This window comes from Amphiura filiformis, chromosome 4, assembly GCF_039555335.1.
Source record: "Amphiura filiformis chromosome 4, Afil_fr2py, whole genome shotgun sequence".
NCBI classification, from domain to species: domain Eukaryota; kingdom Metazoa; phylum Echinodermata; class Ophiuroidea; order Amphilepidida; family Amphiuridae; genus Amphiura; species Amphiura filiformis.
The window spans coordinates 32,339,560-32,411,648 of record NC_092631.1 but is presented as its reverse complement, the minus strand read 5'-3'; the positions used below and the strand labels follow the sequence as shown (position 1 = coordinate 32,411,648).

At 37.3% G+C, this 72,089-nt stretch overlaps 3 protein-coding genes across 4 annotated transcripts in view; 2 read left to right on the top strand and 1 right to left on the bottom strand.

The window, feature by feature from the left end:
• Positions 1 to 29,999: 29,999 nt before the first annotated feature.
• Positions 30,000 to 35,266, top strand: LOC140150812 (uncharacterized). Of its 2 annotated transcripts, none has more exons than XM_072172950.1 (3): positions 30,000 to 30,093; positions 32,734 to 32,830; positions 34,066 to 35,266. In XM_072172950.1, exons 1-3 carry the CDS (start codon positions 30,071 to 30,073, stop codon positions 34,309 to 34,311), a joined length of 366 nt encoding a protein of 121 aa, XP_072029051.1. In that variant the 5' UTR covers positions 30,000 to 30,070; the 3' UTR covers positions 34,312 to 35,266. The 2 variants fall into 2 exon arrangements, with proteins under 2 accessions (XP_072029051.1, XP_072029052.1); XM_072172951.1 differs by lacking the exon at positions 30,000 to 30,093 and adding an exon at positions 30,287 to 30,350.
• Positions 35,267 to 35,378: 112 nt separating this feature from the next.
• Positions 35,379 to 57,577, top strand: LOC140150811 (uncharacterized). Its single transcript, XM_072172948.1, has 8 exons — positions 35,379 to 35,891; positions 36,444 to 36,682; positions 37,715 to 37,777; positions 40,236 to 40,298; positions 42,671 to 42,739; positions 53,412 to 53,465; positions 55,090 to 55,149; positions 55,767 to 57,577. The coding sequence occupies exons 1-8, from the start codon at positions 35,783 to 35,785 to the stop codon at positions 56,520 to 56,522; spliced, it is 1,413 nt and encodes a 470-aa protein (XP_072029049.1). The 5' UTR covers positions 35,379 to 35,782; the 3' UTR covers positions 56,523 to 57,577.
• Positions 57,578 to 70,804: 13,227 nt separating this feature from the next.
• Positions 70,805 to 72,089, bottom strand: part of LOC140150125 (uncharacterized) — a 15,339-nt gene continuing 14,054 nt past the window's right edge. The window contains exons 5-6 of the mRNA XM_072172129.1: positions 71,702 to 71,814; positions 70,805 to 70,810 (exon numbers count right to left, since the gene is read on the bottom strand). Coding sequence (XP_072028230.1) covers positions 70,805 to 70,810; positions 71,702 to 71,814 — 119 coding nt within the window. The remainder of the gene's footprint in view (positions 70,811 to 71,701; positions 71,815 to 72,089) is intronic.

Sequence of the window (72,089 nt, the reverse complement as noted above, 5' to 3'; positions counted from 1 at the left end):
CCGGCATCATATTAACGCTCTACACAACAGGCGGGTATCATTAAGTGACCACAATACAGTCATGTGTAAGGGCAGTCATGTGTAAAGTGGTACAATTGTTCTCACGTATCCCAAATGTGTGCATGTGTGGGTCTGAAGTCTATAAAGGAGGCTTTAGCTGTCGATGCAATCATCTTTACCACCCCATTATGCTTCTGTCACACTACACCGAATAGGTCTTCCGTACAAGCAACGGATGGTATTTTAGTAAATCCGTTGTTGTTCGTCAATGATCGTTTTATGTTCTTTTTATGTCCTGCTATCATCCGCCAAATGCGTTTCGTGTTAGGTGATGTTCGTTAAGTCCGTCGGCAAGTTTTGTGCATGCACAAAACTTGAAACGGAATGTACCGAATACACATGTTCGGTATTTATCCGATGTGTGTTCGTATGGTGCTGCATATTGCCGGAGTTTGTTCGCTCTCCTTTCGTTCATGTTCGTTCTTTGTTCGTTGCACTCGGCCCGTGTTCGTTGCAAATACGTTCCTGTGAGGCCTTCACCACCGGATAGCATATTTTTGCATTCGGTGATGTACGTTGACCCAGACCGTGTTAGTGTCACACTACACCGGATAGGTATTCCGTATAAGAAACGGATGGTATTTTAGCAAATCCGTTAGTGTTCGTCAATGTTCGTTTTATGTTCTTCATATGTCCTGCTATTATCCGCCAAATGCGTTTCGTGTTAGGTGATGTTTGTTTAGTCCGTCGACAATACGTTTCAAGTTTTGTGCATGCACAAAACTTGAAACGGAGTGTGCCGAATACACATGTTCGGAAGCTGTCCGATGTGTGTTCGTACTGTTCTGTATATACCCTGGGTTTGTTCGTTATTCTTTCGTTTATATACCGCAGGTGTTTGCAAGGTTTCGCAGGCGCTTGTGCCGGATGTAGAGCCTATATATGGCGAACATGTGCATCGATCATGGGGGGACTTTCTGAAGGGTGTGTGACGCAATATCATATTTCCCCCAGTACTTTAGTGACTGGCAAGTAGAAAAAGGGGGAAAGGAGAGAAAAAAGACAAGAAAGTGAGAAAAATTGAAGAGAAAAGAGAAGAGAAAAAGAAGGGTAGAGGACGCAATATCAAATTCCTACCAGTTTTAGTGATTGACAAGAAAAAAAGAAGAGAAAACATGGAAAAGGTAAATTGTACGTTATTGAGTAGGCCCAGGATAGTATATAGTAAGCCTAAGTATAGGCCTGTGATTATTATAGGCAGTGCTTAAATGTGGTTCCTTGGCCTCAAAGCCTGTGAAAATTACTGCCGGCCCGTCGATATGTAGGGCCCGTGACATTTTGTCACCAAAGTCAGTACGATTTAAGACGGACTTAGGTCTATTACTGACTTTAACATATCAATCCATGCATGCTTTACCTGAAATTATGAGTCTGAAGTCTTATATCTAAGTGTCAGTGGATCAGTGTAACATTTTAAATTTTGCAAATTCAGTTCGGGCCTTCTTTGGTTTTTGTTTAAAGCAATAATAGTGTAAAAATGATGCACAAAAAACAATTTTCCAAATTTTCCATTTTTAAAACTAAATTTTTACACAATAGGCCTAGGCCTAATAATGTAAATAGGCCCTACAGTCCCCATGCAAATGGCTTCAATTGGACCTTCAGTTTGAAAAATAAACATGTCTTCCTTTTTGCTTCTGCTATGGACATCCACGTGTTATTTTTAAAACAATTGTTTATATTATACAATAATGGTGAAAACTTTTCAATGGCTTCAATTAGGCTTTCGTTTCACCAATTTGCGGCTGTTTCAAACTAATATAGTACCCAATAATAGTGCTAAAATTGATCCAAAAAATGACAAGTGGCTTCAATTGGGCCTTCATTGTCCAAAGGTTTCTCATCTCTATTGCCCCCGGACGCTGGTTGCCCTGATATATAAGATTTGTAGCCCTTTTGTACTTATTAGCCAATATTTGACCATTTTCGTCAAAGTTTTCCCCTTAAAGTTGTCTTTCCCCACTTTGTTCACCCTCTGAAAAAGTGCTTGCTACGTCACTGCCTCTAAGGGGTCAAAAACCCTCTCAAACACCCTCTCCTCCGCCACTTTTCTGATAGGGTGGACGTCCCTGTTGGTGCCACATGCCACGGATTCGCCGGTCATTTGTCGGACGTTGAACGATTGAATATAAAACGCCTGCAGGATTATTAGCGGCCACAACGCATAGAGAGACGAACGGGAATCGGACCCCAAATCCGCACATTTGTCGGACGTTGACCCCCAAATCCGGTCATTTGTCGGACGTTGAACGATCGAATATAAGACGCATGCAGGATTATTAGCGGCCACAACGCATAGAGAAACGAACGGGAATCGGACCCCCAAATCCGGTCATTTGTCGGACGTTGAACGATCGGATATAAGACGCCTGCAGGATTATTAGCGGCCACAACGCATAGAGAGACGAACGGGAATCGGACCCAAAATCCCACCGAATCTTCTGCCGAACTGGTGATTTTTCCACCGAATAAAATATTTTTGTATTCGGTGATGTACGTTGATCCAGTCCGTCGTAGTGTGACAGACCTATTAGGGTTTTGGAAAGAACCTTCTGTTAAATCATGCATGACTCAATTACAAATCTCTCAATCCCTTTCTTCTTATCTATTGATATTTTGAATAGTGTTTATCTTTCCCTAATAGATTATGATACTAAATGAACAATCAGCTTGGACACTGGCCCTACATCTCATAGGACAATAAATCTAGCGCCCTGATCGATTTACATTACATTACAGAGATCGGACACTAATCCCAACCATAACAAACCATGTAAACAATGATCACCTATATTACAGGTGATATTACAGGTCTATATAATACAGGTAGATTAGTAAACTGTGATCTATTTGCAAGTATTATTTTGATTGAGCAGGAAAGATGTGATACTATTTTTTTTTTAAGTAGTCTAGTTGCCGGCGTCAGGTACACATAGAATGTTTTTTTTAATGATGATGACATGGACGTACTGATCATTATGCATGATGCAAACTCATAGGTGTTGTGCGTTTGGCAATTTGGGAGGGGTGGGGGTTCAAAATGACCCCATAGGATTATAAAATCAAAATTTCGAATTGCTCAAATACCTCTTTCAAATATATCAAATTATTTACATAAATAAACAAAAACAAATAAATAAATAAATAAACGAAAAAATTGAACAAATTTTAGCGTAGCATTAAAATCATAAATATAACCATTGCTGGCAGGAGGACTCGAACCAACGATAATGATATCAGCAGTCTGATGCTCTACCATTGAGCTATGACAGCATCTAGTGATGAGGGTCGAGTTTTTAGCTTATACAGTGTTTGTCTGTGATAATGCCGCCTCGTGAAATAAATAAATATAAAATCTCAATTTTTAATTTAAATTTATTTGATAATTTTCTAACCTATATTTTCTTTAGAGCAGGGACAAATATTTCCCTTTTATCCAATTTGACCGCTATATAAGAATCTACTTCTTTTATTACTGATTTAATTCCGCGATTTATTCCATTAAGCAATATCAAAGATTAATGTCACACATCTCCCAACAGATATTTAGTTGGCTTAGTGGTCTTGCACAGTGCTGTTTAACCGGGAGGTACCGAGATCGATTCCCACCCGCTGCCTGCAAATTTTTTTAAAGACTAGGAAATAATAACCTGACATTCGCCGCTGACATTCGTATTGCAGAAGCGGAGTTATAACTTGTTAAACTTTGCTCCTTCCGTAAAAGGGTACATTATTTTGGCACTACATTATTTCTTTTTTTTTTTAAACATTGCTGGTATTAAATATCAAATGGTCATAATTGGCGGTCACTTCAAATCATCCTCAACTGAACGAGGTTCAGGAATGTCCTCTCATTGTTAATTGTTGGTTAAGGTAATACACTATTTTAAAGTGTTGCGATTTGGTAGTTCACAACATCTTGCGAATGGTAGTGAGCTTTGGCAAAAATTGCATTGCTCATTTCCTTTCGAGCGTGTAGAAGAATTCAAATATCACAGAAATACTTTTGTAGGTCCTGTGGTTCTTGAGTTATGTTGTAAAGAGGGCTGAAACAACAACACTTTTGTAAAATGTACATAACTCATTAACAACAATAAATTAAGCAAGTTTTTAAAGTATATGATTTGTAGAATGAACTTTTGCAAAACATCAAAGTGTTATTTTTTAATAATATATTGATTTAGACAATAAAAATCGATTTTTTGGCTGCTTCGACCAACAATACCGCATCTACCCTTAACCCACCACTTGAGAATAAAGGACTATGAATAGGCGCAACAGGATTACCTACGGGATTATCTCAAGGATATAATTATGTTCTCCCTCCTTTTCTTACATCTTCTCTGATATGTGCTATAGTGTCAATGGTTATTGTTAAAAGGCAATAAGGTGTGTAATTGCAATATTTCCTCTGAATAGGAAAGACTCTCTACATCGAGTTATGTATGCTGGTGGTTCGCAATACAGTTAGGACGCGGGACTACCAATTCTTTAGAAATGCATAGTCGCGCTAAAAGTCGATAGATACATGTTAAAATCAGCACAATTCAAAGATACACCTTTTTGCTATGAAATTAATTTTCTCGGTCAAATATAAAGCAATATTTTTTTCTTCTTCAGTATTGTCAGTTAAAGACATAGTGCTTGGATATACATTTTTTTTTAATCCTGGTGTTAAAATTCAAGCATCATATTTTGTCTTTTAGTGTGATATTTTTGATTTTTATAGGCCTTTAGTTCGCCCGTGAGCTTTTTACGGAATTCATTTTTTAGCGTCTCAAACTATAATATAGTTTGCTAAAGAAAGATATTTCCCACCTCTGTAAAGTACATCGTGTGGGTCTATATATTATAGTTTTGTCAGAATTTCCGTTTTTATTTTACCCTTTTTCCCTTCATGCTCCGAAAATGTCAAACTCAGTACTTTATCTCCAGAACAACCAGCAGAAATAATCGATATTTCAATTGTTGTCAACCAGGTCCCTTTTCCATTGAAAACCAGGATTGCCTGACCAGCGATTTGGTAGCCCAAATCCCCAATTCTGGTAAATGAGGTGAATTTTGGAAATTTGCTCCCGTGATAGCCTGCAATTTCAATTTATAGGGGCTATCATGGATTCCATGATTATGAAAACCAGTTTGTCTGTTTGTTTGTTTGTTTATTTACGTAGGATGAGGTCCTTGGGAAAATCCACTGTCCAAACCTAGAAAAATTCGCGTGTTATTAGAGGGGATTTTAATTTTCTGTCCCTCCTATCTCCAGGTGAATTTTGAATCGCGGGTTGGCATTTTCATTACACCCTTCAGACTTGCGTTCGGGTTTGTGTAGGCCTATTTGTCATAATTTAGCGCTATACGACCTACTTTCTAAATGTAGGCTATAGCTATAGCCGTGCTATATAAATATTATAAGGTACCGGTATGTAATATTATGTAGGCGGTGGGGTGGGTATTCAACACATTTTAACCATGACTTACAATGCAAGGCTCATTGTTGCCATAAATGATTTTTCCTTTAGGTCATTATAATAGGTTGTTATAAACTTCCATGTTTAACCTTGTATTGTTTTGGCTGCTTCATTATGACTTTCGGTGGGTTTAAGCAATTTCAAACAAACACAAACAAAAGGCACTATACCCAGTCACCTTCATGACAATTGGAACACTAGGTAATTTCTTTGCTATATTGAAGTTCTGGCAACACTGTATCCAGGCCGGGCACCCAGAGATATCGATCCACAATGCTAGTATTAGCCTACGATTTCACGCGTGGATTTGAAAAATTTTCAGCTCAGTAGTCAAAAATTATGGAATCAAAACGGAAATTCTGACAAAACTATGATATATCGCTCACGGTGATGTGCGTTAGAAAGTTGGGAAAAATCCTTCTTTAGCGAACTATATTACTTTGAAAAGCTAAAAGATTGATCCAAAAAAGGCTCGCGGGCAGAGTTGAAGCCTATCAAAATCGAAAATCTTACACTAAATGACTGAATTTCACGACTAAGTTTAACACTAAGATTTGAAAAAAAAATACAGTATCAAGCATTACAGTTTTTCCTGACATTTACTGAAAAAATGAAAATTATTGCTTTTCATTAGGCCGAGAAAAAAAATTTTACACTGAAAAGGTGTAACTCAAAATTTTCGATCGTTTGTATTGCCTTATTAAATGACTGAGTGAGCCTTGCAGAACAATAACAATCGGTAGTCCCGCGTCCTAACTGAATACTGTTATTTAAGAGAAGGTATCTTCCAAATCCAAGTCGAAATGCCACCTGACTTTAGGCGTTTCATTTAAATAAATCGAATGCTCTTGCTGATCGATTACACATCAGAATGTATTAAGGCTCCCATGTCCACATTACTCTACAGTGTGAGCCAAAAACAACTTTACCCTATTTAAAAGGTTCATATCTTAAAATTGAAAAGTCTGCTTCAAATCGTTTTCACATGATCGTAAAGAACATCTTCTTAAGAGTATTTGTTGAAAAAACTATCCAAAAATGTATTAAATTAAAAACGTGACACTACTTTTAAATGAAAAGGTCAAAATTAACTTTGTCCACGCGAAGACCTACTAGCTGTCGCGTCGCATCATTTGCAATAGCGAGTTCGATAGAGAATGAGAACCACTCAGTATATGCACAAATTTGTTCAGCAGTTTTATATAACACAATGAAATAAATCAAACATAAACAATTTAAATGTCAAGCTACGATATTTCGTCATGATATGCAGCTTTCTTGCTGCAAAGATATAAAAACAATTCTCTTCAAATATGCGCAAAGCATTTGTAACCTCAGACCTCATTTTTGTCATTTTTTGTCAAATTTTATCTGCAAGAAAGTTATTGCACTTATTGCGTTCGTGGTATGTTCAGCAAATTGTTGCGTCGACAACTGACTCTGGGGTAGTGGGGATAGCTGCAAGTTCCTTTTGTACCGCTGCATTATTTTCAGCTGAACGGCCAGTTCATGGATGTCCGCTCCGTGCTTTGCATCTACTAAGTAGGCCCTATTCATCACACTTCCAAGGCTGTGAAAGTTGTTCGTAAGTAGAGTTATGATAGGTTTCGGCGGGACTCTTATATATACGTTCGGGAAACGAATCCGAAATTGACGCTTCACTTCCAAAAAGCATTCTGTTCTTCAGTATACTCTACCATAAAATTAAAAGTCCTCTCTTGTGTTGTGAATTGCCTTATCTTGACACCTTGCAAACCTCGCAGTCACAAAATGTACGAAGACCTATTTAAAATTTAAAATTGCGCCAGATGAAACCTTTGTAATTGTATAATTATTATGCTAATTGTTGGTCAATGACAGGAGTGAAGTTCGAGTACATGATAAGTAAATGAGCATAGGGCCTGCACTTTGGCTCGTTTTTTGCAGGTTTACATGGTCCAATAATCACAAGATGACTGACATGTGGTAACAAAGGAAGCAGTCACTGCAATTTGATTATGTCCCATATGATTGGCCATTCAAGACACCCCTGTGAATATACTATAGCGGCCTTTTCAAAATATAATACCTGTTTGCTTGACTGTATTGACAATATAACCCGGGAACAATACACACAGTATATGCATTGGACAAACTTTTTACAATAAGCATGATAAGTGATGATGTGACCTCCAGATTTATACATCGTTCGTCTCGCACACTGACAACATTTGATTGAATGGACTGTAGGCTACTGCGCCGTGAAGGACACCGGTTCAAATCCTTTGTTTGGAGCCAATCGATAAAAGCATGCAGGGCTTCTTTACCCATGTACAGTTTATCCCTACATAACCTATGTCTTGAATACGCTGGCAAAGTTATGTAATAATCGGATTAATACTATATAGCAGTAGGTAAAAACAAGTTTTGAATAATCCGCGCTATAAAGTCCCATTCAGTGATCCCAGCGAAAGTGAAAAAAATCAAATTGTTACGTTTATAATTTTTTTTGATGAAAAACAAATGGCAAAAAAACAAAACAGGAAAACGACAGTATTGACGAAGTTGAAGCCCCATTCAAATACATGTAGCTAATTTATATACTGTCAGTACCGGTATATAAATTACGGACTCACGTAAATGCATTATTTTTTGTCTTAGACACACGGTTTTCGGCTGAACCACTGCACTAGCAAGCTATGTTAGCACATCTATGACAATGACGAAAGGTACAAAATCAGCCATAGGCCTTTAGATAGCAGAAGACACAAAAGTGGTGTTTATGACCTTTGACATTCTTTTGTGGCGAGTGACATGGTCTTTCAATTCACGCCGAGTGTCCTTGACAGGTTTGACTATGCTTCAGTGGTCATGAAAGAATTCAAAAGATAACCTCTGCCCCAATAATCCCAAGCAATTGTCTGAAACTGCTCCTCGGATCATAAGAAAAATTACTGACTATCATTGAAGACTGAGTTCCGCAGTCTAGTATCCAAAATCTGAATTTTGATGATTTTTACGATCGTCGGGATGAAAAAAAATCAAAAAATCACTGAATGGGGCTTTAGTTCCCTCTCCTTACCCTGGCAATATAAATCAAAGAAAAATAAAGAAAGAAAACAAGAAAAGAAAATTAACCAAATTAAAGGATCTGGAATGAGCGTTTTGAGCGTTTCGATAGTATTTTTTGTGGGACATGAGAGCACATCAGACATATCGAATTGCATTCTGAATACGAAGAATGTCTTTCTGATATCAAATAAATTTCATTGTTTGAAATTCACGATATAATACAAATTTTATGACAAATTATTAAAATTTGATATTTTTCACATTTTGATAAATAACAGTCCTCGAAGTAAATATCATAAATCTAATGTTATATTCTTAAACAGTCCCTGGCATGATACCATACATGTATAGGCCTATGTATAGTAAATTTGTCTGCTTTATCTGTTTTGTGCTGTTTAAGCAAATAGTTAAACATAATTTCCATAAAATGTAAGCTTTTACTGTCAGCTAGATATGTCCCCTTTTAATTTTGAGCAGAACAAGTGAGGTAAAGCAAAGAAAATTGAAATTTACTACTGCTAGCGCCAATGAATGTTATAAGATTGTAAAACGGTACGATCCTCTGGGTGGGGGTGTGTGTGGGGGTGTGTGCGTATGTGTGTCCTGCACGCGTATTTTTTTTTCTGCAACTATAACGGGACGCAATACGATACCGGTATGTTATAAGAATCAAACTTACAAGAAAGATGGCTCTTGTCAAATCCTACAATTCTGTCAGAGAAAATATGCATATTTGCATTAAATTTTTAATTAATTGACATAATTGATTAATTAATAAATATTTTATTTAATGATTTACCATAATTCCAAATATGTCAAACAATATGTCAAATTAAAGCTAATGAAATGCTTTATAAATTGGTCAGAACGCATTTTGCAGAATGCATTTAGTACTTTAGTTACATGATTCCAAACATTCTATTCCAATTTTTTGCTATACACGCATAGGAGCTGTACTTTTAAAATCCGCGCCTAATCAATAATAATAGCCTTTCACTCCATTGTCAAAGTACTGTGCTCCCTGTAGCTGTAGCATTATGGAGTGACCAGGTCCTAGAGTGTGATGGTTTTGTAGCAGATGACAGTGCTCATTCAAGCCTGTCAAGGTCAGTTAGTAGCCACTTGCTGAATGGATGGCCATGATCAGCTATCAAAGAGATGCCTTGTGCAGCTGCCAATCACAGTAGAGGTTTGATAACATTTTGTTAAAAACCCAAATGTGATATACGGACAAAGCTGTGCATGTTGGTACTTAATTGTTTGGATTCTTACGTTGAAATTCCCTTGTATTAGTATTTTTATGTGTAGTGTATAGTGGTCATAAATTATATAGCTTTTAAATTTTGGGCATTTTTGCTCTGTTGCACTGTACCATTATGGAATTTGAGCAAATCAATTACCGACACAAGCAGGTATACAGTGTATTATTTTATTTTTATTTCGTATCTCAGGAGCACAGCTCACTTGGTAAGGCATCAGAATTTGGTACACTAGCGCTTCGAACTTTAAATCGGAAGGTGGTGAGTTCGAGCCTCATCACGGTCACATTAATTTTATAAACCAAATATTGTTCGAACTTTTCATATTTGTTTTTCTTTTATTGTTTCTTTTCTTTGTCTTTTTTTGTTCTTGTTTTCTTTATTTTTTTCTTTATTTTTCTTTGATCCATATTGCCAGTGTAAGGAGAGGAGGGAACTTACGGCCCATTCAGTGATTTTTTTTCATCCGGACGATCGTAAAAATCATCAAAATTCAGATTTTGTACAAGACTGCGGAACTCAGTCTTCAATGATATAAGCTGATATAGTCAGTAATAATCTTTTGGTCATTATATGACTATCATCATTTGACGACTGAGTTCTTATGATACATCATCCGAAGAGCAGTTTCAGACAATTGCTTGGGATTGTTGGGGCAGAGGTTATCTTTTGAATTCTTTCATGACCACCGAAGCAGAGTTAAACCTGTCAAAGACACTCGGCGTGAATTGAACTGACCATGTCACTCGCCACAAAAGAATGTCATAAAACATCAACTTGGTGTCTTCTGCTAGTGGTTCAGCCCTAAGCCGTGTAGGCCTATTTAAGACAAAAATAATGCATTTACGTGAATCTGTAATTTATATACTGACAGTATATATAAATTAGCTACATGTATTTGAATGGGGCTTCAACTTCGTCAATACTGCCGTTTTCTTGGGTTTTGTGCCAATTTTTTCATTAAAATTTTTTATAAAAGTAACAATTTGATTTTTTTTTCACTTTCGCTGGGATCACTGAATGGGCCTTTGCAACGCGATATATTCAAAACTTGTATTCACCTACTGTTATAGCATTAATCCGATTATTACACAACGAGCGTGTTTATAGTGAGCCAGATTATCCGGTATTTAGCGTATAAGTACATCTTATACGGTATTGGTCGCCACTATAAACAGACCAATAGCGCTATTTGCCGCACATATTATACGGAACTGATATCCTTCGATATCGATGGATATTGCAGTACATTTATTCCGTATACGGCCACTATAAACAGACAGGGATTAACGATACCGTTATTCAAGGAAGTGGAGCAGGGTTATATAACTCTCCGAGCTCAAATTTGTCACTGTAATAACATATCACCTATAAAATATGGTACGGTACTGTGGCAAAATGTTAAAAAATAGGCCGGTATCGTTTCGACGGCAAACTGTTTGAAATTGGCACCATATCCGTGTCTCCCACATTGCATTGCGGTGACCTCGAACACGCTGAGTTCAACCACCTCGGATTCAGAATAGCGCTATATTGGTCCACTATAAACAGCCGAGATAACGGATAAGTCACATTCCATCCTAATCCCATATGCGTATAAGGATACCGTATAAATACCGTACACCACTATAAACACGCTCAACCTCACCAGCGTATTCAAGATATCCAATGCAAATAATCACCTAGATTATGACGTATCATACCGTAAATATGGCGGAGTACTCAAATTCATTCAACAAAAGCATGATTACAAGCTATTGCAATCTACCGCGACAGCTCGTCTCACACCACACATAACAAATGCACAAATACGATCAAATAGGTTGACGACAACGTTTGATTGAATGCACTGCATTGTGCCATGATTACGGTGAAGGACACCGGTTCAATTCCTTTGTATATTATTGCCCGGGATGATTGCACACTGTAAAAGAGCTATTGTTATAATGTTTGATGAAATCGTGTTTAACTACCGTATTTGCTTAAGAAGGGGCACAATACAGATAAAGCAGACAGATTGACTACATGTGGTACATGTATATACATCGGGGAATGTGTGTGAGTCGAGTATTACCTATATAATTATAATAGGGGCGTATCCAAAAATGAATTCACGCCCCTTTCAAATGTCGAGCCAAAGTGCAGGCCCTATGGATTAAAATCGATTGTATTTCTTTCATGCATGTAAAGCAATCATCACTTTTCAAAGACAAGCCAAACGTGTTTACTAATTACATGTATGACTAACGCATATGTATGCCTTACTCATAGCAATCGGACAAATCCCATTGAATTACGTGTGGACAAAGTGATTTTTGACCCTCGGACGTAAAACTAGCACCATTTTGTTAATTTAGCCCCTTTTGCTTTCATTTCTTCATCACACACTTTTAGAAAGATATACATTTAGAATATATAACAATATCATGAATAGCTCTTCTACAATTCGAGCAACCACCCTCTGAAATTGGGTAAAGTTGTTTTTGGCCCACACTGTATAATGGTAATCGCTATACGTATACATGTAAGTATAAGTATAGGCCTATAAAGGTTGTTTTTAACAAATTTCCATTTTATTTTTAAGAAGGAGATTGATATATAAATATATAAAGAGGGGAGGGGTTGGGAAGGGGCAGATTCACCCCTGTGAGGAGTCTTGCGAGGGGAGGATGGAGGAAGAGGGGAAGAGGGGATATGGAGAATGAGAGAGGGCTGGAGGAAGGGAGAAAGAGGAAAAAATGAAGAGATATAATAAAGACAAGTAGATAAATAGAAATATAAGGAAAGAATAAGTACAGAGAAGGGAAAAGAGAGGAATGATGAATACAATATTAGGCCTATATAATAACTAAACACATATAACAGCACTGGGCAGCCATTCGATGATATCAATGCCTTTATTCGTTACGGTACGTAATTAAAACGCCCAGTCAGATGTATTTCACATCTGCCAAACACAAGTCACCCAATTTCGAAAACTGGACGTTGAATCACAGAGAACCTATTCTTGAGAGGGCACTCTATTCACGTGGTTTCTTTTCCAACGCTAAAAGATCACGAATTTTGGTAGTTTGCAAATGAAAAGTGTCCGCACTATCGATTGATTACGTAACTGTTATGAATAATTTATTAGGTTTTTCAATGCAATCGCCTTGACCCATTAATGCATATTATCTGTATTATCAAAGTACTTGGAATAGCAATCCGGTGAGTTCACTGAACTACGCCCTAATACTGATAGAGATTTAATGGCGTTAATCCTCTCCATACACAGTTGAACAAATACAATAGATGAAGGTCAACACGTATGACCTCCTATGTGACATGTTATATGTGATGTACAAAAACCTGAATATCATAAAGATCAGCATTCGTTTGTGCATATGAACTGCACGTTTACGTTGCTAAATATTACTCATTATATATTATGACAAATATTGGTATTATGACAATACGGTATATAAAACGACTAATAGATCCTGCTATCATGGCGTCAGGTCAATGTTCATCATATCCCGTATGTTTCTTAAAATTCACTCATATTTGAGACAAATTGCTGTGCCCATTTTATAGGTGCACAGGTAGATCCGTGTTGTTTTTAATTTTCATTTCTTTTTAATGAAAGAATTAAGGTTTTCCACTGCACGGGGGCCACAAGGGTGATACTAATTTTAATGCTATATTTTCAAAACGAATACGTGTTCCCGGTTGGCTCTATAGCGATTTCACAGAAAAGGTATTTCTAGTACAATGCAGCGTCGGACTCTAGCTGAGAGCGTAGCCTAAGTCATTATAGACTCCAATAATGGCTCTCCATACACAAATGAACAAACACAAAGGAGGGTAGTCTCCTCCGTGGCCAGCTTGATTTCGATGGAGCGAAACCAAATTGGCTGCGGAGGAGACGGGTAATTTTGCCATGCAAATGAGCTGAGTGTCGTAGCCCTGGTTGAATGTACACTCTCATGAATATTGATTGGCAACATTTTCCAATATGTCAGCGCTCTAATCGGAAACAATAGAAAAATAGACCCTGTAGAGCGTTGGTTCAGTGTGTGTTGCTATCTATTCCTGATAGCAGTTTACATGGTCAAGTATGTGTTGCTATCTACTCCTGATAGGAGTTTACACGGTAAAGTGTGTGTGTTGCTATGGGCTATTCCCACTTGGTCCAATCCCATTTGGTCCAATCCCAATTAGTCCAATCCCATTTGGTCCAAATCCCACTTTGTCCAGACCCAGTTAGTCCAATCTCACTTAGTCCATGTCCCACTTGGGCCATGTCCCACTTAGTCCATGTCCCACTTAGCCATGTCCCACTTAGGTCATTCCCACTAGGGCCATGTCCCACTTAGGCCATGTCCCACTTAGGCCATGTCCCACTAGGTCCATGTCCCACTAGGGCCATGTCCCACTTGGTCCATGTCCCACCAGGGCCATGTCCCACTTAGGCCATGTCCCACTAGGTCCATGTCCCACTAGGTCCATGTCCCACTAGGGCCATGTCCCACTTAGGCCATGTCCCACTAGGGCCATGTCCCAGTAGGGCCATGTCCCACTTGGGCCATGTCCCACTAGGGCCATGTCCCACTAGGTCCATGTCCCACTTGAGCCATGTCCCACTAGGGCCAAGTCCCACTTGGTCCATATCCCACTAGGGCCATGTCCCACTATGGTTATAATATTTGTTTTTGGTCATTTTCAGTACTTGTTTTAGTTATCATAGTAGGGCCTATAGTTGTAAGGGGGGGTAGGAGCTGATGCAAAAGTGGGTCCTAAATATTTTAATCCAGTCTGTAGAAGCTCATTAAAAATCACCAAAATATTTTCTCGCAGAACATGAGTTTACACTATATTTTCTTTGGGGTTGACATACATTTTTCATGGCCAAAAGGGGGCCCTGAAAATAATTTTAGGTCCCCTAACAAGTGTTTGTGAACAGAAAGATCTAAGTTCTTCTGTTCTTTGGTATAGGATCACAGTCGTCTAAGTATATCCAGTAATTGAGAATATAATGTAATATTGGATAAATTTGCACTGAGAGTGGGTCCCATGCATGACCATGCCATTTTTTTGAAAAAAGGTGTTGTATTCAAGAACGAGACTTAAAAGATTTCTAAATTGGTGGTTTGTTAAAACATGTTATTAACCTGGAGTTTTCAAAGGCTTTGCATGCTATACCTATTGCTTCAGATTAATAATGTTTCAGTATATATAGCTGTGTCAACTATTATTTCTAGTGAGATATTAGAGTTGTTAGCATCTAGTTTGTTTATGATGCAGAAGCATCGTTCACATAATTATAGATTGTTTTGAGGTTATAAGTTTTAAGAAATAGTCACAACATGTGGATATTTTGGATGTAGGTCCATTATGACGAATAATTAGTAGGCCTATATGCATGGAAGAGTAAGTTATCTGGAGGTGGTTTATGGACTTCTGGTAAAAGGCATGTGTATAGTTTGTTATATGGGTCAAGAAAGGCCCCATCTTCTTTGATATATTTGGAGTTGTACATATCTACGAGTGTGTTATGTACATGTTGAGCTTTATCATGCATTTTTGGGTTTTTTTGATGACTATATCGTGGATGTTATAGAGTTTATTGTAAAGAGCATTTCTTTCTTTCGTTGCAAGATTTGGTTGTGGTCATGTGAATCTTAGATGACAAATTTCATTTTCGGTTTTCAGAGTCTAATGGTACCCATTTTGAGTTGAGTCTGAAAGGAGCAATTTTGTTTTGTGTTTAGGCAACGAAAAAAGAAAAAAGAAAAGCGTTTGTACAAATTGGGAAAAAAATTTTTACCTGTACAAATGAATGCCGACCCAAATTTCGGAAATTTCAGGAACAAAAGTTTTTATTTGTATTTTCTCAAATTGCAAATTATTTACAAATTTTGGTGATTTTTGGGTCATTTAAAAAAAAAAGAAAAAAAAAAAAAGGCCGACCGACAGGATATCTTTTTTTCGTCAACTTATCGTGCATGATAGAAGATACTCTCATTTTTCTTGCAAAATTGGTGTGTGACGATGTGCGTTCACACAATTTGCAACCCTTAAATGGTCTATATAATATAATGCGAACTATGCAAATTACATAGGCCTATGATAAAATGCCACTTTCATATGATTATGCACATAATTATTATACAAGCCAAAGATCATCATTTATGGGTCATTTCTGTTCATTATCTCCAGCATTATGTTGGCAAACAGTCCCTTCTTCTCCTTCAGTCTCCATCTCCTTCCTTTGTCCTACTGCTTCCTTCTCTTTTCCTTCCTCTGTCTATTCTTCTCCCTTTTCATCCACCTTATTCTGCTCCTTCTACATCATCTCATTTTTTTCCTTTCTGTTCTTCTAAACCTTTTCATCTTTTTATGTACATCTAGGCCTATGTACAGGTCCAAATGGGATATGGCCTAAGTGGGACATGGCCTAAGTGGGACATGGCCTAAGTGGGACATGGCCCTAGTGGGACATGGCCCTAGTGGGACATGGCCCTAGTGGGACATGGACCTAGTGGGACATGGCCCTAGTGGGACATGGACCTAGTGGGACATGGCCCTAGTGGGACATGGACCTAGTGGGACACATGGGACATGGACCTAGTGGGACATGGACTAAGTGGGACATGGCCCTAGTGGGACATGGACCAAGTGGGACATGGCCCTAGTGGGACATGGACCAAGTGGGACATGGCCCTAGTGGGATTGGCCAAAGTGGGATTGGACCAAATGGGATTGGACCAAGTGGGAACTGGACCAAGTGGGAATGGACCAAGTGGGATTGGACCAAATGGGATTGGACGAAGTGGGATTGGACCAAATGGGATTGGACCAAGTGGGAATAATCCGTTGCTATCTACCAGTGATATCAGTTTACACGGTAATGTGTTGCTATCTACCACTGATTGCAGTTGACATGGTAAAGTGTGTGTTGCTATCTACTCTAGTTCCAGTAACTGTAACTCGTCGTACCTAGAGTTACAGTTCACTCTATTATTATCTTTTCCACAAATAAGAAACATCACAATATGTGGGCTCATTTTGGGCTCTAAGGATGCAGCTGAGGAACTCTCTCAAGGACAGTTTGGGCATGCACTGACGATTTTAATCCCATTGTACCAGGGTTTGGGCGTGCTTGGATGATTTTAATCCCACTGTACTAGTCTATACTCCCAAAGTTGAGGTAATTGATCAACATTGATCTCATCTTTTGGGTGGGTTCAAAATTCCCAGGGTTGGCAAAACCTGCATTCTTCATGGGAGTAATTTACTTAGTGCAAAAGTGGTCAAAATATTGAGCTGCAAAATGTCTTGATTTTCATGATTTGGATTTATCATATTGAGCAGCATTCTACTTGTGATGTTTCTACACTGTGTAGAGAGGGTCTACAGCATCTCTGAGGTAAAACTGACAAATACAAGGTATATTTCTTGATGCTTGAAGTTTGGAATTCTTAAACGTACAGTGCATCCCTATATACCGCTGCAAGACTTCAGGTCCGTATATGTCATTATGTTTATGATAAAGACTGAAGTCTTGCTGGCAGGACTACTATCTACTCCTGATAGCCGTTTACACGGTACTAAAGTGTGTGTTGCTATCTACTCCTGATAACAGTTTACACGGCAAAGTGTGTGTTACTCTCTACTCCAGATTGCAGTTTATATGGTTGAGTGTGTGTTGCTATCTACCACTGATATCAGTTTACACAGCAAAGTGTGTGTTGCTATCTACCCCTGATTGCAGTTTACATCGTAAAGTATGTTTTGCCCTCTACCACTGATTGCAGTTTACATGGCAAAGTGTGTGTTGCTATATACCACTGATTGCAGTTTACATGGTAAAGTGTGTGTTGCTATCTAACCCTGATAGCAGAAGTGTGTGTTGCTATCTGATAGCCGTTTACACGTTAAGTGCCGTGTTGCTAGCTATCAACTCCTGATAGCAGTTTACATGGTTAAGTGTGTTTTGCTATCTACCACTGATTGCAGTTTACATGGTAGAGTGTGTGTTGCTATCTACCCCTGATAGCAGTTTATATTGTTAAGTGTGTGTTGCTATCTACCCCTGATAGCCGTTTACACGGTAAAGTGTGTGTTGCTATCTACCCCAATCAGGGGTAGATAGCAACACACTCTCTACTATGTAAACTGCAATCAGTGTAGAAGATAGCAAAACACACTTAACCATGTAAACTGCTAATCTGATTGCAGATTACATGGTAAAGTGTGTGTTGCTATCTACCACTGATTGCAGTTTACATGGTAAAGTGTGTGTTGCTATCTACCACTGATTAGTTTATATGGTTAAGTGTGTGTTGCTATCTACCCCTATCAGGGGTAGATAGCAACCACATTCTGCATGTAAACTGCAATCAGTGTACTTAACCCCCGGGGGGCCACTTACATTACGTGATGGACACCATGCTCATGTATGGACTCTCGAAACGCACCCTAAACGAGTATTACTCAGCACATGCAAAACATACCCTAAACAAGTATTTTGCCATTTTTTAACACTAAGAAAGTAAAAATTCAGGTTCAGGTTCAGGTTCTTGTTTAATATAAGTAGTTTGATGTTTCTTAATGTTTTACCCTACGATTTGTTCTGATAGAAGCCAAACATAGCCTATTTCACCCTTTTTTATTTTGCCATTAAACTTTGGTACCCTAAAAGGCCTAAGCAAGTATTTTGCTTGGAAAGGTATGTACCTTTTTCCTGATTTTTGGCGTTTTTGACACCCTAAACAGGTACAGCGCTGTACTTGCCCAATGCTGAAAAACAACCCTTCTAACTTGTTTTTTTACACGAGCATGGTGTCCACCTTGAAATACAAGTGGCCCCCCGGGACTTAACCATGTAAACTGCTATCAGGAGTTGATAGCAACACACACTTAACGTGTATTAACGGCTATCAGGGGTAGATAGCAACACACACTTAACCATATAAACTGCTATCAGGGTTAGATAGCAACACACACTTTACCATGTAAACTGCAATCAGTGGTAGATAGAAACACTCACTTTACCATGTAAACTGCTATCAATCAGGGGTAGAGACAGGGTGTGCCTAAATTTTTTAATGTTCATGTTCTAGGCTATCATGAGCTTAAGGGCCCAATTTAAACACAAGGGCCTACGGTAGCTATATACCGTAACTGCAATTTGAGCACAAAATACAACAACTTGCACATATTCAGCGAAGATCAAATTTTTTGATTTTTTTTCCTTCATGGAATGTAATACTGTGACCAAAGTTGCCCCAAAGGCAGGGGTAACTTTGGTCAGGTCATTTGAACCCCTAGGGCACCCTTACAAAATTATTAAAAATCTTTTTCAACTTCAAGGTGTAGAAGGAACCCTAATGTCACAAAAAAGAGTTAATTAGAAATATAATTGGTTTTGTTTGGAAGCAGTGGTTTAAAAACTCTGGAAAGTGCCCAAAGTTACCCCATTTTACGGTAATACCTGAACAAATCGATTTACTACAGAATATATTGTATACACAAAATATAATTTTAAAATTGTAAACCTATATATTTGTGTACTAAAGTATAAGGACACGTGAATAAAATCATGTAGAAGACAAAATGGCCGCTAATCCGCCTATTGTCTAGACTTAGACTACATCTTCCGGTTTGTTACGTAATACCAAGGGGTGACACTAAATTCACGGTTGTTCTATTAGCAACGCAAAACCTATGAAAAATTCAGCTGGTTTACTAGATAGAGAGTGAGGCCAGTTATCGATCCGTTATGAATAATTCATGTTCGACCCCTTGGATTATGTAATTGATATTGGCAAATAACAACGTTGTTAGTTTTGCGAACTTTGCCTGTTCAATGAGAGTATAGCGCGCCTCCAATACATCTGGGCACAAACCAGGCGAAAACGATCCAGTTCAATGAAATGGCGGACGGGTATTCCCATCAGGCACCGGTGATATGTTTTTTCAAAGAAAGTCTACTAATTTGATATGAAATGACATTTTACAATAGCAAAGTCAAAATTAGGACTTGCTGTCAATAATATGAAGGAGAGAGGCAAGGTGTGAAGTACAAGTAGTATTTGAAGTTATAATAACCTTTGATACCCGACCTGACCTTCCATCATGGCGCCTTATTCGTCTTATGTATTTCTATTATGCTCTCAAGTAAAATAAAATACCAATCTGCAATAAGCAGACAGAATGTTACTTGGCTCCCAGCATGAATTATTGATTTTATACGGAGGTAAAGAAATGCACAGTGTATGTGCAAGCCGTGCACCAATACTCCAAATATTTACGGTAAATCTGAATAGTGGTCAGATGTTGTGAGATGTTGACATATCATGTGTTCGGGAAATCACGTGGCAACATTTTAAGATTTCAGGCTTGTTTACTAGTTAATTGCCATTTGTACTCTTTATTATTTATCTTTGTTAATTAACATATATTTTAAATGCTGATAAATCGTGGTTGTCTGCCCATGATATCTTTTAAATTCAATGTTTTATGAATATAATTCTACCACGCATTTGAGGGTACGCAGCAGAATTTCACATCACCTGACTTAGCTAGATTTCGAAGCTCTGCTCTTCAAATTCATGTAAATTTCAAAGTTTATACACTTAATATATTTAATATGATACTAATTTTTTGTTATAACCAACTGGTACACGAAATATAGGCCTACTAGCTTATTACCTATACAGCAAGGTGATTATCAGCCTTCACTCAGCAAATTGACATGCCCGGCATAATGCAGCCATTCTCCAGACGATGGTGGACTACATTATTCAATGTGGCAACAGCCAAAAGCGTAAACAAAACAGACAATATGACGGCAACACTGCCTGCACGATGGACGCAATTATTTTTTCCCGGAGCCAAGTTCCGTTTTTAGCTCTATTGGCCGGGTGGCCCCATTACAGAAAAAAAATGCACAAAATATATTTCCCAGTGCAATATATAAATTTTCACATGAAAATAAATAATTTTAAATTCAAAGAAAAAAGAAGAAGAAAATTTTTTTATCATCGCCGGGGATGGGAATCGATCTCGGGACCCTATGCGTGGTGGGCGAGATCCGTAACCACTACACCACGTAAACTCATTGACACACGTGGGGGAAATTTTCAGTATATATCGTAACATATCGTGCGTTATTCATACAAAAAATATAAAAAACAGTACTTACAATGAGGTTCACTGGCGAACCTCAACGGATTTAGACTGATAAAATAGTGCTTAATAACATACGTACAGTTTTGGAATAATTTGAGACATTTTTGTGTTTACGTGTAAAACCAATGACAACGTCAAAATTGAGCCAATCTTGGCCGCCCCCCCCTGCCATTCTCCGTCTGGATAACATGACTGTCGCCCTCAATACGTCTGGGCACAAATTTAAATAACAATACGCTATTTACATATCAATGCGGCCTCATGCTAATTAAAGCTGCCCCATCCAGGAGTTCATCTATGGTAATACTAGGATGCCCATCCCTTTGTATCGATCCCTGATCGACCGTTCGGTCATGTCATAGATGAACTCCTGGATGGGGCAGCTTTAATTAGCATGAGGCCGCATTGATATGTAAATAGCGTATTGTTATTTAAATTTGTGCCCAGACGTATTAATATAGATGAACTCCTGGATGGGGCAGCTTTAATTAGCATGAGGCCGCATTGATATGTAAATATCGTATTATTATTTAAATTTGCGCCCAGACGTATTGAGGGCGACAGTCATATTATCCAGACGGAGAATGGCTGCATATGCCGGGCATGTCAATTTGCTGAGTGAAGGATGATAATCACCTTTCTGTATAGGTAATAAGCTAGTATATTTCGTGTACCAGTTGGTTATAACAAAAAATTAGTATCATATTAAATATATTAAATGTATAAACTTTGAAATTTACATGAATTTGAAGAGCAGAGCTTCGAAATGTAGCTAAGTCAGGTGATGTGAAATTCTGCTGCGTGACCCCCTCTGCGTGGTAGAATTATATTCATAAAACATTGAATTTAACAGATATCATGGGTAGCCAACCACGATTTATCAGCATTTAAAATATATGTTAATTAACAAAGATAAATAATAAAGAGTACAAATGGTAATTAACTAGTAAACAAGCCTGAAATCTTAAAATGTTGCCACGTGATTTCCCGAACACATGATATGTTAACATGTGACCACTATTCAGATTTACCGTAAATATTTCGAGTATGCTTGCCCATCATGCACATACACTGTGCATTTCTTTACTTCCGTATAAAATCAATAATTCATGCTGGGAGCCAAGTAACATTGTCTGCTCAGAGCAGATTGGTATTTTATTTTACTTGAGAGCATAATAGAAATATATAAAGACGAATAAGGCGCCATGATGGAAGGTCAGGTCGGGTATCAAAGGTTATTATAACTTAAATACTACTTGTATTTCCCACCTTGCCTCTGTCACATAATTTCCTTCATATTATTGACAGCAAGTCCTAATTTTGACTTTGCTATTGCAAAATGTCATTTCATATCAAATTAGTAGACTTTCTTTGAAAAAACATATCACTGGTGCCTGATGGGAGTACCCGTCCGCCATTTCATTAAACTGGATCGTTTTCGCCTGTTTTGTGCCCAGATGTATTGGGGGCGCGCTATACTCTCATTGAACAGGCAAAGTTCGCAAAACTAACAACGTTGTTATTTGCCAAACTCAATTAACATGATCCAAGGGGTCGAACATGAATTATTCATAACGAGCTATAACGGATCGATAACTGGCCTCACTTTCTAGCTAGTAAACCAGCTGAATTTTTCATAGATTTTGCGTTGCTAATAGAACAACCGTGAATTTAGTGTCACCCCCTTGGTATTAAGGGCGACAGTCATGTTATCCAGACGGTGAATGGCTGCATATGCCGCACACCGACACCGCCTGGCTAATAATTATTTGGTGCATAAGGGACACTAAAATGAATACACGGGATCGATACACGTGAATTGCTATGCACGATTTTGATATCAGACGAAAATCTTCTGATACCGGGTTAGAAAATGATGAATATCTCCCGTCATGATTTTTTTCTCAAGAAACCAGATTTGGTCTCATAAACTTGGAAATACGTGTTGAACAGATATGATAGTCGCTAGAATGCGCTTTGAAAATTGGCCGTGCGCTTTGAACTCAAAATTTGACCATTTTATATTGCGTTGGTCCTGTTATGGACTACAGCGTGCAGCGTGTAGTACAGCTGCACTCACTGTAGGCAGTATAAAGTCGATGACCATTGACCTCAATGGGGTATACAAGCTTAATCACGCACAACCAAGATCGATTACCCGGCTATTGTGAGTAGCCTTAGTTATGTCCCTCGACTAATTATTAGTTTAAAAGCGCTTTAAAGGTTTGAACCAAATGGCTAATCGTGGCTGTGGATTTAACCTACCATGGCGATTCCTGCCATGAAGATATAGGGTCGAAGACACTGTGTGCCGGCCATGTCAATTTGCTGAGTGAAGGCTGATAATAACCTTTCTGTATAGGTAATAAGCTAGTATATTTCGTGTAGGCCTACCAGTGGGTTATAACAAAAAATTAGTATCATATTAAATATATTAAATGTATAAACTTTGAAATTTACATGAATTTGAAGAGCAGAGCTTCGAAATCTAGCTAAGTCAGGTGACGGTGAAATTCTGCTGCGTGACCCCCTCTGCGTGGTAGAATTATATTCATAAAACATTGAATTCAGTAACAGATATCATGGGCAGCCAACCACGATTTATCAGCATTTAAAATATGTGACGTGTCATGTCAAAAGGAGACACTTTTGGGCAGGATCATAAATGGAGAAATAGCCAAAAATCTGCCGGTGGGTGATTTTTTCACAATTTGGGTTTATTGCAAATTTGTGATGTTATTAATGCTAAAAATATTGTCTGATACTTTCAGACCGGAATATAACTGGTATCTTGTAGTTTTTGAGACATTTTTCAAGTTAATTCCTACTCTCCACATTGTCAATAATATTTTTAAAGGCCGATATCTCAATTTCCAATTTTATAATACCATAACTTTCGAACTCAATATCTTTGCTTAGGAATGTCCGATTTCATTGGGAAAAACGGCGTTGTGGAGCAAAATATCTCTTTATTTAAGATATGTAAAAAACTCAAAATTCATAACCTGCCCAAAAGTGTCTCCTTTTGACATGACACGTCACATATATGTTAACTAACAAAGATAAATAATAAAGAGTACAATACATACAACGGCATTTACAAATGGCAATTAACTAGTAAACAAGCCTGAAATCTTAAAATGTTGCCACGTGATTTCCCGAACACATGATATGTTAACATGTGACCACTATTCAGATTTACCGTAAATATTTGGAGTATGCTTGCACATCATCATGCACATACACTGCATTTCTTTACCTCCGTATAAAATCAATAACTCATGCTGGGAGCCAAGTAACATTGTCTGTTCAGTGCAGGTTGGTATTTTATTTTACTTGAGAGCATAATAGAAATACATAAAGACGAATAAGGCGCCATGATGGAAGGTCAGGTCGGGTATCAAAGGTTATTATAACTTAAATACTACTTGTATTTCACACCTTGCCTCTGTCACACATTTCCTTTATATTATTGACAGCAAGTCCTAATTTTGACTTTGCTACGGTATTGCAAAATGTCATTTCATATTAAATAAGTAGACTTTCTTTGAAAAAACATATCACTGGTGCCTGATGGGAATACCCGTCCGCCATTTCATTAAACTGGATCGTTTTCGCCTGGTTTGTGCCCAGATGTATTGGGGGCGCGCTATACTCTCATTGAACAGGCAAAGTTCGCAAAACTAACAACGTTGTTAGGGGAAGGTGGGGCATAACGGAACACTTAACTTTGAGGATGCTCTGTGACGTCACCATAAGTAATATGACTGTAAAAATTATATATTTAGTTGAAGTTTGTATTTACCTTTAATATAGGCCTACCATTAACCAATATAACTTGAATCTTACAATTTTTTATAAAAATGAAGAAATATTTTCAACAAAAAAAATCCGTTTTGCCCCACTATCGGGGCAAAACGGAACCCCCTATGGGGCAAAACGGTACCCTGGGTGCAAACTTATATCAGTTGTTCCATCGGTAGGCCCTAGGCCTAGTTATATGTAGGCCTATATTCAGTTACAATATTAAGTGGGCCTACCATCTCTGTGGAGTGAGTGGTTAACTTCTTATAGGCCTAGTAGGCCTATAATATGAATGACCAATATTTGATTAGAAAGAAATATTCAGTAGGCCTACCATCTCTAGCTCTGTGGAGTAAGTGGTTAACTTTTAATCATTAATTCTATCTGTAGGTCTAGTTATATGTCTTTGTTTCAGCGAAGTGTTTACCATGTTCGAGTAGGCCCCTAGATAACGCCTACATTTCCTTGAGTGAAGACAAGTTATGTCCAATTGGGGCAAAACGGAACCCATCTGTGGGACAAAACGCCCGGGGCAAAACGGAACCCTGTTCCGTTATGCCCCACACCTAGGGTTCCGTTTTGCCCCATACCCGATTTTTTAGAAATAGGTTGCATGCATAAGACATCGTAGCATATAGGCCATGCACTTAATACAGCTCATAGCTAGTACCTTCGTGTTTACAATATACATAATTATTTGGGAATCCGATATTAATGAAGTAAAATTTCAGCGCATTAAACATCTACATATCTTACACCAGACGGGTAGTAATTTTTTGACTCGATCTTGCTCGAATGTCAGTGGATTGTTTCAGATAAAATTTTTGTTGTAAAGCCTCGTAGCCATACTTGTGTTCCTCAATATAATTTGCATAGACGGCAGTATTGCCAAGGCCTATTTTTCCAGGTGGTTCCGTTTTGCCCCGGGGGTCCGTTATGCCCCACCTTCCCCTATTTGCCAAACTCAATTAACATGATCCAAGGGTCGAACATGAATTATTCATAACGAGTATTTAGACATCCGATCATGGAATGCCCGCTCAATAGGAAACAAAACAGTGTATGTGTGTGACTACGTTATCGAACATGATGTAGACATTTTGTTTCTGCAAGAGACTTGGCTCGATGAATATGACACAACCAAAATCGGTGAATTTACACCACCTGGGTACAACTTCATTAACGTCCCAAGATCTATTCGGGGTGGAGGTGGAGTTGGTGCTCTGTTTAAATCAACCCTGAACTTAACTGTAACTCCGACAACCTGTAACCTGAAAATAATCGAACATATGTGTATTACTGACTCTGATTCTGGTTTAACATTTATATGTGTGTATAGACCCAAACCTTCAAAGGTTAACAAATATCCTATATCAGATTTCCTACAGGAATTTGATAATTTAATGGATGAGGTTTCTTTTATGCCAAACAAATTGATTATAGTAGGGGACTTCAATGTCCACGTTAATAAACCTGAATTACCAGATGTTCGTCATTTTCATGACACCATATCCATAAATGGTTTTCAACAACACATCACCGTTCCAACCCATATAAGTGGTAATACCCTTGATCTTCTGATATCCAGGCCTGATGACAACATTGTGGTCACCCACAGTGTTAAGAAGTCACTGATATCTGATCACTTTTTTATTGCGTTCATTCTGGCATATAACAAACCTCCTCCCAAGAAGGTAACCAAAACCAAACGGGACTTCCGGGTTTTGATCCTACATCTTTACCCAAGACCTTAAATGTCAGCTCTCTGAAATTCCTGACTCCTTGTCATCAGCCGATGAATTGGTCAACCACTTTTCTGTCGTTTGTACCAAATTACTTGACCATCATGCTCCTCTCAAAACAAGATCTTTGTCCATCCGCACTCGGCTACCATGGTTTAATGAAGACATTGCTTGTGCTAGGCGAGTTCGCAGAAGGCTCGAAAGAAAATGGAGAAAGTCTCAGTCAGAACACGATCGCACATGTTACCTTGATCAATTGCACTTGGTGAACGACATGATCACAAGTGCTAAAACTGAGTTTTTTAAAACCAAAATAGCCAGTGGGGATGACAAAGATCTGTTTCGTACAATTAATACCTTGCTCAACAACTCCAACAAACAATTACCTGTCTATAGCTCTTCAGATATCATGAGTGAACAGTTTTCCAACTTTTCAAGAGTAAAACGGACAAGATCCGTAGGGACTTAGATGCTGTTGTTATGCCCAATTATGACATTGATTACAAGATTGAAGGTGATGAGCAAGCAGGGCACAGGTTGAATGTTTTCGAACCTACGTCTCTGGAGGAAGTTGAAAAGGTCTTGGTCAAACTTCCTAACAAGACCTGTTCTATTGATCCGCTTCCCACATGGCTCTTGAAACAGAACCTGTCTCTTGTTGTGCCCATTATCACCAAAATTGTAAATGTCTCTATGTGCACCGGTAATTTTCCAACTTCCCTCAAGAATGCTATTGTCACCCCCATTCTTAAAACACCCTCTCTTGAAACTAATGTGTTGAAAAATTACAGGCCTATTTCTAACATCCAATTCATATCCAAAGTAATTGAGAACATTGTTGCAGCTAGATATAAAGATTATTTGTCATCAAACAGACTCAGTGAGCCCCTTCAGTCAGCCTACAGGCAAGGGCACAGCACAGAAACTGCTTTGCTCAAAGTTAAAAATGATTTTATGCACGAGCTGGATGAGGGTAACGTTGTGCTGCTGGTCATGTTAGACCTCACCGCAGCTTTTGACACCATCGATCATGCCACCCTCATTCACAGACTTCGTACTATGGGTGTCTCTGGACCACCCCTAGATTGGTTTCAATCATACATGTCTAACAGACACAGTCGTGTCAACATCGACGACACTTTTTCTGCTGCTGTCTCCCTTGACTGTGGGCTGGCTCAAGGATCTGTCATGGGACCGTTGTCTTTTACAATTTATACTTTACCCCTTGGCATGATCATTCGTAAGCACAAACTTTCTTACCATATTTACGCTGACGATACTCAGTTATACACCGCTTTTAACCCTAAACAACCCATGGATCAAACCGATGCTATAAATCGGCTTCAGAACTGCATCCTTGATATTCAGTGCTGGATGACTCATGCTAAGTTGAAGTTAAACATGGAGAAAACAGAGTTCTTTGTTGTAGGCTCACCTCATAACCTTAAATCTATTAATGCTCTTAGTCTTAAAGTAAGTACAACTACCGTTAAATCTATTAATAAGGTTCGTAATCTTGGTATTATTTTTGACAGTACTATGTCTATGTCAGATCATGTAAATGGGTTATGCCGTACTCTTAATTTTCAACTCCGAAATATTTCTCGTATAAGGCGGTACCTCAATGAAGAAAACTGTCATCATGTTGTTCGAGCCCTCGTGAGCTCCCGCCTTGATTATGGTAACTCGCTGCTTGCTGGTATCACCGAAGCCCAACTCGCGAAAATTCAACGCATTCAAAACAAAGCTGCTCGCTTGATTTTCGGTATTCGTAGGCGCGATCATATATCACCTTACCTCACCCGTCTCCACTGGCTCCCAGTCAAGCAGCGAGTTACTTTCAAAATCCTTGTTCTCATGTATCAGTGTATTAATAACAGTGCCCCTACCTACTTGTCTGAGCTAAGGGGGCTGGCATTTTCTTCGGAAGGGGGGGGGGTCCCAAATATGTCGGTGACCGGAGTCAATTTTTTTATGACCCCCCCTATCGCGGGCAAATTTTTTACGACCCCCCCCTATCGCGGATCAAAAAATTTTTATGACCCCCCCCTTCCAACTACACAGACTCAAGAAAAATTATTCATCGCCGGAACTAAGGCGCGGAGCGCGTCAAAACTTAATAGTGAAGAAAGTGTGTGTAGCGCGTTAAAATTTTTATTGTAAGTGTAAAGAAGGCGCGCGGAGCGTGTAAAAATTTTGCATAGATTGTATGCACACTTCGATTGCGAAGTTAAACAATGCGCGCGCAGCGCGCGAAAATTTTGAGTCACCAGCCCTTAATAATTCTATAACCCCCCCTATTTTGGGTGTTAAAAAATTATAACCCCCCCTATTTTTGGTCTGAAAATTCTATGACCCCCCAGTATTTTGTGACCCCCCACTTCCAAAGAAAATGCCAGCCCCCTAATATCTATGTATAACACCCATTCCAGCAAACGTAATCTTCGCTCATCCAAGGACGTTAGGGGTGGTGCAATAATTATGTGTACCCCGGGGGTGAATTCTCAAAATGGTCTGCCAAAAATCGCTTGCCCCCCCCCCTTTGGCCGTGCCAAAAACCCTTTGCCCCCCCTTTCGACGTGCCAAAAAAACATTTGCCCCCCCCCCTTGACGTGCCAAAAATCTTTGGCCCCCCCCTTACACATGCAAGATTTTGGGGAACCCGAATTTAAAACCTTAAATTGTCTTAACATATAATGCGAGCGCAGCGAGCAGGAAATTTTGCATATTTGAACGTGTTCGTAACGTTTTCCTACGCCTTTTTAGGGCGTAATATAGAAACGGTGCCCAAAATATCTGTGCCAAAAATTGCTTGCCCCCCTTTCGACCTGCCAAAATCGCTTGACCCCCTTTCGACCTGCCAAAAATGCTTGCCCCCCCCTTTTGGCCTGCCAAAAATCTTTGCCCCCCCTATAATTCACCCCGGGGTACACATAATTATTGCACCACCCCTTACCAGACTTGCTATTCCCAAGACCAAAAGATCTGCAGGTGACCGTGGGTTCTCAGTGTACGGTCCTCGCCACTGGAATGCACTGCCCACTTCCATCAGAGAGGCCCCGTCACTGCAGATCTTTAAAAGGCATCTTAAAACCCACCTTTTTGAATTGTTGTAATTTCATTTGTTTTTCTTTGTATTGTGAAGCGCTTTGAACTGCGAAAAAGCGCTATAGAAATATTGTATGTATGTATGTATGTATGTATAACGGATCGATAACTGGCCTCACTTTCTAGCTAGTAAACCAGCTGAATTTTTCATAGATTTTGCGTGGCTAATAGAACAACCGTGAATTTAGTGTCACCCCCTTGGTCATGTGACTGCCGTGGCTCATGCCCGGGGCTCATGGGATTGGGAATCTCCCTCAGCACAGATTTCGTCAGGATTTCGTCGAAGTAAAATCGTCCCGAATAAAAATGTAAATATATCGTAAATAAATCTATTTTTTACAAATTTATACCAAAAGAATAATTCTGTAAAGTAAACTGGAAATGTCCAGCCAAGAATGGGTGTATGTCTCTATCTTTAAAATGCTCGTAAGTAAACTAGAATTTTTGTACTCGGGCGCCGGTGCCAAATTCGACAGTCAATTCATGAAAATGTATATCTGGTTCCATACAGCAATACGCAGTATATGAAAATGTACGTGATGGTTTAATTCATGTAATAATGTAATTTATGCATTTATGTAACGTATAAACATATCTTTTTGCTTTCTTTTACTTACAGATTATATATCCAGCCTTTGAAATGATGTCTTCAGTTTACGTTTATTAATTATGTGTAATCAAAGGTAACGTTGTCGTTGTGCATTCTGCAGTTTAAAAAATCCCGAAAAAAGTCTGTTTGGGTAAACCCATACTGTAGTAGCTCTGCACAAATAGGGCAGCATCAATAACAAAAATGTCATACCGATTTATACCGATAAATGACCGTCTGTTTTGCCCGTTTTTAAAGTTTGCCTTGCGAACTAGGTTTTCATATACTCTTAAGGGGTACTACACCCATGTGATAAATTTGTGACTATTTTTACATAATAAAAAAAAAATAATTACACACTGGTAACAAAAGTTATGTATATTATTGGGGCAAGGAATCCAATTACTACACTGAAATTTCAGTGACTCAATACAAGCGGTTCAGTATATATGATAGGAAACGAGGTACATCCTAGTGGTACCTCATTTCTGGTCATAAATAACAAACCACTTGTCTTGGGTCACTGAAATTCCAGTGTAGTAATTGATTCCTTGCCCCTATAATATACATAACTTTTGTTACCACTGTGTTATTAGTTTTGAGAAAATGCAAAAATAGACACAAATTTATCGAGGGTGTAGTACCCCCTTAAAAGCTGAGTTTCTATCACATCGTTGAGCGATAGCGATTGGTTTTAAAGGCTTAATGTACGATTTCCTTCAAATGAGACAAATATGAGCTTTCTTCTGATGCCAAAATCTCCATTTTTATACGAAAACGTGGGGGGATGAAGCTGTCGATCAGGTTACCCATCTTTAAATCCCACATTTTACAACTTAACCAGGGCCGTTCCCAGGGATTTTGCCACCCTAGGCAAAGCCTCTCCCTGCCGCCCTACCAAAGCATACCAAAAAGTGTTTAGGAGGGTTACCCCCTTGCAAACTTGTCAGTTAGGCCTATTTGTATACTGCCCACCAGACTCCAGTGGCGTATAGCTACGGCTTGTGGCGCCCAGGGCTAGGGATACATAATGATGCCCCCTCACCCGATTCTTGATGTTCGCGCGAGAGCGCCAAAAATTTCCACAATAGGGCCTACCACTAATAAATTTTGGCTATAATGAATTATAAATTGATTTTGAAAATGATTTTTGCGAAAATGTGCACAAATAGGGTCTGCCACTAATAAATTACAAATTATAAAATTATTATGTATTGCAAAGCGCGCGAAAATTTTGACTTTCATCGCTTGGAGGCGCAGAATTGATGCTGAATTGGTCAATTCGGCGCCCCATAAGGATGGCGCCCAGGCACGTGCCCCCCTCCCCGTCGCCACGCCACTGCTGCCCATGACCGCTTTTTTTTTTTTTTTTTCTGTATTTTTATCCCTCCCATTTTTATTTTCATCCGCCCTCATTTTTTCTTCCCTTTTCTTTCTCTATTCCTGTTTTTTTCTTTTTGCTCCCCTGTTTTTTGCGCCCCTCTGCGTTTGCCGCCCTAGGCGACGGCCTTACCTGGCCTAATGGACGGAAAGGGCCCTGAACTTAACAAGCAAATATTACGTAGGGCTTAAAATCGATCAGTCCCGTTGTTGCAATGCGCCTCCGATTGGTTCAAACAGCTAGTACGCGTATCGCGTCGATGCACATGTTACATATATCACACACTCCCGCAGGTAAGAACCAATAAGATTGCAAGAACCTTCTAAAGGTAATAAGAATAAGAGTTAATTACAATGGCACCGTAGAGAAGTAATTCAGTGGTACAAAAAATGTAGAGCACCAGCGCAGTCACCTTTGGAGCCTTATTTAGCACTTATACTAGAGTCCGAAGTTTTCCGTTTTACAGAAAACAGAAGAAAATCACGGAATCGGAGGTACAACACGGAAAATGACATTTTTGTACGATGTGACAAAAATTGTTAAAAGATCAGAGAAATAAATGTTAAAAACAATCATGAGTTGTGTAGGCCTATGTCAATTTTTATGATAAAAATACTGTTTAATAATACCAAAATAAAGGTATATTACCAAGGCATGAACCCCCTATATCCTTCCAAACACGGCCTATTATCATGAGAATATTCCAATCAGAACATATTGATACTACTAGTGATATTGAACACTTTATTGTGACATTATTATCATTGTTTATACATTTTAAGCTTTATTCATGACACGGATTTACACATTTTACAACACGGATTACAACACAGAAAATGGATTTTAGAAAACGGTAAACTTCGGACTCTACCTTATACAGATGAGCACTCCATTATAATGCCTCTTTGAAGGTGTCTTGGGAAGTATTTCTTGAGCTGCATATATCTCCTTGTCTTGGGTAGGCATCAAACAATTCTCTGAGGTCTCTGGACTTAGACCAGACTCTTTATTAAAAATATTTTTGTTGTTGTTAGCCTCATTTATACCCGCCCACAAATTTTGTAACATTTCTGTGTCATTTAAATGCTTTTCACAGGTTGAGTGACATACATTGTGTACACCCAGTCATTAAGTGTGAAATGTCAGAGGCAGGGCATGATGGTGATGAGTGTGTAGGCCTAGATGTTGCACAGGTAAGAATTACAGATACTAAAATTAAAAGTATGCTGTAAGGTTGATCCTTTGCACTACAGGGCAGCACTAGCCAAGAGTGAAAATACATGTAAGAGCTTTTCTACCAGGACTCTGGTTTAAAAAAAAGTAAGTCCTGGTTCACTTGAATTTAATCAGGACCAGGACTTAACGTTAGTCTTGAAACAGGGGCCGCTTTTGTTTTAGTAACAGTCAGAATTTAAGCCAAAATGGTCTAATATCCAATGGCACAGTTCAATAGTCTACTTTCAACAATATTAGCTCAAATGTTGACCTCACATTGCAGAGAATCCCCATTTAGATTCACCATTTTCTATTTCTAGGGTAACTTAATATGTATACATCGACTATAATGTGATGGGCAATGATTCAGGACAACATATGTAGCCCAGTGTTGTGATTTTTAATCTAAATGGGCTATAGTAGGCAACTGATGGGCCCGAAACAAGGCCTGTAGCCTTCTTATTTTCACCCTTGGCTCTAGCACTGCACTGCAAAGGCATTATGATAAAACAAGGTAACATTAACAAGTTTATTTTGGAAGGATACCCATTTTTAAGGCAATTCAGCTAAACCATGCTAGGGCACCAAGACAAGCTCATGCAAGAGGTGTCACATCTGGGGGAGGAGGTTGGGGGTTGGTCACAAAGGCAGCTCTAGTTGCAACTTCATTGAATCATTAATAATCACCCTTCATTAGTGACATTACCTATTTATTTTGCTGGGTGATAGGGGCTACACCAGACACACACCCAATCATTGGTTGGACCAACAACATGTGATGTTGGAGAGATTAACTTGAAGGGTAATGGCAATTGATGTAGAGCATACATTGGGCTAGACTGCACATTAGGGCTCTCAACTAACGGGTAATTATGTACTTGGGTACCCGATTGAATTTTCGATAATTTTTTTTTTTTTTACAAAAATTTTTGTAGCAGTATTTCTCTGCTTTCCAACCTTGAATAACAAGTGCCTATAACTTTTTGTTTTTCAAAATTTGTAAAAAAAAACACAACAAAAACTTTGACTCATGAATTTTGACCTGGGTAGGACAAGAACGGCGGGAACAGTTTTTTGTCATATCCTCTTTAATTGTGTGCCATCAGTCCTACCAGTGAAGTGACTACATATAATGCATTGGGTATGAAATCATTTCAAAATTTTACTTTATTAATGAATTAACCTATTAAAACTGCATCTTGGATGTTCACAGGCATCAAGAACCAGTCATGGATTTGGGGCTGACGGACCTCAGCTTGTAAAGAACTCAGAAGAAGCCTATGCTGTAAACACATCAATGGAGCTTATAGAAGATGAAGTGCAACAAGTAGACTCTCTGCTTGGCAGTGGAAAGGAAGCATGTAAAGAAGACATTGGGCATTTAGCAGAGTGTTCTGATTGGATGGATATGGATATTGGTGGTGGCACAATACCAGGTGATGAATGTGATTTAGGCTAAATTTCACTAAGATGAGTTGCAACCAAGCCTTGAAATAAGCAGACTGGAACCAGGAGCAATAATTGTTTCTGAACATTGCTCCTGGTTCACTGGGATTTTACAAGAACCAGAAGCAATTTCTGAACAAACAAGAGCAATTTTCAAATAGTAAACCCTTTTGTGCATATACAATACAGCATACCAGTACTACTGCATCAAGTGCAAAATTGGAACCAGGAGCAATTTGTTTTAGAAAATTGCTCCTGGTCCATGTGAATTTTACAAGAACCAGGAGCAATTGGTGGCCTTACAAGAGCAAATTTGCTCCCAGCACCCGCTTATTTCAAGGCATGGTTGCAACGTGTTGTAACCATCGTATATTCAAACCCATTGTAACTCTAATATAAGTAATTAGTGTAGCTTATTCATCCTGAAGTTCAAAATATTATTTTCTAAATTAAATCTAAATTTGCCACACACTTTGCTATGTTGCATCCGAAAACATCAGACTTCATACAGAAGTTCCGACAATGCTCAAATTCCGCTGTGACAACCACTGTAACAAGAACACTGAACACTTCTTCAATCCTGAAGAAGCAGTTATCCTTGATAATGAGGAGAGGTGGTTCGAAAGAGGAGTCAGATAATCCATATGGGAGAGAGTTAAGGATACCGCCATTAACAAGAAAAGGGGACTCCGTTTCCAGTTGTCACACGAATGGGACCCGGCGTTACGAGACATTCCTTCCTGTGTGACATCACAATCACATCATCAATCAGATGTCTGATGAAGTCTGATGTTTTTGGATGTGGCAAAGTGAGTTGCAAACTTTAGTTCCAGTATTAGATTTATTTTACAAAATGATCTAATATATAACCCTGTATAAGAGTTCAAATGATTTGGCCTTACTTGTGTTAAAGGAATTACAACTCTTTGCAAACACATTGTCACATGGCCCTGGTGTGACCATGTTCTCTTAATATGAAGACAAGTTCATTGGCAAATGCTGAACTTAAGCACTTTATTTTAAATCACAATGCAGACTAAATTTGAGTTTTCTGAGCTGATATTTGTTTATGAATTAGGATGACCCAGTTTACATTCTGAGTTTGCTCCAAGAAGAAGATATGATTATGTACAAATGTATATGTATTAGGGCTTCATGTACTTCCCCTCTGCTTATCAGGAAGTAGACACAATTCTATAAACACCTAGTTTTCACTCCTCAAACCACGTTCTGTGTTATGTATTTTTATATTTTGAAATGGAATGAGTTTGTCAGTATGAAACTTTTGATTTGTTATGATCTCTGACTGAAATGTTAATTACTATATTTTTTGATCCCCAGCTAGAGCCAGGGATAGGGGAGCTCCCTTTATACAAATGACATCAGATTTACCCCCGGGATTTATCCTGCTGTCATTCACATTTTGTTGTGTGAAGTTGAAAATTTCATCCAATTCATAGGTGTACCTGGTCCTGGATGTGGAGATGTCTGGGCAGTCAGGCTGTGAATCAGGATTTGCATCAACCTCAGTCTGTGATGTTACTGATGAAAATACACATGGAGGTGCTACAGGAATACTTCCCATTGCAGCTGGTGAGTATAGGGTGATGTAGATATCATGACGTGGAAAAACGTCTTTAACTCTCTTCACGCGGGTGTCGACTGCAGACGACATGTTTCAAAAAAAATTTTAATTAAACAATTTCAGAAATGTTAATTTTCATGACCATATTTGGAATCAGCATGAATGCATTAAAATGAGTGCAAACAAGCCTAGTATTGGTTCAGTAGTTCTTAAGATAGCTCTTGATATTTCGAGAAAATATTTCAAAACTTCAACTTTTTCTGTTGAAGCGCATGGCTACATGCAGAGTATTGCAATGCTTCATAGGATAGTGCATACACCTCTAGTGTGGTTACCACAAATCAGTATGTTGTTGTTCACACCATTTAAATAAAAATATCTCAGGAGTTAAATTTCACTGGGGTAATGAGAAAAATATGAGCTTTCTTCTGATACCTAAATCTCAGTTTTGATAAAGAAAAATGTGGGATGAGACTGTTGAATTGGTCAAGGACCATGATGAACTGTCAAAGTATTTCACCTATAAAAGCTTTAGCTATTTTGTTCTTTGCTTTTGTTAGGTGTATCAGCAGAGAACTTCTTATCTGTAACTGCAAGCAGTAGCCTGTCAGATCCTGATCCTCTGTACAGAATGTTACCATGTGAGCCTCCAAGTGATGACATATCCCCATTGTCAGGGTTACCAACTGAAGTGTCAAATGAAGATCCTACTGCAAGAACCATGGGTGGTGAACCTGCCCATATTGCTGCAGCATTAACTGATGAGCATGATAGCAGTCAGCATGGTGTCAGTGAACAGGTAAATAAACAGGAAAGAAATACAGTCTATGTGACCCACTCCCACAAAACTGGGCACATTGTCAAAAACTTTAAATTCAGTTTTTGATACCATAGTAGCCTTTCAGTGGTGGTCTTTTCCTTTAGACCATGCTTGTTTGTTTGTTTGTTTGTTTGTTTGTTTGTTTGTTTGTTTGTTTGTTTGTTTGTTTGTTTGTTTGTTTGTTTTATTTATTTATTTATTTATTTATTTATTTATTTATTTATTCATTCATTCATTCATTCTTTCTTTCTTTCTTTCTTTCTTTCTTTCTTTCTTTCTTTCTTTCTTTCTTTCTTTCTTTCTTTCTTTCTTTCTTTCTTTCTTTCTTTCTTTCTTTCTTTCTTTCTTTCTATATACTTTTACATCAAGGCTATATACTTTCACATCAAGGTTTACTTTTGCATCAAGGTTAAACAGACACTTTGAAGTCAAGGTTTAATGTATTGGAAGAAGGACAGGGCTTCGATAAATGAGGGAAATTATGGGGTAAAAAACAGGTTAAAACAACTTTTTGAAAACAAGTGAAAACAAATATTCTGCTAGGATATTTTTGTCTCGAAAAATGATTTAAATAGGAAAAGCAAGAACCATTCCTTCTGTCACATGAAAAGATGATCAAATGAGTGGAAAGTGGTCAAGTTTTTGTGAAATGAGGGAATTTTTTCAGAAAAATACATCACATTTTTCGAGAAATTCGCAATGTTGAATAAATGCAGAATTGCATCGTGTAGTAAAAAAGCTATCAAACACAGAAAATGCCAAATTCATTGATGGGGAAAAAACTAATTGAGGGGAAAAGCTGTGTTGAATTTTGCTATTGTGACAGCTTTCTGACTGATTTCTTCCCCAATTTGGCTTGGAAGTTCCTTTAACAGTTAAAATAATTGTTGATCATCAATAGCACTCAACTGGACCTTTGTGATGTAGTTCTTATCAATTTAAATATCATTCTTTACTTCATAACATTTATCCAACCTGTCTTTTTCATTTGTTTTCTATGTATTTCTCAAGAGTTTATCCATGGATGAAATTTTACCATCAGCAGACTTGGATGATGAAAATCTAAGGATCAATGTAAGTAAAAATAAAATATATTTTTAAACAATACTACATCTTCGCGATGAAATTACCGTATTGGTCCGAGTATAGTCCCACCCGTTTTTATGTGAAATTTTTTTTTTTTTTTTTTTTCACATAATATATAAAAACATTTTTTTTTTTTTTTTTTTTTTTTTTTGTTTTTTTTTTTCGGTTTTGGAGTGTCCCTGGACCTAGACCTGAATGCTAGGATCATTCATGGTTGACCTAAAAAAAAAAAAAGAAAAAAAATTGCCTATCAAATTGAAAATTGATAATTTGTATTCATGTCATACTCTATTAATGATCGATATCAAAATGCATTGAATTTTTTTTTTTTTTTTTAGGTCAACCATGAATGATCCTAGATGATCCTAGCATTCAGGTATAGGTCAAGGGACACTCAAAACCAAAAAAAAACTTTAACAATTTTTTTTTTTTTTTTTTTTACAATTTCTGGAATTTTTAGAAAAATGGGGGGTGGGACTATACTCGAACGTGGGACTATACTCGGACGAATACGGTAATTTGTTTTAGGGTGATAGCTATAGGGGTGTAGTTCAGCGCAACAGAAATGTTGCCAGCCTGACATTTGCCCGAGTCAGAGTACTATTAAAAAAGCACAATTTACACAAAAAATATAACTTGCTCTGACACATCCCAGAGCTAGCTGGGAGCTCTTGGGTGGCTCAGCCCAGGGTTGTGATATTACCAGTTTATATCATCCTTAATTTCTTAACCACCAGGCGGGCGGGTACCTTTGAAAATTTATCTACCTGACATCTAAGTCACCCACCCCTGGCGTTTGGGCAGACGTTAAAAGTACATCCCTGGTGGCAATACAGAAAATGTTGTGAAGTTATCCAGCAAAAAGCGAAGGATACCCAATTTGAATTGGCGCAATGTCACCTTTTTATTGATGTTATTGTGAGCTGTCGATCCATCTTTCATTATCAACATATTCCCATAAGATGGGCCTACCTTTTTTGCAAATAAAGTAACATTGTGGTCATCCACATAAGAATGGTACAGGAGTATCATTTCTCTCAAATAATACATATTCTCAGGTCTAAATGACTGTCAGAATCTATATGAGCTGATAGGACAATCCATGTGCAAGAGTATGGGAGCAATGATCTTCCGTAGCTGACCAGGATGGAGATTTTTGAATTTTCACCAGTAGGTCATGAGATCTAATAGAATGCCTACATTGTATAAGGGGCTGTTTGCAATCTTATGCTACAATGTAAAACATTGTGATGGGATACATTTCCCAGTGTCCAGCAATGACCAAGTGCTTGTACATTTTGTATGTTGGGGAATTGAGGTTGTGCATGTGCTGCAAATTGCTCATGTCTGGATTGTGACAGAGAGTGGGTAACCAGTGCAGTGCAGAGCCTGCATATTGCATGTTTTATATATCACAGTGTATATCACAGCCCTTTGTGATTTGATTCTAGATAGGGCAGCTCAGCAAAGCAGTCTAAGATGTGATAATTAAGCAGTCTTTGTGACTACAGGTGACCACAACAGGTCCATGCTGACAGAAATACCAAATAGGTTGACACTGTCTGCATATCTCTTCTAAAGTTGCTCCAAAGAAGTGGAAATTTGGATGGCAAGTTATTGCATCTATCCAATTGGATATTGTCTTAGACTTGTTGCACTTACAATGTATAGCAGTGGTAGAATTTCGTTTCACCTTGCGAGAATCCACATGGATTCTGGCAACAGCCTTTTACTAGAATTCTCCTGCAATTGGTTGAGAGTGTAGGATCAAAAAATGTAAGAGAATCTCTTTTGATTCTTGCAACTCAAGTTTAGAAAAATCTCTGCAAGAATGGATTCTTAGATTCTCAACAAATTTCTTAGCGTGCTTAGGAGTTATTTTTTCCTGTTACTATAGAAACTGCCCCACATTTCTCTTATACATACATCTGTCCTCAAATTAAATTTGAAGAGGGTATTAATATTAAATACCATGCATTATAAAAGTTGTACAAACATCTTTAATAGGTGAGAGGACTTCTTGGAATGACCAGGCCTCCCTGCATGCTATTTAACACAGTTAAAGCCATAATGTATGATTTCCGTCAAATTTGAATTTTGTTATTCTGTACCCAAAATGCTGTAATAACTGCCAGGAAGGGCTTCTGTCCTTTTTAAGCCAAAAATAACAAGGTAAAGTCAAAGAAACCCAACTGGTTATTTTGGCAGTTTAACATGGTGTTCTATCTAAATTAAAAAAGGTAGGACATGTGTAAACATTACAAATATGCCAAAAAATCAGGTTTACAAAAATTATTTAGTATTGTATATTATAAGATCATACATTATGGCTTTAAAATAACTTTGTTTATTAATTATTCCTACATTCTGATTACATGGATGTATAAATCATAGAAACAGACAAGATTGATTGTGAACTAGTATGTTTTTTCCTGTTGTATATCAGGACAGCATAGAATATTTGCGGAACATAATGGATGTTGGAACAGGCAGTGAGCAACCACCATTGGTAAGTGATAGCAAGTCTCTTTCATTTAAAGTGATTTTGAATCCTAGTTATATAGTTCAGCTAAGTACTGACATCAGCCCTTGAATTAAGGATCTGAAGGGGCACGGCAACTTTTTTAGGGCAAGTTGATAATTGCCTTGGATTTTCGCTGAAAAGGCAAGGCAGCATGGCAGTTTGTAATATTTCAAGAGGGCATCATGGCAACTGTTGAAAATTTGAGAAGGGCACCAAGGCAATTTCTCAAAAGTGAAGAAAACACACACAAAATAGATAGATGATTTTATAATTAAGGGGCAGGGCTGGGGCACCGATGGCAACTTCATTAGAGGGCACGGACAAGTGACTGCCTTGGGTAAAGGACATATTTTGAGGGCATTACGGCAGTGGGGATGGGCACCCACGGCAAAATGCCATGGGTGCTGTGGGTTAATTTGAGGGCTGACTGACATCGTATTCACAACCACACACATTTTCTTTAAAAAAAATATCAGATAATTATTAGTCAAACTTGAGCTCATTTAAGCAGTTACAAATATTTGTAGTAAAATAAGAAGAGTTCATGTTAGGCTTTATGGGAGGAGTTCTATATTATATATGAATACCTGAGTGGAAGAAGGGCCCAACTCCATCAAAACTATTTTTGAGATATTAAGAAAAAACTTAATATTTGGAAAAGTTTTGTAGACAGAATGTTTCTATCTTCAGCGGACCTTTAATACATGAACATACAATATTACATACATTCGTAATTATACATGATGTTTCCATGGCAACGGTACAGGTCTTAATATGAGTTGGAGTTGGGCCCTTCTTCCACTAATATACTGCAAGTGCCAGTTCCGTGCCAGCAGATGTGTTATAAATAAACTGCTCCAAAAAAGAAACTTACCAGGTAAGAAATTTGTCTGTCAAATTCAAACGACAAATTGTGTTACACTAAATGGGATATGAGTGGAAGCAGTGTTAATTTACGCGAATTTTGACACCTCATTTGTTGCAAACGGATGAGTATTTTTGAAGTTATGCTTATTTAACCGAACCTATCCACTGGAATGGAAGTTGCACTCATACCACTTGAGATGGTTGGCAGTATACAGGTGTAATCAGTGCTCTCCTCTTCTTCTTTGCATGACTAACTTTCCTATTGCTTCTTGTGAGGATGAAGAATGATCAAAGTTCAATGACAATTGAACAGGTCAGGATCGACAGATTGATCAACAGCATGCGTCGCCGGTGTTTGGCTGTCATTGATGCAGATGGTGGACACACCAGGTATTGAAGACTGTTAAGATATGGTTCATGTGAGGAAGGTTTGAGCAGGAAAGTGTGAGTTGACAAAGAATAAAAGTTCTGAACATCCTTTCATGTGTCTGTTTATTGTGTGAATTCATTGGGGCGGACCTGCAACTTTCAAATTTGATAGTAGGCTTGTTCAAATGAGATAACTTCAAAAGTTTTGATCTGTTTGCGACAAATGAGGTGTCAAACTCAGCGTAAATGTACACCGCTTCCACTCATATGCTATTCAGTATAATACGATTTGTCGTTTGAACTTGACAGACGAATTTCTTACCTGGTAAGTTACTTTTTGGGACCAGTTTAGCTACAGAAATTAGGTAATTATCCATTAATTGCACAAGTAGAAGCATGTAATATGTTAGCAAGAAAGTTTATTGTAGTAAAAAGCAGATTTCATGGATGAACAAAAGTCCTCTTTAATCCAATATTTGTGGAAGAAGGGCCCAACTCCATGGAGTTGGGCCTTTCTTCCATGAAAACCATGATTAAGTGTATGTGGAAGACTATTTAGAGAGTGGATTTTGGCTCATCTTTCACACACAAGGAAGAACAGTCTGCTGGCAATAAAATGCTGTGTCTAACTCATTTTTGTAAAAAATTGGAGTTGGGCCCTTCTTCCACTCAGGTATTCATATGTGAACATGGGGAGCCAAACAAATTTTAAAGATCTGTATTTGAAGGCCAAAATACACCATGTTTTGCTGCAGTAGTGTAGCCAGTGAGGGGGGGGGCAGAGTGCCCCCTAACAAAAATGAAAGAGAAAATTGCCCCTCCGACAAAAAATGAAAGAGAAAATAGGGAAGGCAAAGGAAAAGAAAAGGGCCCCAAAAATTTTATTTTACGGCCCCCCGCCAACCAAGAAAGCTCGCTACACCCCTATTTTGTTGTAAATTTTAGAGCTGCTCAAGGGCCAACTAGTATTGTCAATGGGATGCCTATTGAGAATCACTGCCATGTGAAAACGCTGAAATAACTTGACTTTATATCAATTTAACTATATACATGTAATTATATAGTGATTTCAGGAAGCCTGTGCTACAAAAAATAATACTAATTCACATTGTTTGTCTCAGATTGGTCATATTGATGAGGCTCTTCAAAATCATCCCAGAGCAATAGGACCACCACCACACAGAGAACAGGTAAGTACATTTATGTATAAAATAATGTAAATATGTGTACTATTTCTTTTTTATGCCTCCACCGGAGGTATTATGTTTCCTGGTTGTCCGTCATTACGTCCGTCTGATGTTATGAGTGCAATTTCTCGGAAATGGTAAGGCGTATAGTGATGTTATTTGTGGATGGGTAGCCTGGCAATTAGCGGTCTTCAAATTCCAGTAGGTTTTCGTCACAAAATATGGTAATTAAGTAACTAATTTGCATAATGTATGCATATCAAACAAAATAACCTTGTGAACAGATTACTAGTATCTGGACTCTGGAGAGCCGTATGAGTTACAGTGATGTGACTTGGTGGGGACATTTTGGAGTCATTCGGGGCATCCGGGGTCAAATCACCATGGATTGTCGCAGGTTCATGACATTTTGTTGGAACGACTACCAAAACAAGACAAATAATGTGAAGGTCATTTTGGGGTCATCCCGAGGTCAAATCACCATAGATTGTTGCAGGTTCATGAAATTTTGTGGGACTAACAACCTCCAAAACGAGATAAAGAATGTGAAGGTCATTTTGGGGACATTTGGGGTCATCCGGGTTCAAATCACCATAGATTGTTGCAGGTCTTTAATATATTTTTCCAATCTTTTTCCTTCAAATCGCCCCTTTTAAAATTTGGCTCCAAGTGAAATTGCACCGATTATAATGATGCACGTCAAGGTGGAGGCATTGCGGCCGACACATTTATGACAATGACAAAGGTACCAAAATCTGAATTTTGATGATTTTTACGATCGTCCAGATGAGCAAATCATTGGATGGGCCTTTTAGTGTACAGTATTCACTAGGAAAAGTGGAACGGCGTCATTTTCCTATTTTTGGCATCAAATGGCTTCAAATGGCATCAAATAGCTTCAAATGGCATCAAATGGCTTCAAATGGCATCAAGACGGAATCAGTGATGCCAATTTGGAATCAGTGATGCCAATTTGGAATCACTGATGCTAATTTGGAATCACTGATGCCAATTTGGAATCAGTGATGCTAATTTGGAATCACTGATGCCAAAATGGAATCAGTGATGCCAAAATGGAATCAGTGATTCCAAATTGGCATCAGTGATGCTATCTTATCATCAGTTTGGGTGTCAAGTACTTTTTAAGCTGTCAATCAATCTCATCTTTTCTTGTTAGTTTATGTCTGTTTGTTTAGCACCAGTGTTGTGCTGAAACCAATGGGCTGTGAATATAAACAAGCAGCAGCTTCATGTTTGAGTTTTTTATGGCTCAGGGTCATGCAAGCCTATTTATCCTACATGTAGAGGTCTGGTATATTGATTTTTTCCACATAATGTAAAGACAAGTACATTTTTTAAAAACCACAGGAAATCTATTAATAGTATTACTGAAAAATAAAGTGGAGTAGAACTGAGAAATAAGCCAGAGACTTGTCAAGTATGTCACAGACTCCATTATTGTTACTCTGAACTTTTTGTATCTAAAATGAGAGAGTCTGCATATATTTATAAGACTAAGGAGCTTTTAAAAGTTCATATTTCTGGAGTTTTTAACAAGATTTGGGATATTGTTCCTAATCTTTACACCCTTGTATTGCCAAATTATTCAAAGTCAGAAGCAAATTTAGTGTTATAATTATGATTTGCTGCATTAGTTGAAAACATATCGTTAAATGCTGGGGCGGTAACACATTCTTGCAGTATTTTTACATGAATGTGCCAATATTCAGTTTACATTATATTTGATAAACAGTGGATTTGAATGACTTCTGCACTCACTATTTACTGATTGCCCGGAAAGCAAGTTTTTGTAACATGTGAAGCTTATTTTTAATGCCTGCACTCAGTCAATCATATGTGCTGCACTACTCCAGGCAGTATGCCATAATTACAGTAATAATATGTTTTTATTATAAAAGTGCTGTTATAGGAAGATATATTTTGACCTTTAATATACAAAATTCTAATGCTATTTGAATATTTTATTATAAGTTCATCAATATGATTTTCCTAGTCAGATTTTGATCAACAGTAACACCAAGAATTTAAATTTATCACATGATTTATTTCTGTGTTATCAAGTGAAGGTTTAAATTTGTCTTCAACTTCATTAGTTTTAATATGATTTCCAAATAGCATATATATATTGTTTTAAAGAAAATAATACATGTAGCACAACAGACTCATGTTTATTTTAAGGTTTAGATTATTTTTTCTTAATTTATTTATTTTTTAAATTCTTGTTCAGTTATTTTTAAGCTTTACAATAATACAACCAATTTTTAAATCTATCTGATTTTGTTCCATTATTGGTCCACACCAGTCTTAAATTTGGTTCAAAGCAAAAATATATACTTGATTGCACTTTAAAGTATTTATATTTTAACAGTTAAAATTCACATCCAATGAACTTCTGTATTAACTTATTGATTTGCATTGATGACAAAGCAACTAAGTGGAAGCTTTCATTGGTATGGAGCTGAATGAGATATAGGCCCTACATGTACATCATGTAGTGGTAGGCGCTGCCAGGAGTAGTGGCAGTGTGAAAGATGGTCAGCGTAAGTTCTGCCAGGCGTACGTCTGGGTGTATGTAGCGAGCTAGCTGTAATATCCGCAAGGCATATGTTGCAATGTGAACGCTGCTATATGCCTGGCACCCGGTGTAAGTTTGACCTTTTTTTGATTGGAATGACATTTCACATGGTTGCAAAAGGTCACAGAAACACCGGAAGTGGTAGCCGATATACGCCAACCAGAAGTTAATGCTTGGTGGAACTGGTCGGTGTAGTACTAGGAGTAGGTTAGGTGTAGACACGTGGTAGGAGTAGGGAAAATATTTGTGAATTTTTATCAATATTTATGTTAGCGCAAGTTTACGCCGGGTGTAACTTAAAATAGTTACACTATTAGCATGTGTAGTATCAACAATATTTATTTAAATTATATGTTAATTCAAAATGGTATTGGTTAAGTATAGACGAATCCAACGGTCAGGATCTGGTCGGACATCTTTGGGTAGCCGCTAGCACCAACCTGGTGTTTTGAGCGTCCAATTGTGCAAATAAAAGCCGCCTAACACCAAGAGAAGATGCAAGGACGAGGAGGGTTAATAGAATAATAGCTAATAATATATAAAATGGAGATAATTCCGCAGGTAATCCCGTCGTAGTCTCCACAGCAGCCAGTTTGGTTTCCGCTCCCTCCACGCAAACAGTCTGCCAATGGTCACGAACTGGTCCTTTTTGATTCGCTAACGGTTTTCTGCCGACGTCATCCAGCTTGGCGTCAAACAAAGCTTTCAATTGGTCGATCGGCTAGAGCGGCTACTTTATTATTCATGAGCAAGTTTGACCCGCCATCTCGCCAGCTAGACTGAGGTCAATCAAGTTCCCGTATGTACAGCTCTACGGCTACAAATGTGTAGCCAATCAGAAACGGCGTTATAAGTGGCCATTGGCAGACTGTTTGTGTGGAGGGAGCGTAACCAAACTGGCTGCGGAGGAGACTAATCCCGTCGCATCTATTCATACATATAGTCCTTTTGTTCGCAAGTACATCAATGAATAGATACCGTGTGTAGTTTAATCCCGATTATTATGTCACTTCAACAGCGAATAGACCACATAGAAGCTGTGTGTTTTGTCGAAGGGAACTGTATTGTGTTTTTAATCATTCATTGTCTACCTGTGTTTTCGCGGAAGGTGTAAAGCGGGTGATGGAATGCAGTTTAAAATTTCCGCCAAGGCGAATCATTTCACATTTTGGGTGCATTGTGGAGGAGCCTAACCAAATTGGAGTCGTAGGAGACTATGATTTACGATCGTTCAGACATATTATCATAATCTGAAAAATCATGATAATATGTCGGACCAACAGAAAATCATTCCGTTTTACTACAAATAGAGGCGAATTTGACAGTTTGCTCATAGATTTAAGTTGGATCATGTGTAAGTATTACAAATATTACAAAAATCGGTTTTGAAAAAATAAAAGGTATATTCTGAAAAAAGATCGTACATAGGCTTTAAATATCAGAAATTAAAAAATATATCAAATGTTAATAATTTGTCATTAATTTAAATTTGTATTATATCGCAAATTTAAAAAAAACAGAATTATTTGATATCTGGAGGACATTCTTCGTATTCAGAATGCAATTCTATATGTCTGATGTCCTCTCAGGTCCCTAACAAATACTGTGCAAACGTTGCTATCCGTGTCCTTAAACATTCGAAACATTACATTACTCACTTTTGACTCACAAACATGGGTACATTGTATTGCCACCATGGGGCTTATGTTATGTGTATGACATCCTTTTTGTATAATTTCTGACAAATTCTTACAAGTTCTTTATAAATTCTAAGTAGAAGTACTGATAAAGTTGATGAACCTAAAATGTTAAGTGACGGTAGAGCTGTCATCCTTTACATAATCCCACAATCATCCACCATAAAGATTGTGAATTTGTTAGGAGTTTCCTGTTATAAAGCACTATTATAAAGCATTGTCCATGGGTGTGTGCAATTGGTTTCAATTTTGTTTCCTCACACCAAATGACCCTTACATGTAGAATAAAATGACATGAACAAATATTAGAATTTGACCCATTCCAGGAAAATAAACCTTCAATGCATTAAAAAAATGTTTCCCCTCCTTTTTTCTAGCTTAGTTTGTCTATTTCTCATATATAAATATCAAATTAAAATGATTTAAACATTGTTATCAGCCAAACAATCAAACACACTAAATATCTAGAGGAAATTTCACCTCTACAGCCTCATCCTGGGAGTTTTCATCATCCTTTTGTACATTTTCTGACAAATTCTTACAAGTTCTTTATGAATTCTGAATAGAAGTACTGATAAAGTTGATAAACCTAAAATGTAAAGTGATGGTAGAGCTGTCATCCTTTACATAATCCCCACAGAGGAGTAAGATAAGACAGAGCGCGTACCACCAGTCAAAGTCCCCGTGTATTGTATGGTACCAGTTCTCGCATATTCATGAGGGCCGATTGTTCGCGATAGAGCGTTGCGTGCTTTCGCGATTACGCGATAGACCATGAAAATACGCGGTAATTGCGTAGCAGTCTCGCCTGTCGCATTTCATGGAACAATCGGCCCTCATTATCAGATGAGGCGGAGACTTTGACTGGTGGTACGCGCTCGTGTCTTATCGTACTCCTCTGTGATAATCCCACAATCATCCACCATAAAGATTATGAATTTGCTAGGAGTTTCCTCTTTTTTTAGGGAGCACTGTTATAAAGCACTGTCCATGTGTGTCATGGGTGTGTGCAATTGGTTTCACTTTTGTTTCCTCACACCAAATGACCCTTAAAATAAAATGACATGAACAAATATTAGAATTTATGACCCATTCCTGCAAAATAAACCTTCAGTGCATTAAAGAAACATTTTCCCTCCTTTTTCTAGCTTAGTTTGTCTATTTCTCATATAGAAGTATCAAATTTAAACATTGTTATCAGCCAAACACACTAACTTGATCTGATGAGTCAAGATTAAAAGAGGAAATTTCAGCTGTACAGCTTCATCCTGGGAGTTTTCATCATTCTTTTGTGTTTTCTGACAAATTCTCACTTTTGACTCCAGGAATCCATGGTATCACAAATGGGGCTTATGTTATGTGTACAACCATGGGGCTTATGTTATGTGTATGACATCCTTTTTGTATCATTTCTGACAAATTCTTACAAGTTCTTTATAAATTCTGAGTAGAAGTACTGATAAACAGGGGTAGCATTAAGGCCCGAAAGTCTGGTTGTTTTCCCGTGTTTTTCACTCCCGAGCTTGCAGAAAATCCAAATAATAGTGATGGTAGAGATGGCATCCTTTACATAAGGGTTCATACCGTACCACCACTAAATCGGCCTGTGAAGCGGTTTCCTGCAAAAGTTTATCATGACTATAGTCTCAACTTTGCATAAAAATTGTAGAAAATCGGTACAATATTAACAATTTTAGTGTTGAAAATTGTGTTTTACTAGAACTTGTGAATGTGATCTCTACAAATTTGAAAAGAAAATGCAAAAATTTGAGTGATGTATATGATTATGTGCGCATGAACACACAAGGTCAAAACGCGGTTAGCAGTCTGATGAATACACAGGAAAATCTGGCATCTGGCCTTTTTATATGGCGCTAATTTTCTCAAAGAGTAGACCTAAAATGTTGTATAATTTTCAGATATTAAGCAGAATTTTGTTTTGATTAAGATGATATCAAATATATGTTTCAAAGTTGGAGGTAACTCGACTTATGGCCTGAAACACAACCCTTTTTGGCACGTAAAGTCTATGGAAAGCTATTTTTTGCGGTCTGTACCCATAATCCCTTAATCATCCACCATAAAGATTAGGAATTTGATCTGAGTTTCCTCTTTTTTAGGGAGCACTGTTATAAAGCATTGTCCATGTGTGTCATGCTGAGACGAATATACCTATAGGTATTCGTCTCAGGTGTTATGGGTGTTTCAATTTTGTTTCCTCACACCAAATGACCCTTAGAATAAAATGACATGAACAAATATTAAACTTTGTGACCCATTCCAGCAAAATAAATCTTCAATGCACTTAAAAAATGGTTTCTTTCCTATTTGCTATCTTAGTTTGTCTATTTATCATAATCTTTTATATATGGGTGATCAAATTAAAATGATTTAAAAACATTGTTATCAGCCAAATAGTCAAATATGCTAAATATCTAGCTTGAGTCAAGTTTAAAAGAGGAAATTTCACCTAGAGCTTCATGAGTTTTCATCATCCTTTTGTGTGTTTTCTGACAAATTCTTACAAGTTTTTTATATTAATTCTGAGTAGAAGTACTGATAAAGTTGATAAACCTAAAATGTAAAGTGATGGTAGAGCTGTCATCCTTTACATAATCCCACAATCATCCACCATAAAGATTAGGAATTTGCTAGGAGTTTCCTCTTTTTTAGGGAGCACTGTTATAAAGCATTGTGGATGTGTGTGATGGGTGGGTGCAATTGGCTTCAATTTCATTTTCACACACCAAATGACCCTCAGAATAAAATGACATGAACAAAATAATATTAAAATTTATGACCCATTCCAGCAAAATAAAAGTATATTTGTTTTTTTACAATGAGACTTACAAATTTAGCCAATTGTTATATTTATTTTCTTAGTTTGTCTATTTCTCATGGCTTGTATAGTAATCAAGTAAAAGTATTTTGTGATCCTAGAATCCTCTTTTATGACGTTTTCAGTAGATATCCACAAAAAACCTTTTCCCAAAAATTTCAGTAGAGATTCGATTTTGCATTTAGAAGTTATGCATGATTATGTGTCTTACACTGCTCCATAGACAATGTGTTGTAATTTTGTTCTAGTGTACCAGAATGAAATTCAAACTACACAATATTTATTCTAAACGAATTAACCATAACTGAACCAGGTCTCACTAAATCTCTGAAGTTGGAGCACTAGCAGTCTTGATGTTGATCATGGTAAATCATATGGAAGACTAAACCTAATGTAATGTTCAAAATAAATCAAACCAGACTCAATGCTGGATGATGGTAATTTCAAGTGGGATTATAATTCCTGGATGGCATCATAATGTAGATTGTCACCACTTGACTTGTCGTTAATCAATAGTTATCAATTGATCATCTCTGTCAATGTGAATGATAAATAGGCCCTTAATAATTTTTTTTTAAACAGCATTTTTTTTCCTTTTAATTTTTTATTATAATCAGGCATGAGAATTTTCAGTTTAAAAACTGAATTCAGTTTTTTATAGTCAAAATTTCCATAACTTTATTTAATTTCAGCCTGTTTTTGGTACTTTTTGCCCAATTTCACGCGCATTTTCAGTTTTTTCAGGTTTTTTTAGGAAAGTGCAGTCTCATGCCTGTATAATACTTGTTTAATTCAAGTGCACTCAATTATTTTTTTCACTTACCATTAAATCCTACTGGAAGTGATTTATTGTACAATTCAGTTTTCATTAGGGGCCTTAACTTACATCTTGCGAAAGGTAGTGAGCTTTGACAAAAATTGCTTTGATCATTTCATAGTGAGCGTGTAGAAGAATTCAAATATCACAGCTATACTTTTGTAGGTTCTGTGGTTCTTGAGTTATGTTGTAAAGAAAGCTGAAACAACAACACTATAAGCTTAATCGACTTAACTTGAGAATCATTTTATACTTAATGTATTAAAGGAGGATTTTGTGATCCTAGCATCCTCTTTTTGTAAAAATTTTCAGTAGATATCCACGAAAAAAGCTTATTCCCAAAATTTCAGTTGATTCCGATTTTGCATTTGGGAGTTATGCATGATTATGTGTATTACACTGCTCCATAGGACACTGTTGTAATTTCGTTCTGTTATACCAGAACGAAATTCAAATTTGACAATATTTTAAGCTCAACGAATTAATCTGCAAGAAATTGTTGGTACATAAACATTATGTAGCCAGAGGTTTCCAGTGGTATAAAAATCTAAATTGTTTTTGAGAAAAGTGGGGAATGAGGCTGTGGATCAAGAAATGCCCTTTTAAGTAAAAGATATAATACCTTCAATGGGGGGCTTTTTTTTGCGGTAATTTTGCTTAAAATTTGTTGATTTGCCCCCTGAAATTCACTTTTCCCCAATACCCCCCCAATAAAAGCGCCGCCACTGAATACCTTTTGAAACTAACAAAACACCACCCCACATTGTAGCTCTTATTTCGAACTATATGACCATCTAATTTTGTTCACACCAGCCTTTTGCCATATAATTTCATTTAAATTAAGACACAAAAAAATAGCTTCAAAATTGCTAATGTTAATATTTTTGTATGATGACCTCTTTGGAAATCAGTTCTACTGCTATGTAATTTTTTTCACTGAAGTATTTTAAATCCTGAATAAAAAAAGCACAAACAAATATTAAAGAATATAATACCCTGAGTCTGGGCCCTGACCAATGATTTGTTGTGCTATAAAACTTACACACAAAGCTACTGACCTTTAAGAGCACAACACTCATGCTTAACAAATAGACACTTTACTTAAACAAAAGATGAGATTGATTGACAGCTTAAAAAGTACTTGACACCCAAACTAATGATAAGATAGCATCACTGATGCCAATTTGGAATCACTGATTCCGTTTTAGCATCACTGATTCCATTTTAGCATCAGTGATTCCAAATTAGCATCACTGATTCCAAATTGGCATCAGTGATTCCAAATTAGCATCAGTGATTCCAAATTGGCATCACTGATTCCAAATTGGCATCACTGATTCCATTTGATGCCATTTGAAGCCATTTGATGCCATTTGAAGCAATTTGATGCCAAAAATAGGAAAATGATGCCATTCCACTTTTCCTAGTGATTATTATTATTATTAAATTTAAAATAGAACATATCACATATTATCAACATAAATTCAAGCAAAATTTTAGGAAGAAACGGGGGGGGGGGGGGGGGGGCCACTCCCATGTAAAGGTGGTACGGGGGGGTCCGGCGGTCAAGGGTCCCTTTTTCAGGCTCTCCGGCAGTTCCTTAAGACCTACATTTGCATCATGCTCCAGTTCATTGAGCCTCAAACTCTGACAATTGTAGCTCTGTAGCTCAAATTTAGATAAATTTTGAATTTTTAGCTGCAAAACCTGTAATTTGGCCCAATTTTAGTTCACAGACCCCCACAAAAATGTTGAAATTTCAGTTCATCAAGCCCCTATTTCACCACATACTCCTACCAAAATTTCAGTTGAGTGCCCCCCTCCTCCCGGGGAACTTAGAAACATGAAATCTGGTGATTGTAAGACAACTTTGGCAATCATTTTTGTGCTTTCTGACAATTCTACAAAACATGTGCTTGTGGCTTGATAATGGACCAAAATGTATGGTGGGGGGGGGGGAGGACATTTGATAATTGTGCCCCCACCAGATTTACGCCCTTGATGAACTTTAACGATTATGAATGCAATCAACATTGTAGTGTATATCTTGGTAAAAAGACCACACTTAACATAGTACTAGCCCATCAGTACCACTGATGACACTCCAACTCCCGCCCGTTCTGGAAATTGATTTGTGACTGACAAATTGTTGCAGCCGGGGTCCATAGTTAGTAGCCAGTTTTGCGGTAATTAATTTCTCTGCTTCCAGTTCCCTCACGCAAGCGCTCAGCTGCTGCTTCATGGCCCGAGCGCTTTGTGCGAGCAATTGGAGCATCGCGATGAGAGGGAACCTACCTTCAACAATGAAACTGGAGAGAAAATAAAGAGTAAAATCCAGCTGGGTTGGGGAAAGTTTGGCTCATTCAGCTACATCTTTTGAGACCCTACTCTTCTTGTCTCTTTGAATAGGCAGGTGTTTGGCCAGTGCATATGGTCTTTCATCATCACACACTAAATCCTGGTGTAACAAAAGGACATGATGACAAATACAAGACAGAATTCAGGAGTGCAGGATATAATGATGTTGACCATCAAATCAAAGAAATGGAGGTGGGCAGCTAGGACACCTGGTTAGGTGGTATGACAACAGATGGATACATATAGAGCAACAGTTTGCCAAGACACCTAACCAGGAGATACATGTAGAGCAGCACGAAAATAACTTATAGTTTCATTAGAAACTGCAGTCTATAACTAAATTTATTTGTTTACTTCATTTTTCTCAGTTTTACCAGTACTACCAAGAAGAATATATTCCCAGCCTCTCTGATGATATGATGGTAAGGATTGGTTATTTGCATGAGTGATTGATCTAAAGATGGATAGTTATGCATTATACATGTACAATAGGTATACACATACCTTGTGGTGATGTTAAAGTTTGTTTGGCTTATATAAGGCGGAAAAAATAAGACTCATAACACTGTGTATTGATATAGAATGGCGTGCATGCTGTTGGGCACAATACTTACGCTACTTGTGCGTTGCATGTGTGACTAGCGCACGCTTATGTGAATTTACGCGAGCGTGAGTTGGGACTTTATTGACGTGCGTATTAAAAAAAAGCCGAATAATTTCCGCTTTACATAAGCCGAACAAACTTCAGTGTAGTACCTCATGAGGGGAAGGATTTTAAACATGACAATTCTGTTGCAACCAAACTTAATGTCACATGTTTTAATGTCACTTTGGTTCACTCTTATGACAGCCATTAGGGTTGAACATTGAATGTTTCAAAATATTAATTTTTTGTCTCATCTGAAAGGTATGTATATATGCGTCAGTGTTTGCCTGCAAACGACACATACAAGATTTTTCACTCTAAACTGCGGACTTACCTGCAACCGAGGACAAACTGCTGCAATAGACCTCAAATGCATGTTAAATGCATTTGAGCAATACTTGCTCAAAACCATGGACCATGAGTGTAAAAAATACAGTCAGCAGTTGATGGCTGAAATTCTGTTTTGTATCATACACACACAAAAAATTTGCCATTTTAGTCCATGTTTAACACGTCTGCAGTTAGATAGCAATACACACTGTCCTTGGTTGCGGCAAACACACACAGGGGGTGTTAGGGGTGTGTATGGATGTATGCGACATTTGGTTATAAAGTTTTTGGTTAAAACAATGCTCTCTAGTGAACAGTAAAAAATTGGTGTAACAATCCGCCCCTAAATGTAACCCTAAAATACTAACCTTTACCTGATTTTAGGGGGCGAGGGGGGGTGTGGGTGGAATAGATTCTGCTATTACGTCAACAATTCTGTTGCAACCAAACTTAATGTCACATGATCAAGAGGAATGTCCCTAAAAATGTTGATTTTGATTGCTTTATTATAACAGGTGATACATGTGTTTTACTTTTTGTTTTACTTAAAGTTGGAGGATCACTCATAACGTTATAACCAGAAGTCCCAACGTGACAATGTTATCTCAACTACAAATTGATATAACATTGACATGAACAACTTGCACATCCATTGTTATGTTTTAAGAATCTTGCAGCGTATTCTAATTGTACAAAGCCCAGCTATCCAACTATTCCCCACTAGCCTCATACTCAGGAAGGCTATTCTGACATCATCAAAACATAAAATTGGATGCTTTATTATATTCCCACTATTTATTGCATGGTCTCTCTATGACTACATCTCGTCCTATATTTTAAAACTCACAGCTCAACCAATAAATATGGGCTCAATCAATCCAATTTTATATTAAAATAAAGCATAAATAATATTATTTTACTTTATTTCCTAAATGTTTGCATAATTAGCATACTTCTGGGCATTAAAAAGAATTAGGTTTACACTTTGTTTCACTTTCAGTGATCACTCTTATGAATTCTGGTTGGACAAAACATAGTCATTTTTGTGAAATCTTTTTTTATCACTATAGGATTTCATGGACTTGAGGTGGAGGATTGAAGCAGGGGAGGAGATAGAAGAAAAGCAGTCTGTAAGTTATTAACTATATTTTAATGTGAAGGTTCTAGTTACTCTACATACACAGGTGTGTCAATAATTGGCAAGCAAGGTGGCCCAGTTGTTAGTTAATTCAAGTGCAAGAGGTCTCCGTTTCAATTCCTGGCAGAGCCAAACATTTTAAAAAATGCACTCTTTCTCTCTATTACTGCTTAATTAATTGTAGTGCAGTACATGTAAATGGCAAAGAACTCACAGCCAAATATGATCATGGTAATACCTGGCTGTCTGTAACCCCTAATCCTGGCCATAATGGTAGAGCAGTGTCTGAATGATTTTTCACCAGGTCAAAAAGATTTTTTTTTTAAATATGCCCTAGTATTTTAGATATCAATGATTTCAAAATGGATATTTTTAATTCATTAATAGAGTATGACATGAACACAAATTACAAACACAAACTTTGCATCTATATTAAAAACACTAGGGCCCATTTTTCTTTTCTTTTTTAATGTCAACCAAGACTGATCCTAACATTTAGCTCTAGGTACAGGAACACTCCAAAACCAAGGAAAAATACCCAGATAGACAAATGCGACTCATTTCCCTTGATCGTGTCACTTTTTTTTTTTTTTTTTAAATCATGTATAGGTTGAAGTTAGCCTAGAATCTAGAAGACAAGATTACTTCCACCACCTGCCTAGAGCTTACTGGATTGATGTCAGAAGACAGAACGTAGTTCAAACACTTCTCAACCTGTATGAAGCCAATCCTGATTGGGTCAAGCGAAGAATTCATGTGAGGTACCTTAGTGACTCCATACAGCCTGATGATGAAAATAACCAACAATTTTGGGAAGAGGGTATAGATGAGAATGGGCTGACTAAAGATCTATTTGCAAACTTGTGTAGGTGTCCAATAGACCGGTTTCAAAAATTGGTCCCCTTGTCTGTAGGTTATACTGAAGGAATTTGCCCTGAGAGGTGTGAGTGTAAACAACTTGCTATGCTGTCATTCCATGGATACCTTTCAGCCAGTCAAATACCCAAGTACCTCCCTAAACTGACTGTGATGGGTATGTTCTGTTCTGTTGACAAAGTCACAGATGGCTTTTCTAATGATTTGAAAAATATATTTGTCAGTGAACAAGTACAAAGTGTGAAAGGTGCGATTTATAGATTTCAGAATGGTAGCATTCAAGATGAAGATGCCATGCATTTAGAGACCCTTGCGATGATGTATGACAGGAGTCCACCTCCAAGAGACCCCACTGAGTTTGAAGAGTGGTTTAGTGCACTCATTGTGGATGCATGTGTAGTTAAGCCCAACCACTTTGTTGCCATCTTCAGAAAATTTAGGAGGAGACTCTTGGGTATTCCACACCCGCCGATGCGCAAACCATCTTGAAGGGGCTACGTCCCACACGCACTGATGTCTTACATATTCTGAGCCCCACGTTCAACCCACCACAGGTGGACAATATTGACCCCGTAGAGCAAAACACATATGAATCGCTGAAATCCTTCCTGACCGCCTGTGAAGAAAAGTTAGTAATTTCCTTCTTACTATTTTGCACAGGAAGCGAGTCCTTGACAGTGCCAAAAATTGAAGTAGAGTTTTACAGAGACAAAGGGTATCCGATAGCTAGCACTTGTTTCAACTCGATCAGAATTCCTACAGGTTATGACCAATATGATGATTTTCAGGAAAAGATGGAAGAAGCATTGGCTTATCCAGAAAATTATCATTTTTATAGAGCCTAAAATAGCTTTCACCCTGATGCAGAGATGCCAATAGTTTTTCAATTTTTTTGCTAATATTATATGAAAACAAGTACTGTAGAATTTGATCTACAAGCATATATGCCGCTTGACAAAAAGGATGAAAGGCAGACACCTTCCACAAAAACATTATTTGGAGTTTGAGTAACTATATTACTGACATCTGTACAAACATGTATTATGTAAGACCAATCTATTGTAATGTTTTTGTGGAGTCTTACAGTGGAGATGCAGTAAAAATAGTTATCCAAGCGTAAACAGCAATATGTGGTGGAGTTGGGCATATATCAAATGCAATACTTAATTGATTACAATTGTATCTGTGTTCAACTTGAATGTATACATGTGTATACAAAGCACAATGATTTATACGCACAGGCACAATGCCTAGACATTGATCCACAAGCCTCAGCACACTTTACAGGTTGTCAGACCACTACGGTCCCATATCATTCCATAAACCATTTAACAAAAGCTCAGGGACTTTGCTGCTTAGAATCGCACAGCCGCACACCCTATAGACATTCCATAATTGGCCTTCTCAGCCAGGATCAGCTCCACAAGTTTCGTACGGGTTACAAGACAATCAGTAGGCTTAGAGAAAAAACACAATTTTTTGACCAAAAATGCGAGATGGCAACTTCAAAATGCGAGAAAAAAGCGAGATTTATGCCCAAAAATTGGCGAAAATCAGAAAAAGGTAAAAAAATTGAGTGAGGGCAGTATTTCATTGACTCCATACCCTCAATACCAAAACAAAGCATGGAAATTGCCGACCGGACTATCAAAAATACACAAATTTTGTCCTCATAAATCAGCTTAAAAGGTCAATATACTGCAAGGTTTAAGTAGTAAATAAAGAATATTACTTGTGTTATTGCTTGAATGTGCCAGAAAATGGACCGTTTTTGTACATTCAGGCTAGAAAATCAGGTCAAACTTAAGCTTTTTTAGTTGCAATGGTTGTCGAATTCTGCAACCTTTTGCCACAGAAATAAGATTTTCGTGGTAGAAATGAATCTTTTAAAAGCGAGAAAAGCACTACAAAGCGAGATTCACAGCGAGAAAAGCGAGATTGCGTTTTCTCTCTAAGCCTAACAATCAGTAAGTTCCTTGGGAATTTCAAGCTAACTCAATAATACTGTGAGATCAAGTATAGGTATATTCTGTTTGAAATTGTTTTGCTGCTATGCAGCATCTGAATCATTGTGCTTTTCAGTAATAATATTTTTTTTTTCATTTCTGCTGTGTTTGAGAATTACAATAACCTCGATAAATCAATTTTTTTTTTTGCTTGAGAAAAGGTATTGTACAATTGTAGTCATTTGAAAAGTTCATATGTAAAAAAAGATATATATAATATCCATTTTTCTTGATTTGAGATATATTGGCAAAACAAACTCGTTAAATACAATGAACATAAGAAAATAAGCAGTTTTTGATCATAATTTCAGAAATATACATTGAATTTTTTAAAGTAGGGCATCAATTAAAAGCTAGCACTATAGGGCAGAACGTTGGTGGCCTTAGCGCAAAAAGTTTGAAAATGGTATTTATCGACTCATGAAGCTGAACTCTTCAGCTGATGACATAATCTGGTTCTTTCTGCCAAATAAATTCAGTTCAAGTCACACATTATACACACATACAATGTATGTTTTTTATATTCATGTTGCAAGATTTTTTTGTTGTAGTGGCAAATCTGTGATTACTACAGAGAGTCCCTTTGTATTGTGCCTAATAACAAATGAGGAAGACATTTTAACCTGTTCAGAACTGTTTTCGCTATTATTGTCGCCAACACTTGGTGCGCTATGTAAGACACTGGACAGCACATGTATATAATATATACACATACAATTTTTGGCTTAATATTATTCAGCATAGTAACTAGTAGTTTCACCGGCGCCTCACGGCGATCGTCAGACTATTGCGCAACAGTCTGACGATCGCCGTGAAACTACTAGTTACTATAATGAATAATATTTCGACAAAAATTGTTTTATTAAATTAGCTCTACCTAATTAAAAATTGGTATTGAGCACTGTGAAACGACTATCGAGTGACTATTTATGTTACACATATATTATATAATATGTATATTAAATACATGTAGGGATGGCTGGTAGTAATCTGGTTTGCCTTTTTAGATTACAGCAGCATGGTTCATTAACTTCATCATACTTTATATACCTCATTTAAAGATTCCCGCCATCGGATTAATTAAAAGCGCGGGCATAGTTCTGTGTGTGCTTTGTTCCCAGCGTAAAAAATGATATTACGCACGCGTTAATGTTTTCGTGCGCTATATTTACGCGGAAATCGCAGATTGTAATCTGTGCCGTTCGCATTGGACAATTAATTTCTTTCCCCAAAATCGTTGCATTTAACAAACAGATGACAAGAATCTTAAGATTTGGTATATAAAACAAATATTTACTGCTTTTTATTCGGGGCATGGTTAAAATTATAGGCCTGTGGTGATCTCAAAACCATGACTGCGCCCCTCATAGTAGTCAATATTTGTATACTGTCTAATTGCAGTGTACTTGTATGTTTTAATTCACAGTCCAACTTCACTTATCCTGACCTCACTTATGGAGATCTCTGTGTTATTTGCCCGATCGAATGATCTTCATAGGAAAACTATGTGCTAGATATAAACACCTCATTTTCATGCTCTGAAACATATTATACAACACAGTTGTTTACAGCAATTTATTATGTACTCTAATGTGACCTGCTACCACAAAATGAGCGTAAAGTCGCAAGTTGGTAGTTTTGAGACATCCCGACTGACTGACTGATTGTCTTTGTTTGTCGTGCACCTGTACAAGCCAGTAGTACCTTCAAGAATGGCCCATAGTGCCATCCTTCACAAAGGACATCTACATGTATAGACATATTACTGGCTTGAACAGGTGCGTAAGAAACAAAGAACGCCAACGCAGTAACCAGGGCATCTCAAAACTACCAACTTGCTCAGTTTGTGGTAGCAGGTCATAAGTACCATCTTTCAGTACAGTGCTATTACCGGTAATCTTTTGTTGTCCAAATGGTTGCACTTTGAGCATTCAATCCCAGCATTCTATGCAGAATGACATACAAAGTATTTTCATTTTATATCTAGATTTATTTTTAGCTCAATTTGCAAAGCAAATTGATCTATAGGCATGATCCGAATTTCTCTCTGTTTTTTTCTTTCTCTTGCTACATCGTTTGAGTAATGGAGCTGGTAATTTGAGGTGGTGATCTTTGCAAGTTTGTTCATGAAAGTTACTTATTTTGCTGGGAAAAAATGGACAGGAAGTGTGCTTTTTCTAGCAATTTGTCACGAAAAATTGTGCAGTTTCACAAGAGTAATCTCATTCCTAGATTTCTTACATGCTACACCAGGTTTAACCTTGGTGTTTTAAGCAATATAAGTCATCTGTTACATGTTTACATTTTAGCTTTGCCAATGATGTTACTGTGTTTTATGGAGGTTTAGATTTGGAGCATGTGTATTTTTGCAGAGACCTCTCAGATATTTGTGAGGATAGTTTTACATAGTAATTATTTTTTATGTGAGATTGTAAAATTCTAAAGCTCTTAAATATGCATATGGTCTTGTGTCACAACCTGGGGTACCGTTGTGTTACATAGTAAAAAAATGAAATGGTTCAAACATTTTACCTTCATGTCTCATTTGAAGTGGTTCATCTTCCTGAGCATTTTGACACCTTTTTTATGGAAATCGGTTAAAAAATGAGAGAGTGCGGGCAAAAACAATCACAAAGTAGGTGGGATTTAACCCCACCTCTTTTTTGCACATTTACAATCATTCTGAGCAAGTATTAGTCTTTTAAATGACCTTCTGTATTTATTTACTTGGTTTAGATGTCTGGGAGTTCATTTAGACATTTTTTACTAAATTCAAATTTTTAATGGGGTTTTAGATCATATTTACGATACTGAATCCTCCCTAATCTTCCTCCCCTAATCCTCAGCCACCCTTGGCACATTTCATGCCAAATGTCATAAGAAAATAATTAAAAATTATTTTAAAACGGGTTAAAAACAGATTTCTTTTAGAATACCCTACCACTGTAGATTTTCAATGGGGGTCTTTTATGAACGACCCATACACATACACTGTGAATGTAAAAAATGGTAGGGTATTCTAAAAGATAGCCTAAAAACATGAGTAATATAGAATAAATTAGCCTCAATTTAAGACCTAATTGAATCTTCTAAGTGAAGGAATACTCAAGAGACAGTGTTTTGAAATCCAAGCTGCACATCAAAATGTAACAAAGCCACCTTTTTGAGTACCCCAGTATATGACACAGGATCATAAACCACGAAAACCTAATGTCAACAGTAGAGTGTTTGTTCAAGTGTTTGACAAGGACAAAGTAATCAGGGTTGCCAAGCTCATTGTTTGGTAGCCTAAATGGGTAACTTTTGAAGATTTTCCCTGAGACTTCAAACAATTTACTGTCCCACAGAAACAGATGGTTAAGAAAAAAAATTGGGTGGCTTTTCAGCAATGCAGGTGCAATTTGGATGTCTTGAAGCCTACATTTATTTAACTAATTAACAGACACAGATAAATTTGGGGTAAACTTTAGTAATTGGAATCCTTGAGAGCGTTCACATGGTAGATTTCCCCCCAAGTTTTTGTCCGAGAGCCGCTATGCTCAAGCAAAAATTCCTCTGTGTGGACATGCCTAAAGACAAATATTTATTGCTGCTAATATTCCTGTCAGTTTATACCTGAAGATATTTGGTGCCCATTCATTTATTTATTAAAAACAATTTGTATGCAGAATAACCTCAGCACCTTGCCTCCCTCCTGAGCAGTGGCATTGGAAGCTAGGGGGAAAGTTGCATCCCCAACACAGAAATTTCCAGTGATGAAAATGGGGATGGGGATCGGAGTATGTCATTAAAATGACTGAAAAAGGTCAAAAATTGACAAATGGGGACAGAGTTTGGCTTTACTCCCACACTAAAATGCTGGCTATGCTGTTGTTCCTAAGGCCACCTTTGTTTCAGATGGACAATTTATTGTGAAAGGACCTATATGTCATTGCACAAGAAATACAATAAAAATTTCCACATAGCCCTGAATTAAAAGTATTTAATTATTTTTGTAATCACTCAAAAGCATTTTGTGAGAATTTTACAATTGAACTAAGTGCTATTCAATTTTTATGGGTGTTTTTATTTTACATGTAAAGTCTATGGGGGTGATGATTAGAAATGGACAGCAATATTGAAAAACCCTCATTTTGCGCCATTTTAGTCACTAAAATGACCATAAAAAAGAATAGCACTTAGTTTGGCTGTAAAATTCACACACAATGCTACCTTAGTGAGTACAAACATAATTAAATACATTTCATTCGGGGGCTATAGCAAAAAAAAAATTCCTATACCTTACAGCCTGAATATACGATCTTATAATATGAAATTGGTTAATTTTTTTCAAACCTGATTTTTTTGCATATTTGTAATGTTTACACATGTCCCAACTTGCACCTAAATGGAATCGACCAAATTTGTTGTCTTTGTAGGTTAACAGAGCAAAGTTCGACATATTATCATAATTTAAAAATTATGATAATATGTCCTCCCATAGAACTGCATGTTAAATGGTCAAAATAACTAGTGGGGTTTCTTTCACTTTACCTCGTTATTTCAACTTAAAACGGACAGCAACCCTTCCCGGCAGTTATTACTAATATTATTTCAACATTTTGAATAAAGAATAACAAAATTAAAATTTGACGGAAATCGTACATTAAGTCTTTAATGGTTATGGAACAAAGGTGGAGGGCCCTGTTGCACATAAATGACCTTTATATACATGTACATTATGCCATGTAAAATTAAAATTTTGTTTCACATCCCCACCATGAGAAGTGGATCTAATAAAACACCAAGATACTTGAATTCATTTGTATGATCATATCAAGCATGTCATATTGTTGAACTTGGTAAGAATGTGAGATGCACCAAATACTATATTATTTAGTTTTATTGTTAATGTTGAGAGTTAACTCGCTTTTTATAAAACCAACTAGCAATATTCTTGACATAAATAAAGAAATGTTATAAACACAATTAAATACCAGTATATTAAGGGGTACTACACACCTGTGGTAAATTTGTGACTATTTTTGCATTTTTCTCAAAAAATAATAACACACTGGTAACAAAAGTTATGTATATTATTGGGGCAAGGAATCCAATTACTACACTGAAATTTCAGTGATTCACGACAATCGGTTCAATATATATGATCGGAAATGAGGTAAATCCTAGCGGTACCTCTTTTCTTATCATAAATAACGTACCGCTTGTCTTGGGTCACTGAAATTTCATTATAGTAATTGCATTTCTTGCCCTATAATATACATAACTTTGTTACCACTGTGTTATTATTTTTTGAGAAAAATGCAAAAATTTATCGAGGGGTGTAGTACCCCCTAAAAAAAAATATATTCAACGGTTATACATATATCTGAACATTATATTTACATCAAATTTCAAGTAACAATTGAGCTACAGCACCCTTGGTGCTCTTGTTCATTTATCCAGCCAATGACAGATGAATGAGGTTGAACTGTATACATTATTTTTTATATAGCCATACTATGTATGAAATTGAAAATTAAATAATACAATAAATACTTTAATTGTGCACAATTTTATGCATATGATGCATATGTATGTACATAATTTATTCAGTCTTTTCATAGAATCACAGATTGTATACAGGGTGGGCCATTAAAAAGTTCACACTTTTTCGATGGCTTATTTCTCAGAAATAAAAACACATATTGAAATAAGTTGAACATATTTGTAAACCTCTATGTCTGGACTGTCATTGCTGAAAAAGGCATTAATATCCATGGTCTAATTACAAAATGGCGACCATTTAAAGCAGAGAAGTCAAAAACCACTTTGCACACACGTAAGACTATAGACAATGATCATGCATATTAAGTTTTTAGGCTTAAGCAAGTTTTAAAAAAGTTTGATGACTCTATATGCATTTACTTGATAGTCATTGCTGGGGTCATCGGACTCATGCGTGTATGAGTTGTTTACTGTTTGAAAATCATTCACCTGTGAAATTGACACAAAAGGCTGATTGGACATGCTCATTTACATAACAAATACACTAGTTTTGGAGGGAACTTCAAATTTAAAATGCCTTGCGTGCGTTCTTGTCATTCATGTTAGAGATACCCGTGTAAGTACTTTGAGGTGATTCTTGCTGTTCAAAATGCGGCAGTTTACAAAGGAGGAACGAATTTTCACCGAGGAGAAAATTTCAAGAACCGGTTTCCGAATACCAGACTTCCTAGTCGCCGACACATCTATAATATTAAACAAAAGTTTCACTTACATGGAACTGTTCTCAATCGGAACAAATCTAACAGTGGGAGACCACGAACAGGAAGATCAGCCAATCACATTGCCGATGTTAGAAGGATTTGCAAGCTAACCCAAGATTGAGTACTCGACGGAACAATTGTCCCCATATTCCAAGGACAACGTTCAGGCGAATCATCACTCATGATATCGAATGGCACCCTTACAAGATCCTTAAGCGTGGTTCTTTCAAGACGGAGCGCCAGCCCACCGTCTTATCGCTGTTAGAGACAGATTGCAGGAGTTGTTTCCGCATCGTGTTGTCGGCCTTGGACATCATGTGGAGTGGCCTCCGAGGAGTCCTGATCTGACACCTTTGGACTTCTGGCTTTGGGGTAAAGGCAAGGCGTCTGGGTATGCCGAAGGTCCGCCAAGGAATTTGCGGGGAGCTGAGGAGGCGTATTACAGATGCGTTCACAAGGATCCGGCACCAGGGTTACTTCAAGAGCAGTTCACCATATGTACGATCGTGCGATGATTTGTATTCGCGAGCAAGGAGGCCACGTTGAAGGACGATAAGAACACTTTAAAGACAGAAGCATTTTCACTGTGGCATGCATAAATACGTGACTTTATGGAACCACGATAAGCAGTAATGAAGAACAGAACTATTTTTATCAGAGTCAAATATGATTTTACTTGTATTCTTACTTTTCTAGTGCAATATTTTTAATTTCATGACAATTTGAGACAACTCGTTTCCATTGAAGCACTGCTACGGTTTACATGTGTCTATATGAAGAAATAATTTCGAAGAGAAGGAGAGACATTCCTGACACCTATTTATAAATTTATCTTGTTATATCTCTATATAAGATTTATGTTATAGTGCAATAACCATCATGAAGACTCGGGTATAAAATTATGCACATAATCTAGAATGTGACTGCAAACAAACATTAACAGCGCAGATTATTTAAAGCTACTGTTACATATTCTGTTCAACTGGAAGGCTACATATTCTGTTTGAAAAAGAAATATTTATTTAAATATGGTTAATTTACAAGAGAAATATTGACAGAACTTTCATGCGTACTGTTATTTTTCTTCCTTTGTTCCTAATCCATTGTGGTGTGAACCAGCGACCACCATCGCGTGATCATCCGCTCCATTTGACTTACGTGTGTGCAAAGTGGTTTTTGACCCCTTGCTTCAAATGGCGCCATTTTGTAATTAGACCATGGATGTTAATGCCCTTTTCAGCAATGACAGTCCAGACATAGAGGTTTACAAATATGTTCAACTTATTTCAATATGTGTTTGCACTTTTGAGAAATAAGCCATCAAAAAAGTGTGAACTTTTTAATGGCCCACCCTGTAGAGCTATTCCCATAAATTCATTACTTCAGAATACAAAGACTGCAGTGCAGTACTAGTGCAAGAAGGTGAACCATATTTCAAGATCAATTTAAATATGACTGGGATCAGAAATAATAAATTAAATATTACTTTTTCTATATACAGTGAATATCATTATTAGGATATTTTAATTCAAATATTATAAAGAGCAAAACAAAAATTTTTTTTTTTGGATTTGCTTCTATATATTTTAAAAAGCATTTCTTTAAGGGGTGGGGTATGAACGTTTGGACAGTATTTATTTTGGGACATTATATATCAGACATATCGAATTGCATTCTGAATACGAAGAATGTCCTTCTGATATCAAATGATTTTGATTTTTTGAAATTCGCAATGTAATACACATTTTATGGCAAATGATTAAAAATTGATATTTTTGATATTTAACAGTACTTGAAGTAAACTTTATAAATCTGATAATTTATACTTAACGTGTATGTAGGTGGGATGAAATACCGACGATCAATTGAAAATTTTGACCTTTCGTATTGAAGATTCATACGCTATTCATACCCAGTCGATAGACAAACCCCGCAAGTGTTCTGATGCATGGGTAATCACACATGAATGGAGAGATTGCTGATTTCAAAAGTCGCAAAATGAGTATCCTTTTACAGGAGGATGATCAAACAGAATTTGATATCATGTCCTGCCTGTCTGACCAGAATAGGGCAATTGCAACTGGACACTTGCATTCTAGTCAGGCATCCGGTATCAGGAAAGCTTGCATCATATTCGCGCAATCATAATTAGCAAGTACACTTGGATTATAATCGATCACCCGGTATCAGGAAAATGTGCATTATAATCAAGTACTTGATATTAATTTTCTGCAACTTTTGTATTAGTGAACTCTTTCATTTAATTATGTGCTAATTCAAGCAGGAAGTCAACTACAGGTATGAAATCAGTGTCTTTGATGCTATTTGTCTGCTGATGATGCATGCCAAAAAAATCTTTTCAATTGCAGAAATACTTTTTGAAATATAGAAACAAATCCAAATGGGTAGTTATTTTTGTTTTACTCTTTATACTACACTTACAGTACTGTTTCAATACAGCTACCTGGCAAGATGTACATCCAAATGTATTTAAATTAAAAGAGTGTAGTTTGTGACTAGTCAAAATTCTATTGATGTTCAGACTGATAAGACCGTTGGGAAATTGATGTTACATTTTGTAACACCGTGCCTTAGATGCCACATTGGACTACTTGACTATCATTTGCTGATTCTCAGAAAATCATGCCACGGTGCTACTTGCCTACAATTTTACAAATGTTAGGCAGCAGCAGTCGTTTTACACATTTCCCTTTGAATTTAGTTGAATTACATACAAAGTGCTTTTCCATCCGATTGGGTGATTTATGTTCTAAATTTGGATAAATGCACCCAAAAAAAAAAAAATGTTACTGGGTGCTTTTTTGCAGTCCTAAAAATTGGGCTACATGGGAGTCATTCACCGCAGCTTGGCTAGCCAATTCACCATGCTTTGGCACTGAAAAATTATGGCAACACCAATTACACTGTAAACTACATAATAGGGATGAGATTACACACAATCAATGAATTCTTCACAATGCCCTAGAGCTCTAAAATAACTTTTCTATCATCAATTATGTAGGACTTCAGTTTTTGACCCATTACGGTGTTAATTTGTAAAGTCTATTGCATACTTCTTATTTCATTCTAGATGCAGCAGAAGTCATGATGATGACTCGTATTTAAAAAATATGTATACCCTGTAGAATGTAAGTTTGAAGGTTCCCAGTGGTAGATTCTGTTCAATGGACCAATAATTGATCCTTATAACCAACAGTTGCAGGGCTTTGACCCTAAGTTGTATATCAGGTACAATTTGGCCAGGTTTTTTACCCTTTTTGGGACAAAAAAGGTCCAAATTTTGGGAAGAAAGTCCACTTTTCACAAAATTGCCCCCTCCCCTGGGAAAAAAAGTCACTTTTTCAAAATCAGCACCCCCCCAAATGAAATCCTGCGTACGGACCTGAATTTGGCTTTCTGTGTATAAAATGTCACTGAAATGGATTTACTGGACCAATCTGTTGAAATCTATTTAATTCGCCTATTGCACGGTTCCAGCATGATGCAAGGAGAGCCTCGAACTGGGATGACATCAAAGGAAGAATTACATAACTTTACACAATGTTATATGACTGGTGTAATTCCCATTCATGCATGCTGCCAGATTGAGGCTCTCCTCGCACATGGCAGAACCAAGCAATGGGTGAATAAGTAAAAAGTTTTGATCAATTCTCCATAACAAGGGATCACTTGGGACCTTCACAGTTAGCACAATTGAAAATTTAATTATAAAATGTATAAATTATGTATTATTTAAAAGTGAGATACTATACTTCATCTCAATGGGAGTTGAGTGCTGTAGGTGTGTATTGCACTGGTCGCAGTATTGATTCATAGGCACTAACTGAATCACACAGATTGTATACTACAAGCACATAACAGGGCGGTTTGTATGCATGCCTGTGGCGCAACCATGTAATGGCACAAACGTCACTCAACTCCGGATGAGACCAAGTACAATGTATATTGAGTGAATAATAATCATAATTGCCCAGTTTCCATGTTCAATCATGATGTGTATACATGATATATTTAACTGCCTGACCATTTGCACATGCATGATTTCTTGTGAGCTACAAACACAGGGCAAATAGTGAACCTCCCAGCAAACTTTGATTCAAAGTGCACTGTTGTTTGCGTTCTTTGTGTTACGCCATAAATGAACGCTGAGCATGCAAACCTTAGTAAGGATCAAGCATAAAGATAGTTATCAATCAATTTTGGGCTCTTGTTGTAAAACGCTGGAGGTACGCTATGAGTGACAAACCAAAATGGCTGTTTTAGAAAATCCTTGTCTGTGTTGTTGTTAGTACATGCATTCGTGTATGTCACTACAATTATGATACTGCCTTTACAGAGTTGAGATACATACTGTACAAAATGTAGGGTTTGAAACATTGAATTCGCAATTTGGCATGAACAATTTGACAAAAAAAACATCTTTTGTTTTGCAAAGACATATCAAAAAATAAAACATGATCCAAGAATGAAGTGTGGTCACACAGAAACTTTTTTCTATGAATTATATTGCTCATTGTATAACATACCGTATTTCGTCACGGCGTTACATTTTCCCAAGGGGGGGGGGGCGTTTATTAGAGGTCATTTTAGCACGACAATTCCGTTAAAATCATTAGGTAAGCTTAAAAGTCACGCTAAAATGACAAACTATGAACTTTTGACACTGACTTTTGGTTCACTTCCTAATTTCCAATGCAGATTTTCGCCATTTATTGCTGCTATTATTGACCATGTGAGCAACTTGGTAAGCTTACTACACAAGATAGCATGGAAATATGGCATTTTTTTTAACATCTTGTTTGAAAAAATGTGGTGGGGGGGCGTTTATTTGAGGGGGGCGACTATTTGACGAAATACGGTAATGATGAAAACAAACATTATATTGTTACTCCTAAATCCTATGAATCTTGGGAGTCCATGACCATCACATGCTATTATAATTTGATGGTAACATGATCAACAATTTATAAAAGTATTTGAATGACTTTGTATATATTATGTTATCCAGGGCTACTATGTATATCATGTGCCTAGCACTACTCTGGTTAAATAAATAAATAAAACATTACTAGCACTGCAAATTAAACTGAGAATAAAATAAGTTCCATATTAATTCATGCAAGATGGAATGTAAATTCATTTCAATTACCTGGTTACAGTTATTCAATAAACTTATCATACTACATTTGGTACCGGTACTACAGAGATATGGTGTATGATTGACTTTATAACAATACCATGGCAGTCTTTTCAAATACGCCTACATAAAATATATAGTACATAGTATATTGGCTTTACTCATTGGTAAAGTAATGTTTAAAAAGATGACACTGTCATCATTTTGCTATTTCTTACTTGCTAGAAGAATAATTTTCAAGAATATTAACTTGAATTGCCTTATAAAGGTAAAATTTCATTGTAATTATTATTCAGACTACTGAGTAGCCACAATATATACATTATTGCATTTTTTGAAAAATAATTATATATAATTTCATTGCTTTTATTTTGACCCTGAGGAGGAGGTCAAGTTTAGTGGCCAAGGCCAAATCTCGACCCTTTTCACAGACGCCAATGGTATAAACTACCAGTTTGCGGAGGAGGCTCGGGTCGTTAAAACCCTACCTATCCAATCAAGCCAAATTAAGGCACATCAATTTTACAGGCACCATATCACATGTTATTAAACCAACAAGGTTTATATTAGAGTCTAGACCCCTCCATGTTTGTGTGTCATTCACATACAGCAATATAGTGGGTGTACTGTACAAAACAACCTTGTTGGGCGTAAATTGACCTTGTGGGCTACACCCACAGTGGACCCTCCTGCAAATGGCTTTTAAAGTTTTTAGCAACTATAGACGGGGTAGCTATAGTGTTAAAAAGACACCCATAGGGTTTTCATACAGTTTACCCCCACAATGTTGTTTCCTATCAGTATTTACACCCACAATGTTGTTAAAATTGTAAGCAAACACCCACAATTAATGCCCATACAAAAAAAAAACCCACAATGTAGCGCTTGTCATGTGTGTACCGGGTTATTGTATACACTGTTAATTTATTTTCACATACATAATTTTTTGGAAATTACGCAAGTTGTTTATTTCGCGATTTTGCAAGTGTAAAGTAACTTGATATAAAAACTTATTTTTGTGGGTTGTTATTTTTGCAGCTACACAAGCAATATATTTGAGAACCCCTGTAATAGGACAATAGGTACCAAATTCACTATTCAGTGTAAGCAGATGCCATTATAATATTGTTCTAATTTGAGGCCTATGCTGCTATGCCAGAGGTGCACTAATTCGGTTCACTGTGTGACAATCCAGCATGGCAAGTTATCACATTGGGTGTTGAGAGTGATATAGGTGCATAGACTACACACTGTGAATTATTAGGAGTCGTAACTATAAACCTTTTTTTTTTCCCATTACACTACTGCTGCCAATTCTGCTCAGTTTTTCTGCTCCGCCACTTCTGTCTCCTGGTAGTCTCATTTCTGAAAGAGAGAAAACATGATGTAGGCAAGTTATAGAACATAGACAGTTCATATCATTGTGGGAATCCTTTCATAGCTCACCAAGAAATTACCCCCCCAGTTGCTGAAGTTCTGTACCTGTTCTTGAACCTATCACAACTTCACAAGTGATGGAAATGGAATGTCAAAAGAAGAAGAAGAATGATTTATTTACGCGCATTTTGATACCCCATTTGTCCAATTTTGTTCAATATTGACAATACAGCAGTGTTTTGAAAGAAAAATACCCCAATTTAAAAGTTGCAGTTATTTGTATTGATTTGAAGTAAGCGCGAAGATAATGGCGGGCTTTACGTGTTTACACTGTTGTATTATAACCATTGATCGCTGTAAACTGCAACTTTTAAAATCGGGTATTTTTCTGTAAAAGCACTACTGTATTGTTAATATTGAACGACATTTGACAAATGGGGTATCAAAATGTGTGTAAATAAATCATCCTTCTCTCTATGTTGAAATATTGTGAAAACAATTATTAGTTCTGACTCTATAGGCGTATTTATAACAGCTGAGCTACTTTTTGTGCAGACTTAAGTTACATACACTTGTACCAATTTGGCACATAGGAGGTATGGAAATTGGAATTGGGCTATTCCAGTTGAAATCCATACACCCACTCAGGAAGACATGACCTTAATCTCCCACATTGGGGTGTAGATTTCAAATGACATCACCCATTCAGGTAACCCCATTTGAAATTCACACTCCCTGTATGGAAGATTAAGGTCATGTCTTCCAGAGGGTGTATGGATTTCAACTGAAATAGCCCCCAACTTTCACATCGGGCTAGCAGACAATCAAAAAGGTCCTGCCCAGAAACGCTAAACAGAATAGTGATCATAATATAATTACCTTGAGAAGTATTGAATGTGCCATAACTGGTGCATGAAGTCTATACAAACGAGGGCTGCTCAACTGATCTACAGGGGTTACTAGTTCATCATGCCACTGAAGACGAACACGACCTGCACAATGAAGAAAGACAATTGATTACTATAATTGGTTATCACTGACAACTTCTTGAAACAAGTGAGTTCACAACACTTCATGTAACATATCATGGAGGGGAAAATAATTATGTGGTAGGGACAAGGCTAGGGCTAGCAATTTTAGTAAGTGGAAATGGGTGGCATTAAGGATACGATACATGATTTACCGACAAGTGACTCATTTCGGAATGCGATCATGAATTTTGAAGAAAAAAAAAGTTTCCACAGGCTTCGTTGGGATTCGAACCAGC

Excerpts from the sequence above, each read along its gene's own strand:
- LOC140150811 (XM_072172948.1), top strand. The coding sequence starts at position 35,783 with ATGTCTGGGCAGTCAGGCTGTGAATCAGGATTTGCATCAACCTCAGTC. Across the intron at positions 35,892-36,443 it reads AATACTTCCCATTGCAGCTG|GTGTATCAGCAGAGAACTTC; the intron begins GTGAGTATAGGG and ends TGCTTTTGTTAG. Across the intron at positions 40,299-42,670 it reads GCAGTGAGCAACCACCATTG|ATTGGTCATATTGATGAGGC; the intron begins GTAAGTGATAGC and ends TGTTTGTCTCAG.
- LOC140150812 (XM_072172950.1), top strand. The coding sequence starts at position 30,071 with ATGTCTCTATCTTTAAAATGCTC. Across the intron at positions 30,094-32,733 it reads TCTCTATCTTTAAAATGCTC|GTTGAGTGACATACATTGTG; the intron begins GTAAGTAAACTA and ends TGCTTTTCACAG. Across the intron at positions 32,831-34,065 it reads TAGGCCTAGATGTTGCACAG|GCATCAAGAACCAGTCATGG; the intron begins GTAAGAATTACA and ends GGATGTTCACAG.